Raw genomic sequence first — 64,849 nt, 5'->3', positions numbered from 1 at the left:
TTATTGAATGCCTTGTGGAAATCCAAATATGTTACATCTACTGGTTCCTCTTCATCCATCCTACTTGTAACACCCTCAAAGAACTGTAATATGTTTATCAAATGCAATTTCCTTTTCTTAAAACCATGTTGATTCTGCCTGATTGTATTATGATTTTCTAAATGTTCTGCTGTTCTCCAGTAATCATGATTGCTCCTGCTATTTTTACTATTCTTGGGAATTCTTTGTGTCTTTTACTGTGAAGACAGATATGAAATACTTGCCATTTTCTTGTTTCCCCTTTACTAATTGCCCAAATTCATTCATTAAGGGACCAATGTATACCTTAGCTACTCTCTTTGCAAATGCATTCGAGAAAGGGGGCAGCATGGTAGCACAATGGTTAGCACTGCTGCTTCACAGCTCCAGGGACCTGGGTTCGATTCTGTGTGCACTTTGCACATTCTCCTTGTGTCTGCATGGGTTTCCTCCGGGTGCTCCAGTTTCCTTCCACAGTCCAAAGATGTGCAGGTTAGGTTGATTGGCCATGTTAAAAATTACCTCTTAGAGTCCTGAGATGCATAGATTAGTGGGTAAATATTTAGGAATATGGGGATAGGGCCTGGGTGAGATTCTGATCAGTGCAGACTCAATGGGCCAAATGGCCTATTTCTGCACTGTAGGATTTCTATAAGAAAGGAGGGAGACAAAAAGCAAAAAACTATATGCCATTTAGCTGAGCATACGTAATTGGGAAAATGTTGGAATCATTATTAAAGAAGTAGTAGCAGATTTAGAAAATCATTATACAGCCAAGCAGAATCAACATCACATAATCACTGAATGACTACAGTACAAGAGGAGACCATAAACCCATCATGTTGGTGCCATTTATCCAGGCCTTATTCCTGTAGCCCTGCGAATTATTCCTTTTCATGTTTTACATGGTGTTATAAAAGGGAAATTGTCTCTGTAAAAATTCTTACTGTCCTGCTAGTTTACTCTCATATTCTAATTTCTCCCTTTATTATTATTTAGTTATCCTTTGCAGGTTTCTAAATTTTCTCAATTCTCTGGCCTGACACCAATCTTCACATCATTGTATGCTTTTTTTTTCAATTTGACATCTTCCTTAACTTTCTTAGTTAGCCACGCATGGTGCATCCTTCTTAAGAACTAGATTCTCTGTTGTTAATGTATTCAGATATTTTCAGTAAGTAAGTACAAATAGGGCAAAGCTTTACAATGATACCATCCACTATTACCATCTTTTCCTTCTCTCTTGTTACCTTCTTTCCCTGAAGCCAGCTTTAAAAAGGAAATTCCACAGAACATCAACTTCCCGATATTCTGAGTAGTCTTGTGACAGATATGAAATTTAATTTGCCAGCAGTTTTTTGGTCTATGGTTTGACTTCAAGTCTGCACGGCTATTGAAGTTCTAATATTCAAAAAACATACAAAGGCATGCGCCTGATAACCAGATGCCTAGGGAAAGGCAAATTGTGCGGAGGGTGTGGAGAGTCTGCAGAAGGATCTAGATAGGCTGGGCGAATGGGCCAGGAAATGGCAAATGGAATTTAATGTTGGCAAGTGTGAGGTGGTCCACTTTGGTAGGAAGAATGGTAGGAAGGACTATTACTTACGTGGCGAAAAACTGCAGCAGGCGACGGTGCAGAGGGACCTCGGGGTCCTTGTGCATGAGTCGCAAAAACCCAGCCTGCAGGTGCAGCAGGTGGTCAGGAAGGCGAATGGGATGCTGGCCTTCATAGCGAGGGGGATTGAATATAAAAGTAGGGAGGTCTTGCTGCAGCTGTATAGGGCATTGGTGAGGCCGCAGCTGGAGTACTGTGTGCAGTTTTGGGCGCCGCACCTGCGCAAGGATATTTTGGCCTTGGAGGGAGTGCAGAGGAGGTTTACTAGGCTGATACCGGAGTTGAGGGGGTTGAGCTATGAGGAGAGGCTGAATAAACTAGGCTTGTACTCGTTAGAGTTTAGAAGAATGAGGGGAGATCTCATTGAGACGTATAAGATGATGAATGGGATGGATAGGATAGAGGTGGAAAGACTCTTCCCGCTCAAAAAAGACAGTAGGACTAGGGGGCACAGCCTCAAGATAAAGGGGGGGCGGTTCAGAACGGAGTTGAGGAGGAACTTCTTCACTCAAAGGGTGGTGAATCTCTGGAATTCTCTGCCCGTTGAAGTGGTGGAGGCTGCCTCGCTAAATATTTTTAAGAAGCGGGTTGATGGGTTTTTGATAAGAGAGGGGATTAAGGGTTATGGGGAGAGGGCGGGAAAGTGGAACTGAGCCACGACAGATCAGCCATGATCTTATTGAATGGCGGGGCAGGCTCGAAGGGCCAGATGGCCTACTCCTGCTCCTATTTCTTATGTTCTTATGTTCTTAACCTAACATTGATCGTGTGAAGAATACTTGAGGGTTACAATTCTACAGATGAGGCTGGTGTGTTAGTTCAAGTCTTTTGGCAGCATGGAGAGTCTATCATTCCCCATTGCTTTCTGCATGGAAATACCTCAGTCAATCAGGGTCTACCTGCCAACCAATCAGCACCCCTTTTTCTCCTATAGTATATAAATTGTGTGATCCTCTGAAATGTGACATTTTTGTGTTTGTCCTGATGAGTGCAAAATGAAAAGCTTTGGCAAAATGCCTCTCTTTTCAGCAATGGTCACGTTCTGTGTTACCACAAGTCTTGTGGAGGTGTTAACAAATTCTTCAGATACGTTTGGAGCTGGTTTACATGTGATAAAATAGAAACTATATAGCAACAATACCAATTGTTGACTTCTATGGGGTGTGCTATTTACAATCAAAATGAATAATTTGGGACAGGTTGTGTGTAATTTTGATATATTTTCTAATAAACCAGATAATAAGAAAATTACTAAGAATGTGCTCAGAAAGATTTGGTTGAATTATAAGATATATTTTCATGTTGATAAATATTGGATAATGAGGCAGTAAATTATATAAATATATTAGAAATAATTCAAACAGTATTGAGTAGATTGTTAGGTTTCAGGTGGCAGTGCAGGTCAAAGAAGCAAATAAATAAGTAAGTTATTTATTATTTAATAATAATAAATCCTGAGCTTTATGAATAGAGCCTCACAACACCAAGGAATCCAGTCATGGGTCACTGTCTGTGGAGTTTACATGTTCTCTCCTTTTCTGTGTGGGTTTCCTCCAAGTGCTCTGCTATAGGAATTACAAGCAGTCCCTGAAAATGATAAATCATGGACATAGGCTGAAAGGTAGGTCCATAGTTTCACCAGGCCAGGCTGCAAAGGAATGGGGATGGGTGGGGAGGCGGGGGCAGAGGATAGCCAGCAGAGGGAAACTAGCTACATTGGATGCAAGGTGTCTAAACAGGGAGACCCCATGTCAAAAATGGAGCTTGGACACCTCCTGCAGTGGGTAATATCCCAGTAGTGGTGGAAGAAGGGCATAAATTGGTCACTTAAGGTCTTCAGTTAGTTCATGGGTGAGCAGGCCACCAGAACCTTCCCAACCACAGCTAAGGTCCCAGCAGAGGTAGGTAAACCCTTATGTAGGAATTTCCTTAATGGATTCCCCAGGACATCACTGGGGTATTCCTCAAATGTGACTCTGGGATATCTGGAAATTATGGGCCATTTCATTTTTAGAGGTCTCCTTTTAATGTGAAGCTTTAAACTACAGCTCGTTCATCTTATGTGTAAATCCAGCACTGCATGGACTATTACAATTATGAGGTTTATAAGGTTATTATTGACACAAAGATTGGTGATGTGGAAAATAGGGAGGGGGAAATAGTGAGGAGAAAAGCCTTAGATTACATGGTGAAACAGACAGGCTGGTCAGATAGGCTGAATGGAATTTAACCTGAAAAGTGTGAGGCGATGCATTTTGGGAGGGCTAGCAAGGCAAGGGAATATATCATGAATGCTAAGATGCTAGAAAGTACAGAGGACCAGAGGGCCTTTGTGATACATGTCCAAAGATCCCTGAAAATAGCAGGACAGGTAGATAATGTAATTGAGAAGGAATACGAGATACTCGCCTTTATTAGCTGAGGCATAGAATATAAGAGCAGGGAGGTTATGATGGAGCTGTAAAATGCTCATTAGACTACAGCTAGAATAGTGTGCCCAGTTCTGATCGCCACACTATAGGAAAGATCACTGCGCCAGAGACCCGAGTTCAATTCCAGCCTTGGGTGACTGCCTGTGTGGAGTTTGCACATTCCCTCTGTGTCTACAGGAGCTTCCTCTGGGTGCTCTGGTTTCCTTCCACAGATTTCCTCCCGAAGATTTGCAGATTAGGTTGATTGGCTATGCTAAATTGCCTCTTAGTGTCCCAAGATGTGTAGGTTAGGGGATAGGACCTGAGTAAGATGCTATGGGGGAGAGTTGGTGCAGTCTCAATGGGTGGGATTTTACGGCCTCGCTCAAGCGAAACCGGAAATTTCTGCCCAAGGTCAAAGGACATATCTGTTGTCTGCCCTTCACCTGCTCCTATTGCGTGGTGGGCAAGGCAGCAGAGTTCCAGCGAATGAGTCAAATAGCGTCCTTAGGGACACTATGATTGTTTGATGTGATGGCACAAGGGAGGATGCAGAGGAGATTCACCAAAATGTTGCCTGGCTGGAGCATTTCAGGTATGAACAAAAATAGGCTGTGGTTGTTTTCTTTAGAGTGGAGAATTCTGAGAGGAGACATGGTTAAAGTGTGCAAAATTATGAGGGTCATTGATAGGGTAGATAGGAAGAACTCTTCCCCCTTAGCAGAGGGTCAATAATCAAGGGCACAGATTTAAGGTCAGAGGCAGGAGCTTTAGAGGGGATTTGAGGAAAAGCTTTTTCACACAGTGGGTGTTGGGTATCTGGAACTCCTGCCTGCAAGGATGGTGGAGGCAGGAACACTCACAACATTTAAGAAGCATTTAGATGAGCACTAAAAACACTATAGCATGCAAGGCTATGGACCAGTGCTGGATAATGAGATTAGAGTAAATAAATATTTGATGGCCAGCACAAATATAATGGGTTGAAGGGCCTCTTTCTATGCCGTGAAGTTCTATGACCCTATGAATATGTTTTAGGGCTGCAGTTTTAAGTTTAGGGTAAAATGAAGGGGATCATGTGACTTGTCCTGAAGGTGGTTTGATTATTAGAGATTGAAAAGAGGATTGGATTGTTTTAATGAGAATGCAGCATGGTGTATACCATGGTTAGAGACAATGACTTTGAGTTTCCCAAAGCCAAGGAAGGTGCTGTTGGTATTGAATTGCAAATAGTTGTGCTGTAAATGATCCATTACTTCTATGATGAAAGGGAGTTGGGATCAAATCTAACTAATTAGCATTTCTGCCAAGATATAAAATAATGGTGTCTAATGTTGTGATGGGGATGAGGAAACCAATTTTAAAATCAAGTTACAGGCTTCCCTATGATCAATGAGTATCTAAGACAGGCAGTTCCATGCGGAAATCAGAGAGAAAAGGCTGTTTGACTTTGTGGGCTATCATTGCTGGATGCAGAATTGAGAAGGTCCCTAGTCGAAGAGGCACTTCCTGCAGCCTTCTACGGATTTACCACAATTCAAAGGAACTCCCCCATTGTTATGTGGATAGTGCCATGGACTCTGATGCTGGCCTGAGAGGGTCGACATGACCTTGGCTTAACATCGCGCACAAAATAAAACGTAGTACTCTCTCGGTACTGCAGTAAAAAGTCAGTGCTCAAGTCTCTGGAGTTGGGCACAAACAGTCTAACTCAAAACTGCTACTGAACCAAAGCCAATACTGTCTCCTTCGCAAAAACTATACTTAGAAAATCTTCATGACTTATTCTGAAAAACGGAAAGCAATGTAGAAAGTTAAGCCATAAAAAATTGATAAAATGACTTGATGCATTGTGTGAAAAAAATTGAAAATGTAGATTCTTGAACTGTGAATAAAGTCCACTGTATGATAATACTGAGGATGCTGGGATACAGAAATTAATGGGAGATACAAGTGTTAACAGAAAGAATTTGGAATATTTGGATGAGATTTTCTCTTTTAAGGAAATAAGTTTGTGCAGTGAAGAGTTGCAATTATTATCAAATGAAGACAAAATTGGTTTTCTTTATATTACCAGGTAAACAAATAGATATATTTCTTCATGTAACATGGGGCAGCAGTTTAGGAAATGGGCTTTTACAGTAAAGACTGTTTAATGAGGTGTATAAAATAGTTCTTGCCCCAAACCTTTATTTACAAAAAATAACACTAGGAATTATATGAAGATGGAAATCCACAGCGTACAAAGTTATGTATCCAAACATCCCCGTCACAAAAAAAGTGCATGCCTATCATTTGCAAATGTCTGGACATGTATTGTTCATAAAGGAAATTGTCACATTAACAAACACTTCTTTTTCTAGTCTGATCCATGTTCATCTGTTCTAATGCACAGATTGCACACATTTTTGAAATGTTCAAGCCTTTTAGTTTAAAGTTTATTTATTAGTGTCACAACACTCAATGAAGTTACTGTTCAGATTCACTGAGGGAGAATTTAGTATGACCAATGCACCTAACCAGCATGAATTTTGGAGGAAACCGGAGCACCCAGGGAAAACCCGCACAGAGAAAGGGAGAACATGTAAACTCCACACAGATGGTGACCCAAGCCAGGAATCGAACCTGGGTCCCTAGCACTGTGAGGCAGCAGAGCTAACCACTGTGCCACCCCTCTAATGGTCTGATGGTATGGTAAATGGTAAACCCTCTAACTCTAATGGTATAAATTGTTAATTGTTTATCTGGTGTCTGCTGGTTTCTGGGTTGATGTTGCTTCTCTGAGGCATGTGGTTGCTGTGGCAAGTGGTGCTGCTGTGGTAATTGTCCCTGCTGATCCATTCCGTTTGTTGGGGGAATGGTTGATGCTGGGACTGATCACCATTCAGTTCCTTGTTACGATGGCAAAATCAAATCTGCCTCATTAGCTGTCTACTGTGAAGGAGCAGGTTCTCCAGTTCTCAGCTCTTACAGCTTTATCAACATGGAAATTGGTTTTCTGTTATTTCACTTTGATTTTGTCACTATTTCCTGTTTCAACTGGCTTCAATAGTTTTTATCTATTGGAAGAGTAGGTTGGATGCAGTGTGGCATTTGTTGCTGAACTGCACTATTTTCTATGCCTTCAGTCAGTGTTTTCCATTCTAAGATTGCCTTGGATATATCTGTACTTGATATAATTGATTTTCACTACTGTCTCAGTTTTTCCATTTGACTGGAAATAGTGGGGAAATTATGTGTAGTGCTGTATTTTGCAGTCAGATACAAAGTGTCTGAATTCTTCATTAAATGAGGTTGTTCATCATAATGTTGGGAACGCAGTGATGACTGAAGTGTGTTTACAGGCATTCTATGATCTCACTGGTAGTCAATGATGTTGGGTAATCTCACTTCCCATAATCTGAATAGTAAGTGGCTGTGACAAAATAATCAGTACCTATGAGAGAGAAGAGGTCTAATTCAAACCTCATCCATGGTCTGTCTGGTATGCGTCATGAGCAGCTCTTTAGCTTGCTTTGCTTGATGTTCATTACAGGCACCACACTGGCTGATGTGGTACTTAATCTTATTGTTCATGTTTATCCAGTATAACACTTCTCTTGCCTTCCACTAATTGGACTCAATTCCTTGATGGCTTGCATGGTTATGCTTCAGCATCTTCTTTCTTATCTCTTTAGGGGTAATGATTCTAGTTCCTTTTCAGAGTTTCCCAGTTGCAATCTTTAGCAATTAATTCATCTCTGCCTACCTGCTAGGAACCAGATCAGAAACTTCGAAGTATTTTATGAAGTTAATCTAGACACCAAGATTTTTATTTTGGCTTAGTGGGAGCATTAAGTGTTCACTCCAGGTGTGATTCTATTGACACACTAAAAAGCTTTTATTAAAACAAATAATTCAGCCACACAGTTAAAATGTAACAAAAAGAATAATATAAGTATAAAAGCATAACTTTTACCATTGAAATATTTAAACATTTACATAAGAACATAAGAACATAAGAAATAGGAGCAGGAGTAGGCCATCTGGCCCTTCGAGCCTGCCCCGCCATTCAATAAGATCATGGCTGATCTGTCGTGGCTCAGTTCCACTTTCCCGCCCTCTCCCCATAACCCTTAATCCCCTCTCTTATCAAAAACCCATCAACCCGCTTCTTAAAAATATTTAGCGAGGCAGCCTCCACCACTTCAACGGGCAGAGAATTCCAGAGATTCACCACCCTTTGAGTGAAGAAGTTCCTCCTCAACTCCGTTCTGAACTGCCCCCCCTTTATCTTGAGGCTGTGCCCCCTAGTCCTACTGTCTTTTTTGAGCGGGAAGAGTCTTTCCACCTCTATCCTATCCATCCCATTCATCATCTTATACGTCTCAATGAGATCTCCCCTCATTCTTCTAAACTCTAACGAGTACAAGCCTAGTTTATTCAGCCTCTCCTCATAGCTCAACCCCCTCAACTCCGGTATCAGCCTAGTAAACCTCCTCTGCACTCCCTCCAAGGCCAAAATATCCTTGCGCAGGTGCGGCGCCCAAAACTGCACACAGTACTCCAGCTGCGGCCTCACCAATGCCCTATACAGCTGCAGCAAGACCTCCCTACTTTTATATTCAATCCCCCTCGCTATGAAGGCCAGCATCCCATTCGCCTTCCTGACCACCTGCTGCACCTGCAGGCTGGGTTTTTGCGACTCATGCACAAGGACCCCGAGGTCCCTCTGCACCGTCGCCTGCTGCAGTTTTTCGCCACGTAAGTAATAGTCCTTCCTACCATTCTTCCTACCAAAGTGGACCACCTCACACTTGCCAACATTAAATTCCATTTGCCATTTCCTGGCCCATTCACCCAGCCTATCTAGATCCTTCTGCAGACTCTCCACACCCTCCGCACAATTTGCCTTTCCCCCAAGCTTAGTGTCATCAGCAAATTTCGACACCCTACACTCGGTTCCCTCCTCCAGATCATCTATATAAATGGTAAATAGCTGAGGCCCCAGCACCGACCCCTGGGGCACCCCACTAGTCACCAACCGCCAATCCGAATAGCACCCATTGACCCCCACTCTCTGCCTCCTATTTGACAACCAATCCTCTATCCACGCTAACACCCTACCCCCAACTCCATGTCCTCTGACCTTCTGCAGTAACCTCTTGTGAGGTACCTTATCAAACGCCTTCTGAAAATCCAGAAAGACCACATCCACCGGCTCTCCTCTATCCACCGCCCTAGACACATCCTCATAGAACTCCAGTAAATTTGTCAGACACGACTTCCCTTTAATGAAACCGTGTTGCGTCTGCCCTATCAAGCAATTCCCTTCAAGATGCCTCGCAATTTCCTCCTTAATGACGGATTCTAACATTTTACCTACCACAGACGTTAAACTAACCGGCCTGTAATTCCCCGCCTTTTGCCTGGCACCCTTCTTAAACAACGGCGTAACATTAGCCGTTTTCCAATCCTCCGGCACTTCCCCGGAATCCAGCGACGTCTGGAAAATAACCACCAAGGCATCCACTATCACCTCCGCCATTTCTTTCAGAACCCTCGGATGCATTCCATCCGGTCCTGGGGACTTGTCCACAATCAGCCCCTCCAGTCTGTCGCGCACCACCTCTCTAGTAACAGTAATGTCATTAAGACCCTCCAGTCCTACCACCTTTCCATCGCTAACACCCGGCAAATTATTCACGTCCTCCTCCGTGAAGACAGAAACAAAAAAGTTATTCAAGACCTTAGCCATATCCCCATCCCCTACCACTAGGTCCCCTTTCTCATCTGCTAAGGGACCAACGTTCACCCTAGCCAGCCTCTTTCTTTTTATATATTTATAAAAACTCTTGCTATCCTTTTTTATATTAAGTGCTAGCCCAGCTTCATAGCTTCTTCTACCCTCCTTTATCAACTTTTTTGTCAATCTTTGTTGACATTTAAACCTTTCCCAATCCTCTTCTCGCCCACTGCTCTTAGCTACTCTAAATTCCTCCGCTTTTAATTTAACACTTTCCTTCACCTCCTTCGTTATCCACGGCTTATTACCTCTCTTCCTACTGTCCTTTTTAACCATCGGAATAAATTTCTGCTGAGCACCAAGAAAGATCTCCTTAAAGATCCTCCACTGCTCCTCAGCAGACCTACCTTCCAACGCGCTCCCCCAGTCCACATTCGCCAATTCTTCTCTCATCCTACCATACTCCCCTCTATTCAAACAAAGGACACGTGTCCGGGAACCCACTTTCTCCTCCTCCATCTGCAACAGAAACTCCACCATACAATGATCACTCTCTCCAAGAGGATCCTTCACCTCAAGGTCCCTAATTCTACCCGCCTCATTACATAGCACCAGATCCAAGATAGCTCGCTCCCTCGTCGGCTCCAACACACACTGTTCCAGGAAACTATCCCGGCAGCATTCCAAGAACTCCTCCTCGAGCCCACCTCGTCCAACATGGGTCGACCAATCAATATGCAGATTGAAATCCCCCATAACTACTGCCGTCCCATTCCTGCACGCCGCACTTATTTGCGCGTTAACAGCCCGCCCCACCTCCAGATCATTATTCGGGGGCCTATAGACGACACCCACCAGCGTCTTCCTCCCTTTGCTGTTCCTAATCTCCACCCACAACGATTCCACTTTCTGCTCTTTGGCTCCGATATCATCCCTTGCTACCACCTTGATGCTGTCCTTAATCAGCAGAGCTACGCCACCCCCTCTTTCCTCCTGCCTATCCTTCCTAAACACTTGATAGCCCTGTACATTCATCTCCCAGTCCCTGTCACCTTGCAGCCACGTCTCTGTAATGGCCACCAGATCGTATCCATTTGTGTCGATCTGCGCCACCAGCTCATCCACTTTATTCCGAATGCTTCGTGCATTCAGATAAAGCGCTTTCATCCCAGCCTTCTTCTGGACCCTATTTGCCGTAACGCCACCACTTGGGACATCCTCAGCCTCTTCCCTTACCTGTACCCTATCCTTAACTGTAGACCTCCTAACATCACCTACCCTCGCACCCTCCCCCCCCCTAATTAGTTTAAAGCCCTGTCTACAGTTCTCTTTACTCGATTCGCCAGCACTCTGGTCCCAGCACGATTCAGACCAACCCCATCCCGCCCGAACAAGTCCCACCTACCCCAATACTGGTGCCAATGCCCCATAAATTCGATCCCATTCCTCCCACACCAATCTCTGAGCCACCCATTCACTTCCTTTATCCTGTCAACCCTACGCCCGTCTGCACTCAGTTCAGGCAGTAGCCCAGAGAAGACCACCTTGTCGGTTCTACTTTTTAATTCCATTCCCAGCTTCTCATACTCCCTCCCCAGATCCTCAGTCCGCACTTTGCCTACGTCGCTGGCACCCACATGTACCACCACAACTGGGTTCTCACCCTCCCACTCCAGATTCCTCTGCAGCCCAGCTGCGACATCCTGTACCCGAGCACCAGGCAGACAACACACCCTTCTGTGCACTTTGTCATTGTGACAAAGGACAGTGTCAATACCCTTCACCCCACTATCTCCAATCACTACTACGTTCCTTTTCCCCTTCTCTTTGCCTATGTCCTGCTGCATCACTGTACCGTGTGCAGTTTGCTCACCAACCTCACCTGCCTCGTCCTCTTCCAGACTGGAAGCAAGAACCTCAAACCTGTTATGCAGATTAAGAGGCTGAGGCCTCCGCTCCTCACCCCCCTTCCTCCTCCCAGCAGCCCCCTTTTGTTCCTGACCCTTAGATTTAGACAGTCTAGGGGGGGTGGATGTCACTTGCACCCCATTGACAATGACACCCTCTCTCCCCCTGGTGAGCCTCAGTGTCTGTAGCTCAGAGGCCAGCTCATCTACCTTGAGCTGGAGCTCCTCCAGCAACCTGCACTTACTACAGACATGGCCACTGGGAAGGACCCTGAGGTCCACCAGTTCCCACATCATACAGGAACCGCACATCACATGCCCCTCCATTATTCAATATAATTTGTTGTGGGAAAAAATATTTTCCTTGTTTTTTTGCTGTAGTAGTTTTGAAAAAAAAAATTTTTTTTTTTTTTTTCCTTGTTCTTTCCACCTGGCCTTTTTACCTTCCAGCCCTTTTTGATATTAAGCCCTAATAGCTCACTCTGCTTCCCTCTCACTCCGCTGCCCGCTCCGACGCTGCCCGCTATCTACACCAGGCCTCCTTTTAAACTTGGCGCTGATTTAAAGCTGATGGGCCACAACTGCCTGATAATCACTCCCTCACAATTCTTAAAGCAGTAAATACAATAAGTAAATGCTTTAAACAGTTCTACAAAGAACAAAGTGCTTTAAACTTATTTTAAACAGGTTTTTAACAGGTAAAGTCTTAGCTTTCTCTCTGATGCTCCTTCCTCGTCTGCTCCAGCAAACAATGTAAGGCTTCACCGTGTGGACACTTGATAATTAAAGCTGATGGGCCACAACTGCCTGATAATCACTCCCTCACAATTCTTAAAGCAGTAAATACAATAAGTAAATGCTTTAAACAGTTCTACAAAGAACAAAGTGCTTTAAACTTATTTTAAACAGGTTTTTAACAGGTAAAGTCTTAGCTTTCTCTCTGATGCTCCTTCCTCGTCTGCTCCAGCATAATTCTGAACAACTATCTATCTCTATAGATGGCATGGTGGCTAGCACTACTGCACACTGCGCCAGGGACTTGGGTTCGATTCCCATCTTGGGTTACTGTCCATGCAGAATCTGTATATTCTTCCTGTAACTGCATGGGTTTCCTCCCACAGTCCGAAAGACATGCTGATTAAATGCATTGGCCATGATAAATTCTCCCTCGGTGCACTCAAACAGGTGCTAAGGGTGGCAACTAGGTAATTTTAACAGTAACTTCATTGCGCTGTTAATGTAAACCTACTTGTGACACTCATCAATAAAAAAAACTCCAATTCAAGCAATATCCCCATAGACATAAATCCTTCTTCAGAATCAGTTAGCACAAAAATATGTCGGCTCATGTGGATGTGAGATTTCCAGCCTTTTAACCCCATAAACAAAGATCCAAAAGACACCTGCCTTCTGACTCCCATACAGCAGTCGCAAGAGAAATACCTATCTTCAAATAGCAAAACTTCAGAGAAAGAGACTTATTTTCTCAAAGATCTCATTCTCCAAATCCAGAAAGAGAAATAAAGACATTTGTCTCTAACCATTCTCAGCGGCATCTGTCCTAGTTTCTCTGTGCAAGCCTAGTCCCATCTAGTCACATGATTGTTACTGTCAATCAATCTAATCAAGCCCCACTATAACAACCCTAGAGGAAAACACTATAATAAATACAAATGCATTAGTCCAGATTAAAATAACACTTTAGCAATTAGGATCAATTATGCTTCTGCATTATCAAGATGGGCTGCTGGTTACAGACAAAGCAGCACTGGGTAAATAGAACAGACTGTTAAAAAAATTCCTGCACAAGAAACATGACACAAATACATTTCTTAAAGGCACAGTATCATCACAGTACCCAACATTCTCTTATCATGATATTTGTGTCCTTGATGTCTTCAGGCCTTCCTTCAATTACTTCCTTTAACATTTGAAGAGTTGCATCTCAAGTTAAGCAAGATGCTTGTCTGATGATCTGTTCAGCTGTCACTGGCTTTGTGACATGTGAAATAATGCCATTCTCATCTCGAAAATGGAGGCTCATCAGTCCAAGCTTGTGACTTGTGAGGGGACTTTGCTTAGTGTCTATCATCTGGAACTGTAGATCTTCTTTTCTTCCATTGTATTGAACTCTCTGCTTAGTTTGTCCTTGTGGGATGAGCATTCTGCCATCAAGTAACTTCAACTTTACCTTAAACATCTTCATTCTCAGGTCCGCAACATTACACATGTTGTGAAACTCATGATGTTGCTCGTAGTACCAGTGTCTGATACTTCACATTAACTGTATACTCTCATTCTGCAGTCATCATTGCATTAGTCACAAACCTTTCTCGCTTTGAGGTTTGATGCTGCCAACCTATTCTGGGGTGATTCTTCAGAAATCTCTCCAGTAACCACTTTTTAAATTATTATTCATTCACGAGACATGGGCATTGCTGGCTGGCCAGCATTTATTGCCCATCCCTAGTTATTCTTGTTTAGAGGGCAGTTGAGATTCAACCATATTGCTGTGGCTCTGGAGTCACACGTGGACCAGACCAGGTAAGGATGGCGGATTTCCTTTTCTAAAGAACATTAGCGAACAAGATGGGTTTTTCCAAAAATCAACAATGGTTTCATGGACATCAGTAGGTTCTTAATTCCAGATTTTTTAATTGAATTCAAATTCTACCATCTGCCATGGCAGGATTCGAACCTGGGCCCCCAGAACATTAACTGAATTTCTGGATCCATAGTTGAGTGGTAATAATACTGGGCCATCGCCTTCCCCTCTTTATAGACTTGCTTTTCTTCTTTCCAGCAAAACACTCCTTTTAAAGTGGTTCAGTTTCTTGCAGTTAGAGCATGATTTTCTCCCCCATAGACATGCCTCCTTTTTAATCTGGAGTCTTCCATAGTCCATAGAATTCCTACAGTACAGAAGGAGGCCATTCAGCCCATTGAGTCTGCATTGACTCTATGACAGAGCACCTTAACTAGGCCCATCCTCCCCGCCCTATCCCCATAACCCCTTGCATTTACCGTGGCAAATTCACCTAAACTACACATCGGGACATTAAAGGGCAATTTTAGCATAGCCAATGGGAGGAAACTGGAGCACCAGGAAGAAACCCACACTGACGCAGGGAGAACATGCAAAATCCACACATAACATTTCTGTTGGCAATTCTTTCCTTTTCACCACTGACTTGTGCTTCAAAGACTTATTCTTGCCTCTCAGCATAGTGCAAAATGCCTTGCCAGTTCTCCCAGCAATACTGTCCAGGTGATGATTAACCACTTCAGAGCTCATGTACATTTCAATAATTTGATGGAAAGTAGGTTTCTCATCTTTCAGCGGACTTTCTGTCACAGCAGAGGCACTGAACAAATATTTCTCTCCGGTATTCACGCAGGGAGACGTAAATGTAGTTGTGGAGAACACTGGGTTACAGGGTTGTAAACTGGATAGTATTGCAGTAGATAAGGAGGATGTGCTAGATATTTTTGAGGGTTTGAAAATAGATAAGTCCCCTGGGCTGGACGGGATTTACCCTAGGATTCTCTGGGAGGCAAGAGAGACGATTGCAGAGCCTCTGGCTCTGATCTTCAGGTTGTCGTTGGTCACAGGTATAGTGCCAGAAGACTGGAGGATAGCGAATGTTGTCCCATTGTTTGAGAAGGGGAATAGAGACTTCCCCGGGAATTATAGACCAGTGAGTCTTACTTCTGTTGTGGGCAAAGTATTAGAAAAAACTATTAGGGATAGGATTTATAGTTATTTAGAGAGTAATGAATTGATTGGAGATAGTCAGCATGGTTTTGTGAAGGGTAGGTCGTGCCTTACTAACCGTATTGAGTTTTTTGAAAAAGTGAGAAAAGAGGTGGATGGGGGTAAGGCAGTTGACGTGGTTTATATGGACTTTAGTAAGGCGTTTGATAAGGTTCACCATGGAAGGCTTCTGCAGAAAATGCAGATGTATGGGATTGAGGGTGATTTAGTTAATTGGATCAGGAATTGGCTAGCTGATAGAAGACAGAGGGTGGTGGTTGATGGAAAGTATTCGTCATGGAGTTCGGTTACAAGTGGTGTGCCTCAGGGATCTGTTTTGGGGCCACTGCTGTTTGTAATTTTTATAAATGATCTGGATGAGGGTATAGAAGGATGGATTAGTAAATTTGCTGATGACACCAAAGTCGGAGGAGTGGTAGATAGTGAAGAGGGGTATAGAGATGAAAAGCAGGTGGTAGGACTGGAGGGTCTCGATGACATTATTGTTACTAGAGAGGTGGTGCTCGGCAGACTGGAGGGGGGGCTGATTGTGGACAAGTCCCCAGGACCGGATGGAATGCATCCGAGGGTTCTGAAAGAAATGGCGGAGGTGATAGTGGATGCCTTGGTGGTTATTTTCCAGACATCGCTGGATTCCGGGGAAGTGCCGGAAGATTGGAAAACGGCTAATGTTACGCCATTGTTTAAGAAGGGTGCCAGGCAAAAGGCGGGGAATTATAGGCCTGTTAGTTTAACATCTGTTGTAGGTAAAATGTTAGAATCTGTCATCAAGGAGGAAATAGCGAGGCATCTTGAGGGGAACTGCTTGATAGAGCAGACGCAGCACGGTTTCGTTAAAGGGAAGTCGTGTCTGACAAATTTACTGGAGTTCTACGAGGATGTGTCTAGGGCGGTGGATAGAGGAGAGCCGGTGGATGTGGTCTTTCTTGATTTTCAGAAGGCGTTTGACAAGGTACCTCACAAGAGGTTATTGCAGAAGGTAAGGGGGCATGGAGTTGGGGGTAGGGTGTTAGCGTGGATAGAGGACTGGTTGTCAAATAGGAGGCAGAGAGTGGGGGTCAATGGGTGCTATTTGGATTGGCGGATGGTGACTAGTGGAGTGCCCCAGGGGTCGGTGCTGGGGCCTCAGCTATTTACTATTTATATAGATGATCTGGAGGAGGGAACCGAGTGTATGGTGTCGAAATTTGCTGATGACACCAAAATTGGTGGAAAGGCAAATTGTGCGGAGGGTGGTGAGAGTCTACAGAAGGATCTAGATAGGCTGGGCGAATGGGCCAGGAAATGGCAAATGGAATTTAATGTTGGCAAGTGCGAGGTGGTCCACTTTGGTAGGAATAATGGTAGGAAGGATTATTACTTATGTGGAGAAAAACTGCAGCAGGCGACGGTGCAGAGGGACCTCGGGGTCCTTGTGCATGAGTCGCAAAAACCCAGCTTGCAGGTGCAGCAGGTGGTCAGGAAGGCGAATGGGATGCTGGCCTTCATCGCGAGGGGGATTGAATATTGAAGTAGGGAGGTCTTGCTGCGGCTGTATAGGGCATTGGTGAGGCCGCAGCTGGAGTACTGTGTGCAGTTTTGGGCGCCGTACTTACGCAAGGATATTTTGGCCTTGGAGGGAGTGCAGAGGAGGTTTACTAGGCTGATGCTGGAGTTGAGGGGGTTGAGCTATGAGGAGAGGCTGAATAAATTAGGCTTGTACTTGTTAGAGTTTAGAAGGATGAGGGGAGATTTCATTGAGACGTATAAGATGATGAATGGGATGGATAGGATAGAGGTGGAGAGACTCTTCCCGCTCAGAAAGGATAGTAGGACTAGGGGGCACAGCCTCAAGATAAAGGGGGGGCCGTTTAGAACGGAGTTGAGGAGGAACTTCTTCACTCAAAGGGTGGTGAATCTCTGGAATTCTCTGCCCGTTGAAGTGGTGGAGGCTACCTCGCTAAATATTTTTAAGATGCGGGTTGATGGGTTTTTGATAAGAGAGGGGATTAAGGGTTATGGGGAGAGGGCGGGAATGTGGAACTGAGCCAAGACAGATCAGCCATGATCTTATTGAATGGCGGGGCAGGCTCAAAGGGCTAGTTGGCCTACTCCTGCTCCTATTTCTTATGTTCTTATCATAGTTTACAGAGAGACTTGGACAAGTTGCAGAGCTGGGCCGAGAGGTGGCAGATGGAGTTTAATGCGGAGAAGTGTGAGGTAATTCACTTTGGCAGGAATAACAGATGTGTAGAGTATAGGGCTAACGGTAGGACTCTGAATAGTGTTGACGAACAGAGGGATCTAGGTGTATATGTGCATAGATCCCTGAAAGTTGGAAATCAAGTCGATAAGGTTGTTAGGAAGGCATACGGTGTCTTGGCGTTTATTGGTAGGGGGATTGAATTTAGGTGCCGCAACGTCATGTTGCAACTGTACAAAACTCTGGTGCGGCCGCACTTGGAGTATTGTGTACAGTTCTGGTCCCCACATTATAGGTAGGATGTGGAGGCATTGGAGAGGGTGCAGAGGAGGTTTACCAGGATGTTGCCTGGTATGGAGGGAAGGTCCTATGAGGAGAGACTGAGGGATTTGGGGTTGTTTTCGTTGGAAAGAAGGTGGCTAAGAGGAGACCTTATTGAAACATACATGATTAGAGGTTTAGATAGGGTGGACAGTGATAGCCTTTTTCCTCGGATGGGGAAAGCTAGCACGAGGGGACATAGCTTTAAATTAAGGGGGGGTAGTTATAGGACGGATGTCAGAGGTAAGTTCTTTACCCAGAGGGTGGTGGGGGAATGGAATGCCCTGCCTGCTACAGTTGTAGATGCGCCTAATTTGGGGGCGTTTAAGAGGTCCGTGGATAGGTTTATGGATGGAAAGGGATTGGTTTAGGTTAGAGGGTCATTGCTTTTTTCTTAATTGGTCGGCGCAACATCATGGGCCGAAGGGCCTGTTCTGCGCTGTAATGTTCTATGTTCTATTGTTCCTGAGATCATTCTTCAGTTGCCCAAGCTCACAAGATTCAGGTAGATGGCTAAATGTTGTCACATACTAATTCATAGTCTCCCATTCGTCCTGAGCTGTAGTGTTGAACATAGTGTTCATGAATAACACTAATAGGGATTCAATCTGAGTTTTCAAGGCCCCTAAAATTTCACATGTCTGGCATTTCTGCTCCTCATGGAGGTCAAAAGTGCAATGAAGTTTATTTATTAGTCACACGTAGTCTTACATTAACACTGCAATTAAGTTACTGTGAAAATCCCGTAGTCACCACACTTCGGCAGCTGTTCGGATACACCTAACATGCACACCTTTGGACTATGGGAGGAAACCGGAGCACCTGGAAGAAACCCATGCAGACGCGGGGAAAATGTGCAGACTCCACACAGACAGTGACGTATGCCGGGAATCGAACCTGGGTCCCTGGTGCTGTGAGGCAGCAGTGCTAACCACTGTACCACCATGCAGCCCCATTCAGCTTGTAGCACTCTTTCCCCATGCTGGTAAGAGTTACATAAAAACCCTAGCGTCGGGGGGGATTAGCAGGGTAAATATGCAGGGTTATGGGAATAGTGCCTAGGTGGGAATCGATGGGACGAATGGCCTCTTTCTGCACTGTAGGGATTCTAAGATTCAGCCCTTTGTGTCTGCTCTGCCATTCATTTTGGTTATGGCTGGTCATTGAATTCAATTTCCTAATTCCCCCATACCCCCATATCCCTTGATCGATTTAGGCCCCAGAGCTATATCTAATTTTATTTTGAAATCAGGTGTTTTGGTCTCAACTACATTCTGTGGTAATGAACTCCACACATTCACCAGCCTTTAGGTGAAGAAATTTCTCCTTACCTCAGTTGTAAAAGGTTTACCCTTTATCCTCAAACTATGACCTGTAGTTATGGACTCCCCCACTATTGGGAACATTCTTTCTGAATCTACCCTGTCTAACCTTGTTAGAATTTTATAAGTTTCCATGAGATCCCCTCTCACTCTTCTAAACTCCAGTGAAAATGATCCTAACTGACCTGCCATCCCAGGAATCATCCTGGTAAACCTTCACTGCACTTTCTCTATAGCAAGGACATCCTTCCTCAGATAAGGTCACCAAAACTGCACCCAATATTCCAGGTGTGGCCTCACCAACACCCTATATAATTGCAGTAAAACATACCTATCTTGCTATGAAGGCCACCATACCATTTGTTACTGGGATCAGTTCAGGTTTCTTGTTCACCTCTTTGAAAATCACATAATTTTGCCATTGAGTCAAAGATTTCCAATTCACTCTCAAGTCTTCCTAAATATACACAGAAGCAAGCACTAAAACTGAAGCAGCAGAATGGTTAGCGCTACTCCCTCATAGTGCCAGGGACCCAGGTTCAACTCCAGCCTTGGGTAACCGTGTGGAGTTTGCACATTTTCCCATGTCTGCATGTATTTCCTACCATAGTCCAAAGATGTGTTGGATTGGTTATGCCAAATTGACCCTTAGTTTCCAGGATGAGAGGGTTGGGTGGATTAGCCATGGTAAACGTGTGGGGGGTAAGATGAGGGTGTGGGCCTGGGTCAGATGCACTTTGGAGTCACTGCCGGCCCGATGGGGTGAATGACCTCCTTCTGCATTGTAGGGTTCCTATGAGTATTCAAAGCCATAATGACTCATCCAAGATACACGTGCATTGTATAATGCACAAAGTTTAGAATTGAGTTTTTATTATTCTTTATGGTCTTTCAGTTGCTAGCTCTTACAGCTATCAAAATTCACTCAATCCCAGCTACACATGCACACATCTGACACTATGTTCCATGTGGTGTGTAAAATGGCTACTGCCCAAAACATTTATTTGCATAAAATAACAGTGATTGAGTATGAAAAGCCAGTGTAAAAAGGTGCTCATGCAAACATTTTATCCAATAAACAAATGAAGTGTAGACAATTAAACTAATTTACATATTTCAATTCTACCATATTTCTGCAACAGTAATTACTGTTACTAATAGATGTTTAAATTGACAACATTTTATGAAGAACTGTCTTGAACAATAGTATAATTCTTTCATAATTTCACTGATTATATTTTTTGGTGGGTAAAGCTCCTTAAACAATGAAGCTGATGTAAATTTTTCAAACTAAAAAGGTACAAAGTTTAATGTGTAATATGCTGAGTTTGTTCAGCAGCCCAGAGAACATAGTGACATTTATTAAACAAAGCCACAACAAAAAAGTTACAGATTTCATGCATTATCTTGTTTTGGAAAAAAAGCCAATTCATTTTACTTTCTTTTTTTGCTAAAATACTATTCTTAGGGACATTTGGCCTGAGTAATTTTCCATTGATGGACAAAAGCAGGAGTATCCTGCAAACAGTAAGCCCTGATATGTTTGCAGGAGGCTAATTTTTGAAGTTTTTGCACTTTATGGATTTAATGTAGGCTAAGAGCTGTAGTTCACCACTTACTGAAGTCTGTTCTGCTGTGATAAGCAAGCCTACAAACAGGGTGGCACAGTGGCTAGCAGTGCTGCCTCACAGCGCCAGGGACCCAGATTTGATTCCTGGCTTGGGTCACTGTCTGTCTGGAATCTGTTCATTCTCCCTGTGTCTACGTGCATTCCTCCAAGTGCTCCAGTTTCCTTCCACAATCTGGTTAGGTGCATTGGCTATGCTAAATTCTCCCTCGGTGTACCCGAACATGCATGGGTTGTGGCAACTTGGGGATTTTCACAGTAACTTCATTGCAATGTTAATGTAAGCCTATTTGTGACACAAATAAATAAACTTTAAAACAAACCGGTTTCAGGGTTCTTGGAAGCTCAGGCTTTCTGTATTGCTGGAAGCGTTTCAAACACATTAAAACATTATTCTAGACACCTGTAAAAAAAAAGTTTGTAGTAATATCTATTTTACAACTTCCATTTATAAAGCAATCACGTGTAGGGGATCACCACCAAATGCTTCACAAGAAAATTGATACCATGGTCTGAATCTTCCATTTAGCAGCACTACCCACAAAGATGAAAGCTATGTTTGGGATAGGGGAAGAAAAGTGGATAGGATTGCAAGCCACGGGCAGTTTGCTAAGGTTTTTAAAAGCTGGGAGGTTGTTCAGTGAAATAAACTGAGTTGGAAGTTTCAGAGCAGAAATGTAGCGTGTGGATCTGCAGCCACCAATATTGGTGTAGAAGTATCAAGTTGATTGCATAGTATAGGGGATATGTGGAAATATAAAGGATGAAATACTACGGTAAGGTGGTAATGACATGGAGGGAGCTGAAGGTGAGAATCGTCAGACGTGGGAGGGATATGAAGCTCCGAGACAGGTACTGGGAATATTTTGAACTCTTAAAGGCATCCAAGGTTATAATGTAGATCAAAATAGCATATAGGCATCAAGACTTTCCTCTGACCTTCACTGAGCAATGAGACAGACAAAAATTACTGAGAAATTACCAGCCTAGCTATTGTGCTAGATACTGGATCAAACATCCACTCATCTCCCCAGTTTCAGACTTCAAGCTGTTTGAGTACATACATGTGAGTCTACCACTAAAAATGAGGGATATTAATTAAACTGAAAAATTGTTTATTTTGGGAAGGGGGCTGTACATCCTCTGATCATAAACACAATTGTAGATTGATGTTACCAGTGTTAGGCAAATTAATGGGCTTTGTATTGCGATATTATGGCTGTTTCCTTCAAGATGAGTTCTTCACACTACTGTATAAGTGATTTTGCACAACTTTAAGATTTACTTCTGGAATGTTTCCTGTCCCAACTGATGGAAGATTAAAAGTGATATTCCAGCTTCTATTTACCTGTATTTTCATACAAGACTGAAAATTCCTGTTGTCCACATCTTTATTTTCAGAGTTGCTTTTCTTTCTTTTGAATTGCCAGAATAATCCAAGTGCACTCGTGTAACTGCTATGCCAAAGACGGAGGTGGAAGCAACTACCTCCTCCTCGTTTTGAATCCCCTACTGATGACAGCTGAAGCAGCTATCAGTCATATAAGGAACTATGGTGCAGACCACTGTGCTGCTGATCCATGCCACTTCGGCGAGATAATGGAATGCACTGTCCACTATCTTCCCAGTGCAATAATAGCATGATCTGCCCTTTTCACATTTAGGCTGTTTTAATCTCTTCAGTAAATGTTTATTTGAAGTTGTTCAAAACTGACCTTGATTGGCATCCGACATCTTCGTCCTGGCTGCAGCATTGAAATTCAAGTCCAAAATATGCAATGTAGTAGCCTACCATGGATACACATAAGACACTAGTAACCTGCATACATTTATTATAAAAGTTGTACTTGCTAGATAATCCCAAAGATTTATTAGCTGTTAAAAACTATACAGAAATCTATTCATTACTAATAGTGAGCACTGATCTACTTACAAAAAACTGTGGGAAAATTCAGTAAATAATACAAAGGAAAATAATCTGAATTTTATTTGTTTACAGATCATATGAAGCACATTGTTAGGTACAATAATATCACAGAGGATGGTTTTGTTTACAGGCACAGGGACATAAAGCTTCCTTCTCAAATTAGCTGGCATTTTATCGAACACCTTACATTTTATCCCAGTAAAAAAATTCTGTACCCATTCAAATATGTCCTTCTTCTGCCCCAAAAAACTGATCAAATCCATTAAACAATTAGATTGTTTAACAGCTAAAATCATTTTTCATAGTGTGTAATTATGTCTGCACAATAAGCAATTATTAACATTTTTAATACAGTTTATGCCTTTCACTTTTTAAATAAATTTTTAAACATATACATTTTCTCTTATTGCCCCATCTCCATCAGTTTTTCATTATCCTCTGAAAGTCTTAATTGGAGCAGCACCATGGCAGTTCTGAACATGGTCTGCACCATAGCCTCTGGCATGACAACTACAATGAGGAGTGTTCAAGCTCGACCAATAGCACAGCATCTGATGTCAGTGTACAGTTAGAAAAGTATTTTCATTTTTTTTTAAAAGTTCCTAGTATCAGAATAGCAAATTTAATGCCAAATATGTTTCCGACAAGACAATAACGCAAATAAATTTCATCCAGGTGCAGTGGATAATGGCGCTGATGAATCTTTCTTGAAAGCACAAGAGAGACTGGAAATTGTTGCAACATTAGGCTCACAATTTAAAAAGAAGGGAATGAAGATAGCCAAATGAAACAATAGATCATTTATATAACTGCTATGTACGATCAACCTTAGTGCACTGCAAAAAGCATGTTCAAAATAAATAAACAGCATAGCTGTATATCTTATAGTAGGGAAGGAAGGGGGTTAAATGCAACAGTTAGTTTTCAAAAAATGCAATCCTCACAGGCCAAAGTATTCTGGAATGATTTCAAACAGATTTACTGTTTAAAAGCAATTTTCTCAAGAATAAGTATGCTGCTTTAAATTACATGATTGGTTTCTGAAGAATTTTGTTTATGGTTAATCCCTGCACTTCCAAAAAAATCTTTTACAGCAATGGAATGTTGACTTGTATCACACTTTCTTTTAAATAATGTCTGTTCCCCCATTTTTAGCTAAAGACATCTAAAGTCTTGCAGAGGAATTAAGAGTTTTGTCAGTTACGTAATAAGTTGCAGCAGTCTTCCATCTGAAGTTATTTCAATTTACATGTTGCTAGTATATATCAGAGGCCAACTTTTACACTTCAAACCTTGCAGAATGCTGTAGAAATTATAAGTGGGACATTTTCTTGAACCTCAAAAAATATACAAACCTGAAATTCCTGAATTATACTCACTTGTTTTAAACTTCCAATTTTATCAGGCGAATAAACTGTATTTGAAGATTGCTTCAGAAGATGATTTCAGTTTGTATTTAACCCAAAGGTGGTTTCTCAAAGCTTTTAAAGTTGCATCCTTTTTATTTTGTATTTTGTGTTATAAGTATTTAATTAGGTAGAAAACACCTCTGAAAAACCTACCACCCCCTTCCCCCCCACATTTATGATCAGATGGAGGTACAACGTGTGAAGCAGGATATGCCATAACTGGAGCTTTGTATTAAAATATAGATTTTGCAGCTCATGCAGAACAGATACTACTAATACATACATACTTTAAACTGCTAATTTTAAGATCAAGCTGCAGTATACTACAGAAAGCACGGAACTTTTTTTTAAAAAACATATAGCGCTATTTGTTTTATTTTTACAAGATAAAGACATTGGCAAAATATAATTCTGGAAAAATGTGTACACTTGTAAAAACATGGGCATGTCTTTTTTTTTTACACAATATATGGAAAACTCAATTAGCTGAGAGAATTCTGCCACAACAATGCATTGCTAGACCACACTTGACACGGAGGAATGAAGCACATCTGGAAAAACAGGTAAAATGCAGTCAGGCAGAGGCCTTTAGTCTCAAGGATACGTCAGTCAAGGGTTCTTTTCTCTTTTTAAAAAGGTGAAATTGTAATAAAAATTTAAATCCAGATAAGGACTGAAAACATACTATTACCATAATACACTGCAGCATCAGAAGCGCAAGTGGAAAAATATAACTACAGCCTAAACACCAAATGAAATTTCAAAATACAGAAGGATGTGCTGACAACATGGATGTCAGTCAATAAGCAGGCAAGCACATAAACTGTAGCACTTCAACAAAACTGAGCAATGATACAAACTAATAAAGGACCACATTTGCCATCAATAATTAATCAGAAGCTAAATTGTACTCATGGAAAATAGCTCATTTGGGGTCCAGTAATTATATAATGGCAGGGACCAAAAACTGTAGCTGATTGGTTGCAACTAGTTTATTACATTCATCTCTTAAGAGCTGACATCACGTTGCAAAAAAATTGTCCATTTAATGGATTGCTAAGTCAGAGGACATATAACTTTTCAATTTAGGCTAGATCTCAAATCTATGACACAATACAAATGGAGAGGGGAAAAGTTAGTTCAATTATCAGAGTGAACTTAACTTCTAAGTCTTTAACAATGAATGTACACAAATATTATTTATCGTACAATGGATGTACTTGAAGCAGCTGCTTCCTAACTTCAAAATAGTTCATGGTAACCCCTCGACCAAAACAGCATCCTTATGATGCCGAGAGATATGCTGGTTCTTTTCTGATGGCCTTCGGAAGCCTTTCTTGCAGTAATCACAACGATGTGGATAGTCCTTTGTGTGAATCGAAATAACGTGCCGTTTAAAGCCTGAGGCATCGGTAGTGCTATACTCACAGTACTCACACTGATAAACCTTTTTGCCACTGTGGGTCTTCATGTGCTTCTTAAGCTCAACCTGTTGCCGAAAGCCCTTTTTACAACGTTTACATCTGAACGGCAGATCCTTGGTGTGAACTGAAAGAATATGACGACTAAGAACAAAAGGGTCTGCAATTTTAAAGTCACAGTGCCTACACTGGTGCAGTTTTTTACCCTTGTGAGTTGACATGTGTTTCTTAAGCTCGGAGGGTCGATGAAAGCCCTTGTCACATACCTCGCACTTGTGGGGGTAGTCCTTAGTATGGACTGAAATAATATGGCGCTTCAAATCGCTAGAGTTGGAACTTCTGTGATCGCAATGTGTGCACTGGTGGGTTTTATGTCCCTGATGCATGATGGCATGTTTTTGCAGTTCTTTGGCGTCTGTGAATGTCATCAAACAATGCTCACATTTAAATGGCAGATCCTTGCTGTGCTTTGTCTTCATGTGGGTTTTCAGGTTTGAAGCATCAGCCGATTTGTAGTCACAGTACTGGCACTGATAGGGTTTCTCTCCAGTATGCGTACGCATGTGCTTCCTCAGCTCTGATGGATGGCGAAATCCCTTGCCACATTCCACGCATATGTGAGGGAAATTCTTGCTGTGCACAGCCAAGAGGTGACGATTCAGAAGCCCTTGTTCTGCAGTCTCATACTCGCAAAATTTGCATTTATGCATTTTCGTGGCTCCCTTTTCACGATGAACCAACTTATGGGAAACCAGTGCTCCCGGGTGAGAAAACCCCTTGCCACATTCATCACACTCATACGTCTTCTCCACTTTGTTCATGAGCATGTGGCTTTCCAAGTGGTTGTGTAAACTGTTTTTCTTGTTGGTAGTGTAATCACAGTCAGTGCACTGGTACTTTTTCTTAGCAAGTTGCTCAGGATGATTTTTCATGTGTCTCTTAAGGAACCCTCTGGATTTAAACTTTTTCCCACAGATCATACATGGATAAACAGTTATAGGATGTCCATCGGGCCCTATGATGATTGCTTGATCAGAATAAAGAAAATATGGTCAGTATCAGCTCTAAAATATTAATATCTTATGTGGCTGTTACTTTGTATGGTTAATTAGCTTACGAGTTTCCAAGAACAAAAACTAGAATTCCATAGCAACATGTTTCACCTGACATTTCATAAGACAAAAAGTTCATAATTTTATAAAATTAAATTTTAATTCTTGCCTTCCTCGTGATAATCTTAAGATACTATATTTTATGTAAACTTTAAAATAACATCATAGAGGCTTGATTTGCAACCTTCTCATCCTTAAGTGCAATAAACCAAATTAAATCACCTCTTCAAAATAAAATCTAAAGGGGAGCAGCTGTTCTCAAAAATGCTCTATGGTAGCACCTCCCTCATATTTCAATAGCTTAAGCACAGCACTACACAATCATGATCAATGTAGTTTGTTAGCTGACTTAAGCCAAATTGGCAGTGTGGTGTTACCGTTGGTTTTAAAATCCTTCAGCTAGGATGCAAGACAAAGAAAGTAATGAATCCCATTCTTGCCAGAAATCCAGTGAACTCTGCTGGAGAGTGGGCGACAGGTCTGGACAGGATTAGATAGACTCTGATGCAAATTCCTAGGATCAGCCTGCCGAAAATTACTGTTTGTGTTTGCATAGCAAGAATGACTGTTCAAGTGAGCCACCGGAGAGCACCAAAGGCCTTTAAAAATATAAATCAATGTAAGCCAGTGGCCCATCAGAAGAAGAGGAACAGAGAATGGAGGTTTAAAAGGGCACATGACTGTTTAAAAGGATCAATATAAATTTGAAAAGCCAGTAACTTAAAAACAACAACATTGCCCTTCAGATCTCTTCAAGCAGGGAAAAATTTAACTTCTCCACCAACTGGATTAGAAGCGTGGAGTTCCAGCCACTGAACATATTGCAACTAAAATTGAAAGCCTATCTGGAGTGAGGAAGGGGATGGGCCAAAGAGTTAGGAAATAGTTGAAAGAACACAGAGGTAAAAGCAAGTGGCCATTCATAGGTAGAATTCATTTTTAAAAGGATAAATATTTGGACTGTACTTGAACCTAACAGCAATTCCAGACAAAAGCAGTTATTGAGTTCAAGTCCCTTGATGTCCAAAGATTTATCATTCTCTAGCGTGACTACATGAAAATACTTAATAATCTGATATCCGTGGCACTCTGTGGTAGGAGATTCCAAAAATCCACAAACCCTTTATTGATGAAAATTTTCTTTAGCTCAATCACAGAATCATAGAATCCCTACAAGAGGAGGCCATTTGTCCCACTGAATCTGCACCGACTCCCTAAAGAGTATGCCACCCAATTACACGGCCCCGCCCCCGCCCCATGCATTTACTATGACCAATGCACCTAACCTGCACATTTTTGGACTGTGGGAGGAAACTGAAGCACTCAGAGGAAACCACACAGACATGTAGAGAATGCGCAAATTCCACACAGAAAGGCACCCAAGCCCGGAAACCCAGGTCCCTGGCACTAGGAGGCAGCAGTGCCACTGTGCCGCTCTCAACGGCTGACTGCTTATTTTGAAGTTGTGATCCTGAATTCTAGACTTCCCAGTCAGGAACATCTCACCTGCAAAGTCTTTTAAGAGCATTATATATTTAAATGAAATCCTTTCTCAGTGGTCTAAATTCTAGGGAATATGGGCCCATTCTATTCAATCTCTCCTCTTGGGGCAACCTGCTGATCTTAGTAGCCAGCCTTGAATCTTTTGTAATGCTCCCTCTAAAGCAAGTATATCTTTGCTTAGGTAAGAAGATGAAAACTGTATCCAAAGGGGAAAATGCTGAAAAATCTCATCTGTTAAGGAGAGAAAAGAACTGACATTTCGAGTCCAGGTAACCCTTTGTCAAAGCTGTACAATATACTCCAAGAGGAGCCTTGCCAATTCCCTATATAATCATAGTAAGATATATTTACTCTTGTCAAATTTACTCTTACTCAATCCCTTTATAATAAAGGCCATCATACTGTTTGCTTTGTACTTTTTGATTCACGTACAAGGACATCTAGGTCCCTCTGAATACCTACATTTCTCAGTCTCTCAACATTTAAAAAATATTCTGCTTTTCTATTTCTCCTTCCAAGGTGGAAAGCTTTACATTTCCCTACATTATCTTTCATCTGCCATGTTGTGGCCCAACTAACCTACTATGCTTCTTTGCATTTTCTTCACAGCTTACTTTCCAACCAATTTTGTACCATTAGCAAACTTGGAAAAATTATGCTTGGCCCATTCATCTACATCATTGATTTAAATAGCTGAGGACCAAGCACTGATCCTTGTAGTAACTTACTACTTACAGGCTACCAATCTGAAAATTACTATTCCTGTTTTTCAATCCTCAATCCATGCTAATATATTACTCCCCAAATCACACTTGCCCTAATTTAGTGTAGTCACTTCTTGTGTGGTGTATCACTGAATATCTAGTGAGTGGCACAATAAACAAGGAAGAAAAAAATAGTCAGTGTGTCAGTGATAAATAGGATGGCACCTAACTCACTGTTTGATGTCTAGTATGCTGGAGGTACACTTGCACAATGTGGGTGCACGGAGAGCTACAATGTTTGCCATTCAGAAGTATCCTCCTCAAAAATCAGCAGGGCAGCATGTCTGGCAGGCAATGATGGTGATCAGGCTTCATATTACTACCTACAAGATCTGGGAACAGGCAATATAAGTTTGTGCAACCTGTTCCATTTAGCAGGCGCCTGCCCAACACACAAGCACCCAAGCGCTACAAGGACCATGATACTGGCTGGAGATTTCTGACTGTTCATGCCGAAGAGACGAGATCTCTGCCATGGGTTTCCTGGCAGCGTGGGATGGAGTCAACGGGAAATCCTACTGGCAGCAGTGGGACCAGAAGTTTCCAGCTGTAAGAAAAATGCCGAGGGAAGACCAGAGAATCCCACTCATTTAAGAAATAGTCGGCCTATTGACCCTGCTTCACTATTCAATTGGATCTTGGCTGATCTGATTGTGGTTTTAACTCCACTTACTTGCCTGTCTGTCCCCAAGACCTAGTCAATCAAAAATCTGTACAACTCAGCTTTGAATATATTTAATGACCCAACCTCCAGTGTTCTCTAAGGAAGAGAATTCCAAAGGCATACAATGCTCAGGGAAGAAATTCCACCTCCTCTCTGTCTTTATTTTGGAACTGTGCCCCATAGTTCTAGATTCCTCCATGAGGAAATGTCTTCTCAGCATCTTCCTTACTAAAACCCCACAGAACCTTACGTTTCAATAAGGTCACCTCTCATTCTTCTAAACTCCAAGGAGTATAGGCCAAGCCAGCTCAACCTTTCCTCATAAGACAACTTATGCCAAAAGCTTCACGTGCCTTTTTTTCCCTTTTCTGATCGTGCATACACATGCATCAGTATTTCAGCTATAAGTTGTATCACAGAATCCCTACAATGCAGAAAGAGGCCATTTAGCCTATCAAGCTTGCACTGACAATAATCCCACCCAGGCCCTATCCCCGTAACCCTGCATGTTTACCCTGCTAATCACCTTGACACTGAGGAGCAATTTAGCATGGTCTACCTAACCTGCACATCTTTGGAGTGTGGAAAGAAACTGGAGGAAACCCACAAAGACATGTGGAGAACATAATAACAGGCAATGGCATGCATCTTCAAAAGGGCTTCACTAAAACATGTAGTACAACTACTGGATCATATATTTTCACTTAATGGCACCAGTTCTGGAATTTTTTCAATTAATCACGTCAAGACTACATTAATCCAATGAGGCATAACAGGGCAAGACAAGAGAATACCTCAGAATGAACAAGAATTTGGTTCCCTTGGCAAGTGCCATCCTAACTTGAAAGTAGCACAAGGGGATGGGAGGGGACAGCATCTGCCAATAGATAATACATACTGCTCCCAGGCAGTCTCCAAAGCAGGCTTGACTGTTTTGCTGCCAATATTACATGGGTTTGAGAGTGTGTTCAATGTGTATGGCAACAGATCAACATACTGGCAAGGAGACAGGGGTTGGGATGGTGTTATGACATTAAGTACAGAGACTGACATTTTTAATGACAAATAAACAAAATTCCCACAGTGCAAATCTTGGTTAAGTCAAATCTAACTTCAGGGACAATATTAGAAGTCTCTTAAACATGTACATATATTTCTGCAACAGCTTGCCGCAAACTCAGTAGAGCATAAAGCAGCAGGACATAAACACTTCAGTTGATCAGCCAATTGCAAGTTCTTGGTCACACTGCCAAAGGAGTTGTCAAGTGTAGAACAGGTACTTTCTTAAAAAGGTTTAAGGAAGATTTTTTTAAACTACAAAAATGAATGACCAAACGTTCCAGTATTACTTTCTGTGAATGATGGTTCTCAGTGGATTGAATATTAGAAGGGTATCAAAAGACACTTAAAAGAAATCGCTTTGAAAATGCACTGAATACATAATTTCTGCAAATGTGTCAATAGGAAATGTCATCAATTTTGCTAGGTTTAATGTGACCAGTTATTAAATAGCATCATAAAAATGTTCCTCCACTGTCAACACTGAATATGTATTAATAAAGAAAATTCTGTACCTGTCTGATACTGTCTACTTTCAAGTCTCCTTCTTTTCCTTGACTTTGGTTTTACCAGCCTATTAAGCTCAGCTGTTCCATCTGCTTGTAGAAGATGGCTGGCAGTTCCATTCTTGTTCTCTACAGCATCAGAACTGTTGCCTGAGAGAGAATAAGAAATGGCAATCTGTATCTAGTGTTCACTTACATATTTTATGTGGATACTCAAATTCATTTGAAAAATGCAACAGATGTATTGTCATAATTAGCTGGACAGTTGGTTAGTGACGTAAAGCAATAGAAACAGTTCCCGTGGTGGCTGAAGTTATTCATTAAGGCCCACCTTCTCAACCTTGCCCCTCGCCTGAAGTATGGTGATCCTTAGATTAAATCACCGGTCAGCTCTCCCCCTCAAAAGGTTGGGGGGGGGGGGGGGGGGGGGGGGGGCGCGAGGTGGTGGTGGTGTCACCTGGGACTATGACGACTTTACCTTTTAACAAATAATAAGGCAACAGTCTATCTCATAATTCATTATATTTAGCCACTATGGTCTAGATGAGTGCTTGATCCTTTGTTTAAACAGTTGTTTGTAGGCAGATTTTGGCAGGGTGTAAAAGTAACAGGGTTGTTGTGGTGGGAAATTTTAACTTCCCCTATGTTGACTGGGAATCACTTAGTGGTGAGGGAACTGATGGGGCAGAATTTGTAAGGAGCACCCAAGAATGCTTCTTGAAAAAGTATGTAGACAGTCCAATTAGTGAATCATGTTGACAGATCTGGTATTGGGGAATAAGCCCGGCTAAGCGGTCACTGTTTCAGTAGGGGAGCAGTTTGGGGACAGTGACCACAATTCAGTAGGCTTTAAGGTACTGATGGGTAAAGACAAGTGCAGTCCTCAAGTAAAGGTGCTAAATTGGGGGGAGGCTAATTACAGTATTAGGCAGGAACTGAAGAATGCAGATTGGGCACAGATGTTTTGAGGGCAAATCAATATCTGGCATGTGGGAGGCTTTCAAGTGCAAGTTTATTGGGATTCAGGGCTGGTATATTCCTGTAAGGATGAAGGATAAGTATGGCACATTCGGGGAACTTTGGATAATGAGAAATATTGTGTGCCTAGTCAAAGAGAAAAAGGAAACATTTGTCAAAGCTGGGAACACATGAAGCAAGTGTGAAACATAAAGGAAAACAGAAAGAAATTTAAGCAAGGAGTAAAGAGGGTTAAAAGAAAGTCACTGGCCAGCAGAATTAAGGAAAATTCCAAGGCTTTTTATACATACATAAAGAGCAAGAAGGTAGCCAGGGAGAGAGTCGGCCCATTCAGTGACAGAGGAGGGAATCTATGGTTGGAGCCAAAGGAAGTGGGTGAGGTATTAAATGAGTACTTTGTGACAGCATTCACCAAAAGGATTTGGTGGATGATGAATTTCAGAAAGGATGTGTAGATAGTTTGAATTATATTGAGATCAGAAAGGTGGTGGTACTAGGGTTCTTGAGGAACATTAAAAGTAGACCAGTCCCCAGGGCCTGTTAGGATATACCCCAGAATACCGAGAGAGGCAAGGGAGGAAATTGCTGGGGCCTTGAGAGAAATCTTGTATTGTCACTGGCTACAGGGGAGGTCTCAGAGAATTGGAGAATAGCCAACGTTGTTCCTTTGTTTATGAAGGGCAGCAAGAATAATCCAGGTAATTACAGGCTGGTGGACCTTATGTCAATGGTAGGGATATTATTGGAGAGGATTCTTCGAGACTGGATTTACTCCTACTTGGAAAGAAGTGGAGTATTAGCAAGAGGCAGCATGGTTTTGTGAAGGGGAGGTTGCATTTTTGAGAAAGTCATGAAGATGATTGATGAGGGTAGGGCAGTGGATATTGTCTACATGGACTTCAGTAAGGCCTTTGACAAGATCCCTCATGGCAAACTGGTGCAAAAGGTGAAGTCACATGGGATCAGTGATGAGCACAGAACTGGCTCGGTCATAGAAGACAGAGGGTTGAAGTGGAAGGGTACATTTCCGAATGGAGGGCTGTGACATTGGTGTCCCTCAGTGATCAGTGGCGGGATCTTTGCTGTTTGTATTATATATAATAGATAAATGATTTTGAGGAAGATGTAACTGGTTGATCAGTAAGTTTGCGGACAACACAAAGATTGATGGATTTGCAGATAGCGATGAGGACCATCAAAGGATACAGCAGGATATAGATCATTTGGAGACTTGGGCGGAGAGATGGCAGATGGAGCTTGTCCCCAGACAAATATGAGGTAATGCATTTTGGAAGGTGTAATACAGATAGGAAATATACAGCAAATGGCAGAACCCTTAAGAATATTGATAGGCAGAGGGATCCGAGTGTACAGGTACACAGGTCACTGAAAGTGGCAATGCAGGTCGAGAAGGTAGTTAAAAAGGCATACAGCATGATTGCCTTCATTGGCTGGGGCATCGAGTTTAAAAACTGGCAAGTCATGTTGCAGCTTTATAGAACCTTAGTTAGGCCGTACCTGGAATATAGAGTTCAATTCTGGTTGCACACTACCTGAAGGATGTGGAGGCTTTGGAGAGGGTACAGAAAAGATTTACCAGGATGTTGCCTGGTATAGAGGGCATTAACTATGAGAAGAAGTTGGAAAAATTTGGTTTGACCTCACTGGAATGGCAGAGGTTGATGGGTGACCTGATAGAAATCCAGAAAATTATGAGGGGCATGGACAGAGTGGATAGTCAGAAGCTTTTTCCCAGGGTAGAAGAGTCAATTATTAGGGGGCATAGGTTTAAGGTGCGAGAGGCAAGCTTTAAAGGAGATGTAAGTAGCGAATTTTTTTTTTTACAGACAGTGGAGGGTGTCTGAAGAGGTAGTGGGAACAGATACAATAGTGACTTTTAAGGGGTGCCTAGACAAATACATGAATAGGATGGGAATGGAGGGATATGGTCGGGCATAGTTCAGTCGGGCACCATGGTCAATGCAGGCTTGGAGAGCCGAAGGACCTGTTGCCGTGCTGTAATTTTCATTGTTCTTGCACACAAAAAAAATTTGAGTCTTATGTACTGTTTCAAAATTCCCCCATTTGTATTGAACTAAAAGAATCGTTACATTTGCAACATTATGCTAATAAGAAAGCACAAGATAGTAAAATGGATATGGAAGCTGTAAATACTACTGTAATTTTAGAGATTACATAAAATAATGTCCCAGAAATTAATAATTTGGTCGCAAGTTAAATGATTAATACACTGCTTCCAACAAGGTGTGTATGCACGTGCATGCATGTTGGGATAGGGGTATCATGCAGACATTGATTGATAAAATAGTTATGCTGAAATTAGAAGTGGTCTTAAATCTTCTAACATTTTCAGAGTCGCTATTCGTATTGTTTTTACACAATATGCTATAGCAACTAAAACAAACCATAGCTTGATCAGCATCAGTGTAACATCCATAATTTAATCTTCATGGCCAAATATGGCCCCAAATAAGAAGTTGTGTATTTTCTTTACCTCTATTCAATGGTTCAATTCAATATTCCCCTTCCAGCCTTAACCTTTTAATTCCAACAGTGCCAAATCATACTATATTTCTCTGCCATAGAAATAATAATGTCTCGAAACTCCATGATTATGCAGCTCTGAGAATAGCTCACAGGGCGTCTTCTGCAAGTAGCCTTCGAACATTGCCTTCCGACTGCAAAACTGCTAAAAAATCTGACTGAAACTTATAAAATGAAAGCAGGAAATGCTGGAAATACTCAGCAACTCTGGTAGCATCTATGTTGAGAGAAAGAGTTAAAGGGTGATATTAAAGAGTTAGAAAGATTTCACAAACGTTTAAGAATGGCTGCCAGGACCCAATTCTGAGATTCTTAGCGCTTCAAATTTTCAATCAGAATCAGATGTACAATATAATGCTGATAATAATCCCACTATATTTTTGAAATTAGTTACATAAATCTTAATGGGTAGCTGCTTAAAAAAATCTTAAAATATTTACCATATGCAGTAGCCCAAGCTACAGGAACAAATGTTTTGCTAATGTCCGTGTCTTCAATTTGTTGCTCATGAGCGACTGTAGCATCATCTTCCCCTACAATGACTTCCATGTAAACTTCATCTGCAATATCAGTACAACCTGTGAAAACCAACAGGCAGGCATGAGGAGTGAAGAAAAGTCTCTCTCAATTCCTTCATATTAACTAGATTAATAAATTCCTACGAACTATAAAAACAATATCTTTCAGGACAATATGGGTACAATCCTCTTGGAACTTGTGCAGGTAAACATACCTAATTGTTTTTATCATTAAGACTCAGTGATACTAAAGTTTTGAACAAGCTGATCAGCATTATTGCCATCCCAAACAGAAAGGCGCGATGTTACAGCAGTCCAGATTTGTTCTAGTCTTTGAATTTGACTTCTATGTTTTTGCCTAAATCTTAACATAGCATTGGTCTATTAACAATGGAACCTCCAAAGAAAAGATGTAAACAACCATAGTTTTAAACCAGGGATTCTGCTGATCTCGGACTATGAAGCCCTCCCTCATTGACTTCAGATACATCAGTTTTGCTGTTTTTATAGCAACTTAGAAAAGTCATTTCAATGAGGTTAACAAATAACCTCAGCTAGTGTTAATTTGGTCTTCATTTCTCATCCATGCTATAGCCACATATATGATCTATTGTTGCAATATCCAGCCAATTTTAACATTAATTCTCATTGGTCAGGTATGTCATTAATATTTAGGGCAAGTTTTATCAAACAACAGTTAACATATTTAAATTTGTTTACACGTAGATTTTCCTTTTGCGATACTACTGTGCCTTTAAGAAGTATGTTCTAGTGATATTCTCTGCAGTTTTTTTTAAACGCAGGCCTGGCCTTTTTGTTATTGTTACCGTGGTGTCTGAGCCAATGTCCTCTAATTGTTGCTCGAAGCATTGTAATGGGCATTTTGTGCTTTTTAATCTGGCCCTAATGCAGTGTCCTGGAATTTTATGAACCTTTTAGGAATTTTTGATATGAGACTGATTGACAGGTCAGGTGGTATCTTTGGATAGTTTTTTTCTCACAGGAGAAATCCAAAGTTTTTTCTTTCATTTTGGCAGAAGTTGGTGGGACTACAGATTCAAAGCAGTCTCTGTCTCTCTGGAATGAAAATTCTGCTGTCTGTGAAGCACAGCTAGAAGCTATAGGTAGCAGTATCTTTGTAGTGCCTCAAGGTGTGCAAAAAGTTTCAGGACAGAGAAAGCCTCAGCATTTTCCATTCAACATCCAAAAGGAGTAATCCACAGCAGGGATTGGAAAACTGCAAGATCAAGCATCATGTGAATATACTTGCTTTCTGCACCAAGCCTAGAACGGGGTGCATGTTTGTTGGGGTTGTTTACTTTGGAATAGTAAACTTAGCTGTTAAAGTTTACAAATATTATAGTTGTGTTTTTGTGGCTGACAAAAGTTATTGCTTTTTTATTAAATTATAAGTTAATTATGATCTTAAATAACCTTTGTTATTTCCTAGTGGGTCAGTTGAATCACACCTTGAGTGAAACATCTTATGCCAAATTCAATGTTCAAAACTTATGATCTAGGTTAACTTCATAAACACCTTGGAATTTTTGGCCTGGCTTATAACACTTTCACAACACTTACTTCGGCCTATCTCAAAATTTTGCCTACTATCACTACAATGAGTCACTTTGATAATCAGTGGGAGTGAAACTTTAATATTTATAGCAATTAAGGATCAGTTTTACTCATTATTGTGTATGAGTAAACTTTACCTCCATTAACATGGAAATGATTGGCACGTGGTGGGAAGAATACATCACTATTTAAATATAACACTGAATTGTTGACTTTCAAGTATCCAGCCTTTAATGCTTCGATTGTCCAGCAGCAAGAATTACATTTTTATTCGCTTAGGTGCCTGATTCTTTTTTTCTTCCAGTTCTTCATTCATTCATTTATTATTTTATATCCAAATAAATGAATGTGACATTTCAATTGGTTTTTAATTGATTTCTGGGGATTAGCAATCATTTCTATCCAAAAATCAAGTTTCAGAAAACATAGACTTATTTTCCTTAGAGGAATGAAAGGTGATCTCATTGATTCATATAAAAAAAGCTTGACTGGGTAGATGCTGTGAGGATGTTTCACCTGTATGGGGAATCTAGAACATGAATCACAGTCTCAGAATAAACAGCCAGCATACAGGACAGAGCTGATGAAAAATGTCTTCATTTAAATGGTGGGAGGTTGCTGTCGGCAGACTGCAAGATTCCACTGGTGGGAATGACCGGAAAATCCCACCTTTAGGTACTTGCTTTCGGTTAAGCTTTGATTCCCTCAATAAAGTGGCAATTCCAATTAGTGTTTATGTGATTGTAATTTTTTTTCTTCAAATTTTTGGCTATAACTGATACCACAGGGGATCTACCAGCATAGAAATCATTTATTTGATTACTTTCAACAGATATTATGCAGGTACACTGCGATATCTGTCTACAACTTCTGTTCTAATATTATAAACATTTTTAACTCATTTTGAGTATAATGTGAAATCCAGAGGACTACAATTCAGAAAAGTCACATTCAAAGAAGCTGCTCAAAATAAAGCAATGATTTGGTTAATAGACCATATAAGCAGTATCCCAATGCTGATCAAACTACGACTCACTTACTTAGGATACAAACAATGAAAAAGGTACTCACTTGTTTGAAGGTAGCAGTTCTCTTCTTGCTGTGTTGTATTCACTATGACATAAGCAAATGGAAATTATCGATTGCTTGACTAAATATGCAGAATAGTCAAATCTTAAATTATTAAAAGAAAGGTTTTTCCCATGTTTAATCATGGCATTATAATGTATTAGTTGTGGTACAGACTCAGCAATCCAGAAACTATTTATTGAAATCCCATCATAGCAACTTATGAAACAGAATTCAGTAAATTATGAGGGGCATGGGCAGAGTGGATAAGGAGCAGTGGATAAGAAGGTAAAGTTTACTCATACTCAATAATGAGTAAAACTGCTCCTTAATTGCTATAAACTAACTAACCCTTAGTTGAAGGGTTAGTCATAAGGAGAGACAGTTTCAAGGTGAGGGGCAGGAGGGGAAAGTGTGAGAAAAACCTTTTTACCCATTGGGTGGTGAGAGTCTGGAATGCACCTAGGACGATGGTAGAGGCGAGTTGTCTCACATTCTTTAAGTAGGCACAGTAAGAAGTCTCATAACACCCGGTTAAAGTCCAACAGGTTTAGTTGGTAGCACAAGTTTTCAAAGCGCTGCTCCTTCATCACGTACCTGATGAAACAGCGACACTCCAAAAGCTCGTGCTACCAAATAAACCTGTTGGACTTTAACCTGACATTCAGTCTTATTACTGTGCCCACCCCAATCCAACGCTGGCATCTCCACACCATAGCATCCTTTAAGTAGTACCTGGATGAGCACTTGTCACAACATTCAAGGTATGGGCAAGTGATGGCAAATGGGATTAGGTGGGAAGTCAGCAGTTTCTGTACTGATGCACACTCGGTGGGCATCTTCCGCACTGTACGATTCTATGAAATTTGATAAGTCTGACATCAGCAAAAAATATTGCAAATGATTGCTGTTTAAAAAAGAACTGGCAGTGTTTAATCAAATATTGCAAATGATTACTGTTTAAAAAAGAACTGGCAGTGTTTAACTCAAAAACTGAGTTGTAATTTTTTTACAAAACCAAATATTTTACATGTATAGATATAATAGCAATTAGTATTCTATACGATTATTGACATCCAGAACAAACCAATTTGCCTACAATTTAAGATTCGGATTCCAAAAGAGGTTTGGGAAAAAATAAATATATTTTGATTCATCTAAAAGTCTTTAATGAATTAAAACTTTAAAAGCATTGCAGTAAAAGAATGTTTTATTTTAGTCCAATGCAAAAAATGTCTGACATTTGACATTTATACCAGGTACTTACTTATATCCTCATCCTCCTGGCTGGGATCATTAACAGTCATGTAAACCATCTTTTCACGTGATATTCTGCCTACATTGCCCTGATCCAGTAATCCAACTGCATGATCATTATCAGGTTCACTTTCACCAATATCCACAGTTCCACCTTAAATTTCAGAAATCAAAACTTTAGTGTTCCAGCATTAAAAATGCCCTCACAATCAAGATTTTCTACTATTTTCCCCACATTCATCATATTTTCTCATTTTGTAAAGAAACATTCATTTCCTATTTTCACAAATAGGTTTCTCAACTCAGTGAGTGTGATTGCTCAATTACACAACACAAGATTACAGATTGTAAGAACCTGAGAATGTGGAAATTTTGGACAAAAGGACTTTCACCATTTGACCACTGCAGGTATCTGAAGGATAAGAACATAAGAAATAGGAGCAGGAGTAGGCCATCTAGCCCCTCAAGCCTGCCCTGCCATTCAATAAGATCGTGGCTGATCTGAAGTGGATCAGTTCCACTTTCCCACTTTCTCCACATAACCCTTAATTCCCTTGTCTATCAAAAACCTATCTACCCGTGACTTAAATATATTTAGCGAAGTAGCCTCCACCACTTCAACGGGCAAAGAATTCCAGAGATTCACCATCCTTTGAGTGAAGAAGTTCCTCCTCAACTCTGATCAAAACTGACCCCCCCTTATCTTGAGGCTGTGCCCTCTAGTCCTGCTATCCTTTCTAAGCAAGAAGAATCTCTCTACCTCTACCCTATCCACCCCTTTCATTATCTTATACGTCTCTATAAGATCCCCCCTCATCCTTCTAAACTCCAACGAGTACAGACCCAGTCTACTTAGTCTCTCTTCATAGTCCAACCCCCTCATCTCCGGTATCAGCCTAGTGAACCTCCTCTGCACTCCCTCCAAGGCCAATATATCCTTGCGTGAGTGCGGTGACCAAAACTGCACACAGTACTCCAGCTGCAGTCTCACCAGTACCCTGCACAGTTGCAGAAAGACCTCCCTACTTTTATATTCTATCCCCCACACTATAAAGGCCACTTTATAAACACTGATTTCTCAATAATTAAGAAAACCCCTGCAAGCGAACAACTGAAATAAGCACGACAAAAAGACAATTAGGCTAGGCCAAAAGCTGTGACCTCAATTTTCAAACTTTTAATATTTGCAGACACGTTCCTTTTTCATTGTCTCGTCAGCAAGCTTGAATTTTCGATACATAACATTCAAATAGAAACAAGAGTTGGAAATTTTGTAGACTTGTAACAATCCAAATTCCACACAAAGCTACCACTATATGCAAGAACGTGAAAAAGTACCAAAAGACATATAAACTGGACTCCCTTTCAACAATTGTTATTTCTTAGTTACACGCACAATAAAAAAACCAACACCATTGTAAAAAAGTCAAGAAATTAGCTTGCCTAACAATTTTGACAGAAGTAACCTAGTTCAATCACAAATCACGGTTGTAGCTCTTCCACTATCCATCCCAAAATTACGCTATTAGTTTTTAGTAAACAATAAAAAACTAAAACAGCAATATTGCACCTGATTACTCACCCAAATCATCATCTCCATCATCTGCTTTGAAAATGTAAACTTTAATGACTTCAGAACAAGCACCATCAGCTTTTAAATGATCACCTTGTGATGACAGGCCACTTTCAATTTTCAGTTCATTACTTCCTTCATGTCCAATCTTTCCTCCATCATCATCCACTTTTAAAAAAAGTATACAATTTACTATTAATTGTATTAGATACATAGTTAGAAACACACTTTGATAACATGAAACAAAACTGACGTGCTTCTTGCACACCATGTAGCTTTGTAGCAAAATAACCTTTTGAAGAGTGAAAGAGGGATTGCCTCCAATAAAATTTGTATATTAAAGCTTTGAAAGAGAGAGCAAGATTCTGTGAAAATAAAAAACAGATCAACCTTCTCGAGAAGAGCCAGCACACTCTATATGCCTACTGATGAAGAATGCTAATTCTAAAGTAAATGAATAAAACGACATAGAAATAAACAATTTAAGTAAATGAAATAATGCACTTTGATAGTAATAAAGTATGGAGGATCATCTTATAAGATTAAACTTTAGAACTGCTTTGAAGCAGGGATCAAATAGCCGCTGACACTCAGGGCAGGATTTTACGACCTCGCTCACCCCAAACCGTAAAATCCCACTCAAGGTCAACGGACCTTTTCACTGCCCACCCCTCACCCACTCCGATTCCTGTGGCGGGCAGGATGGTAAAATTCCGAGGTCAATGTCTAGCTCAGACATAATGACACTGAGTGAGTGAGGTAGTCCATAATAATGGTATCTCTGGAATCATGTTTTCAGAGGTCGCGAACTTTGGAAATGATATCAGAAAAATAATATATGAGGATCCATTAAAATCATTTAAACAGCTCTTAGTATAGCTCAAAATCTGATTGAACTGATTCTTTTTCTGCTATATGATGTTATTCAAATAGGTTTTCATAATGTCCATATAATTGCTGTGCACACCATGACACAGACCAGGAACATCCAAAGTTCAACCACTACAATATCTTTAAGAATTACAGCCATACACAGCATTAGATTTACCTCTGTATTGCTGAACGAGAAAAAAGGCAAGAAAAATAGCCCAGTGCTCTTGCTCCAATTCACTAGTTTACTGCTAAAATAATTTAAACTGTTCAGAAATGTTACTTGCTCAAATTATCGAAATATAGTTATTCAGCGTGAATAATACAGAAAAGTGGCTAATTTAGTACTGGAAATGAATTACGAGTTGGACTGAACACTGTCACAGCAGTACAACCAAGAAAGGTAAAACAGTCAGAACTTGGATAGGCCTTGTGAAAGATAGAACTTGCCATGTATGGAGAAATTAATAAGAAGAAACGGCAACCATGTAAATGGCTCAATTCTTGTGACAAAGTCTCAGTTCTTCACAATAGATGATAGAGGACAGAGTCAGAGGGGTGGGGCTAGGAGATTTGAGGAAAAACTAGCACAGGAAAATAACAACTGATTATCTTATCCTCAAAATGGTCTAGAGTAGGTGGATCATGCCATATCAACATAGTCAAATCATATTTTATAGTGGATGACAAGAGCAATCAAGTATTCAAATCTATCGCACTGAGTTTAGGGTTTGAAAACACAATGACTTAGTAAGTAAGGAGTCCTTTAATTACAAATTAAGCCTCACCAGAATGAATTCAATGTATACTCCCCTCTCTGCATTTCAGTCACAAATTGTGAAGTGCCTCAGCCTGAATAACTTCAACGCAATGTATATAATGACACACTGAACAATTCATTCAGCTAGTTCCAAGGGCCAAAAAACATTTCATTAATGTTTCATTTTCCGTGTGCCAAAGGCCTACCTCTCTCGTCACTTACAGGAAATCATTAAATAATCCTCACTGGTGTCTTTATTTCCTACTGGAGCCTCAATGGTGACAGGAACGGTCTCTTGACTCTGAACGTGTAAACTACGTGTGTCTATTTCTGTCTCTGTGGCAGGATCTGCCACTAGGACCTCTTCTACATCAGACGACAAAGTGTCCGTGACTATTTCAGCTTCTGTGACAGCAACATGCTCAACAGTAGCCATATCAGAAATGTCCTCACTTGTTAGGACATGTTCTGCTACACACATGGCCTCCGAGGTAATGTCAGAAGCCAAAACATCTTCAGGGACTGTGCCCAAGGTTTCCTCAGTGGCAACATCTGTATCCAGTACTTGTTCAGGAACAATGATGGTTTCTGGTTCCTCAATAATATCTGGACAATGAACATCTTCAGAAACAATATCTTCAGCAACAACATCTTCAATGACATCCTGTATTACGACAGAGTCGGTTTCATCAGATACAAAGTGAGATCCAGAATTAATAGTGGAATCAACAAAGATAGTTTCTTGAACTTCTACAAGAATATGGTGTTCATCGATGTGTTGAGAAGTCGCTTCCTGAACTAGAAAACAAAAAAGAAAAACTTAACGTAAACAATATTGTATAAACATTCAGAGATATTCAGTTTTATTTAGTTAAACTTTCAACATTTACAGGGATTATTCTGTACTCATTAGATTTAATAGCTAATCAGTGTATATAGCACAATCTTATCAATAACTTGTGGTTATGATTGATTTTCTTCATAGAAGCATTTTTTGACTGAGAATATATTTATTCCTCTCTAGCATATAATCTATACTGATCTATTAAGTACCCTTCAAACTACTTGTTTCCACTTTTACATGATAAAAATGGTCAAGGAAGAATCCTTGGGAGAAGCATTGAGAAATTCATAAATTCTGTCTATTGCACATCCCTTTGTACTTTTCTTCCTACATTGCTTCAAATCAAAGACTTGAACCCACAATTCCTGTATCAAAAAAGAGGATCCAAATCTTTTAATCAAACCCTGATAGCAGCTTGCAAGATCCAATTTTTGATATTGTTGGATCACAAGAATTCATACACCAGTGCCAGAGAGCTTTGCAAAGGCCCATGGACTCTCAGCTGTAAATGCCATTTTTCTAAGGAGTAAAGTATGCTGCAGTCATATAGAAACACAGAAAATTCAAGCAAGAATAGACTATTTGGTCCTTCGAGCCTCCTCCACCATTCAACATGCTCATGGCTGATCCTCTATCTTAATGCCATACTCTAATGCTCTCCCCAACCCCACAACACCTTTTAAATCAAGAAATCATATCTATTTCCTTTTTAAATATATTCTGTGATTTGACCTCCATACTTCTTTTGCAGTAGAGAGTTCCACAGATTCACCACTGTCTTGAGTGAAGAAATTTCTCCTCATCTTTGTCCTAAGTGGCCTATCCCATATCCTGAGACCTTCACACCTTCTTCAGGCACCCCTTCAGGCAGACAAAATAACATCCCTGCATTCAATTTGTCCAGTCCTATAAGAATCTGCTATGTTTCAATAACAGCCCCTCTCAATCTTCTAAATTCCAGTGAATACAGGCCCAATCGACCTAATCTTTCCTCATATGACAATCCTGTCATCCAGGAATCAGTCCGGACACCAAAATTGCACAGAATACTCATGGTGTGGTCTCATCATGGCCCTGCACAACTGCACCAAAACATCCTTGCCCCTTTAATCAAGGTGTCTTGCAATGAAGGCCAACATACTATTTGCCTTTCTAACTGCTTGCTGTACCTGCATGCTTGTTTTCAGTGATGGCTGTATGAGGACACCCATGTCCCTTTGTATATCAACATTTCCCAACCTATTACCATTTAATTAAGTCTCTAACATCCTATCTCTCTGTCCGAAGTGGATAACTTCACATTTATCCATGTTATATTGCCACATATTTTCCCACTGACTCAATTTGTCTAAATCACCTTGATGCCTCTTAACATCCTCCTCATCATTCGCCTTCCTACCAAGTTTTGTGTCATTAGCAAATATGAAAACATTGCTTTTTGTTCTTGCATCCAAATCGCTGATCCAAATCCAAATTAAAATCATTTATTATGAATAACTGGGGTCCAAGCACTGATCCCTGTGGGATCCCATGGGTCACTGCCTGCTCCTTCAAAAAAGACCATTTATTCCTACTCAATTTCCTGTCTGCTAGCCAATTCTCAATCCATGCCAATATATTACTTTCAATCCTACGTGCTTTAATTTTGCACATCAACGTTTAATTGCTAAATAGTGGGGTTATATTTGCCATCCTTCAATCTGTTAGGATTGTTCCAGAATCTATAGAACTTTTGAACATGATAACTAACGCGTCCATTATTTCCATGGCCACTTCCTTTAGTCCCTGTTATAAGTTCTATGAACTGTAAATCTTGTGATCTGAAAACCAATACATAAAAATAAGCAAAGTTCTATTGGTACAGTAACCATGAGGCAAGACATTTGAAGTAAATTTTGAACTTTTACTGTTTCTAAAAGAAAGAAAAAAAGTAACAGGGTTGGAGGGGGGTGGTGATTGGTAGGGAACAAAATCCAAAAAATCTAGATGGCTTAAGGAACCAGCAGTGGTAATGAGGAAAATGGAATCCAAAACAGACTAGAGAAGTGGCATAGTTGTGAGGACTATGATTTGTAGGAGTGTAGGAAATTGCAGAGTTGAGAAGGCAGAGAACACAGATAGATTTACGCATAAGGATGATAACCACTGAGGATCTGAAAACCAACGCAAGTGAGACAAACGTGCATAAACATGTTTTTCAAACATGCTGATGATAACAACAAGCATCTGGATCTCATAACCCCAATCCATCAGGGGGAAAAAATATAAGTCTCCCACTGGGATACACTAGAACATAGGAAATTGAGGAGGAAATTCTTGACCAGAGTGTTGGAATTAGAGACAACAGTGCTTTTCATTCTGCTGGTGTGTTAGGCTGTATTACATGGTGATTTCTGGCAATAGGAGCAAATTGGTGGAGATGTCAAACTGAATTTCCTCAGTTTGGTTATGAAGCAAACAGATGTTGTGCTATCCGTCCACTAGTCTTCAAATTAGTGACATACAGGGATAATAACTGGGAAACAGTTAATAGTCACTTATTATGCCAATGTGATATCATTTTCTCAAAATATTGGCTTCTCTTAACTTCATTTTAGTTCTCCCATAAAGGTATCAGGAAAAACATGCCTTAGAAGGAGAAGGGAAAAGTTTGTATTCTGGACTCAATTCCACTATTTCAAGTACAAATAGAGGCAAAACTCAGACTCTTCATTAGGTGTACTGAACTAATCTAGAGCTATGGATATTAATTGCAGGGTCAATTTAGATTCAACAACTTGGGTCAAGATCCTAAAAAAAACAACTTAAATGTTTCTGTATTTACCATGGATTTCAGTTCCCTGAAAATGACAAACACTAACTTGACAAAAGTCTTCAAAAAAATACTTGGGATGCAATGTGAAGTTTGTATCAACCCAATAGATGAAGCTTCAGAAAAAGTTAAAACTGCAGTTGGATTTTGGACATCCTTGTGATGGCGCTCTTATCCATTTTCAACATAGGTAAAGAATTAAAGAAACAGCTAACTTCCCTGTTGTATACTATATATGTTTACTACTTTTGAGGAGAAAGGTAAACTAACTCAACTGCTCATCATATATCTTGTTTTTTTTTAAATGAGCAGCAACCAAAGAAAATACAGTAGAAGAGTCAGGTTTTGAATTGGAACTATGGACCGAGTTCCCGTCAGTTGAAATTGAAAGGTCACACGACACCAGGGTATAGTCCATCAAATTTATTTGAAATCTCAAGCTTTCAGAGCGCTGCTCCTTCATGAAGCGAACCTTCACCTGACGAAGGAGCAGCGCTCCAAAAGCTTGAGATTTCAAATAAACCTGCTGGATAATAATCTGGTGTCGTGTGACCTCTCATCTTGTCCACCACAGTCCAACAATGGCATCTCGACATCACAGTTGAAAGCAACTTCAGAGAACTGCTCACCAAAGATCTTGATCAACGTGTGGCTACAAGTTAAAAAAGGTCATTTTTCTCATTTGAATGTTTTTTTCTTATCTTTTTTATCTTACAGTAACATTGTTGTTCGTCACTTTCAGAACTTGCTGCTAGTCAAATCATGAGTATTCCACCTTTCTTTCTGCACACCCTTTGATAGGATTTGGAAGATTTATGAAGAAGAATTGAACAAAGTGTAATTTTATGATTTTGAGACATTCTCAACTGTAAAACTAAGACGTACAACTTTGCCCAAGAAGGATGAAGGATCAATGCCCCCATAGTTCATAACACGCAAGGTTGTGAATAGACCACAATTATAACAAAGGAATTGTCATTAGTTCTGATAAATACAATTTGAATATGGATAAAATTGTTTCAAGACCTGTGCATACATGGGAGAAATAGGGCAGTTAGCTGTGCCAAAAATGACCAAAGAAATCTTGCCACTGAAGACTGGCAATGATTAGTAGCCAACTGATTGCACTCAAAGGTGCTTCAACCTTTCAAATTCAGTAACAGGAAAGACAATATTAAATCAACTTCTGACACTGACGTTCTGTGTAAAGTTAATCTTAACGTATCAGATTATAAACAGCAATACAAGAGTTAACCTACCCCTAATGGCGCTCTGGTAAAATCAAACTTAATAAATCTCATTTCAGGACATGGTATATAATCTAAGTTGACATTCCTGAAGGAGCATGCAATGTCAACGGTGCCATATTTCACATGACATATTATATTATGGACCCATGTTCTTGCTCAGGTGGATGCCTAAAACACCATGCCAGTGAGCAGATGGGAGTAACAGTAGCACAGCAATGGGGAGGCAGTGATGCAGTGGCAATCACTGGACTAGTAATCCAGAAGCTAGATTCAAACTCCACCCTGGCTGATGGAATTTAAATTCAATCAATAAATCTGGAATTAAAAAACTGATCTAATAGTGACTATGAATCCATTGTTAATTGTTGTAAACATCTGGTTCATTAATGTTCTTTAGAAAAGAAATCTGCCATGCTTACCTAGTGTGGCTTGCATGTGATTCCAGACCTATAGCAATGTGATAAACCCTTAAATGCCCTCTAAAATGACTTGGCAAGCCACCCAGTTGCATCAAATTGCTACAAAGTCTACAAAAAGGAATTAAACAGAAATATATTGTCTGTCATCAACCAAAGCACCAAAAAGGACAATGGCAAACCCAGTCCAATAGATCTTGCCAAGTCCTCCTTACTAACTGATGGGAGCTTGTGCCAAAACTGGGAGAATCGATCCACAGACTAGTTAAGCAATGGCCTGACACAGTCTCAGAATTGTACCTAACAGATAATGTATCAGACACTACCATCACCATCTCTGGTTAAGTCCTGTTCCCACCAGAGGCAGCACCACAGTGGTATATAGCCCGGGGAGGGGGGGGGGCCTGGGAATCCTCAACATTGACTCACCAGCAACTCTGAAACCCATGACATCTATCTCTTCGAAGGAAAGGTCAGCAGATGCATCCAAACACCAGCACCAGCTAGCTGCAACCTCTCTCCCAATCCTCTCCCCAGCAAATGCTCTCTCTCTCTACCTCCCCTCCCCACCAACCTTCTCTCAAGACCACACAGAATCCTTCACTTTCCCTGGATCCAAAATTCTGGAACTCCGTTCCTAACTCCACTGTGGGTCTACCTACACCACATGGACAACAGTGGTTCAAGGCAACAGGTCACCACCTTCGCTAGAGCAATTAGGGATGGGGAAATATGCTGGTATAGTTAGCAACACCTGCGAATAAATAAACAAAAAGCTAACTTTCATACCAGAGCTAAAATAAATTAATTGACCATTCATTCACTTTATTCCAGTTTATGGGGCTTTATTGATGATTGGTGGAGGTTCTTGAAATGAAAAGTAACCTTTCAATTCTTTGGAATAATCACGAGAATTACATTAGAAAGACCAAAAGGAACTGCCTCAAACCATTTTAAATTATATTTTAATAATCTCTATTCCAATTTATCAAATTAGAACTTGTGGATTCAAAATATTCCAGCGTATTAAACAAATACCACAGTATTCATAATACAAACCTGTGTTTGGATTACCTGTGTTATCAAAAATCACCTTGGGCTCCTGTTGCTGTAGTTCAAGTCTTCCTACATCTTCATCCATGGTCTGTAAATTTCATCAGTCACTGCTAAATCTGTTAAATGAACCAAGAGGCTTCAAGGTTACTCTCAATGCTTGTGCTGCTGTACAAATATTATTTGTTCTTCACATCCTGTTTTTGCATATGTTGATAAACCTTGGAAGATCAAAGCCAAAGTTAAGGTAAATTTGACAATTTTGTCTTTGACCACCTACCATACATCATTCATAATTTGAACCATGCAATCCAAAGCAATAATATTTCCAGTTTAATGTGAACTTGTATGAAAGTTACTAAACAAAAATGACATATACGGTTCTTACTGGGTTATTTATATACCATACTTTTTACATCATTGAGCATTACTGCGTATAAAACATTGAACAGATTTTTCAGATTCCACTCTATCCAATTATTGGCAGATTCCAATAATTAAGGCGATAGATAGATTTTTGGGCATAGTATTTAATGGCTAACTAGAGTGACTGAATTCAGCAGCTCATTCTACCAATCCATAAAAACCCTATTCACTTAATAAGGCTTATACTGAACTTGGAATTCAAGGGATTCAAATATTTTTTGAAGATTAATATCAGAACCGTTAAAAGAACTATAAGCTTTAAATGGAATAAAACTGGCTGTTCACATTTATAAATCATATGGACAAATCACTCAATCTCAATTCTGTTTTAAGGAGAAAACAAGTAATGTTTACTTATTGCCTCAGAGGAGAAAACTAAATTAATGGAATCAGCATTATACCCAAATGTTTTCAACCTCGCATAAGATCCCATTTTACAACATCATTGAAGAGGTTTCTGGAAGCAGGTTGCTTGACCTCTGTAGCAAATGAAACAAGAAATACATTAAAAGAACTAAAATTCTTCCAATTACATAGTGCATAAGTACATTATGTGGTTTTCTGTTCAGCCAGAAGGACCAGAGAAACCCCAGATTTAATTCCAATCTTAGTTCTGGGACCCAAAAAATGGGTGGGAGAAAGGGAAAATTAGTTATATTTAACTTCAGCTTTCTTGGGAGAAGAGATTTTTGTTTAAATACAACCAAGCTAATTAAGCTGAACACGGTGCACAAGCGAATAACTCGAGCACAAGTATGATGCTTCTCATTAGTTCCAATGCTGTTGCAATATCGGCCAAGGCTTACAGATGAAAAACAGAGACTTGGCTGGTGTACTGACAGTTACTGTCCACATGTAAGTACCCTAACATGTCTCACTGTTTTCAGGAGGGCATAGGACTAAAGAAAAAAGTCAGAAAATAAACAAAATTAGATAATGCACCATTTCACAAATGGACTTACGACTCAATCCACTATCTGTCAATATATCTAACTTCTGAAATATTTCATTGTACTCATGCAGGGCTACTCAGACCCACATCCAAGGCCCAATATTACCTTAAACAATAAATGTTGGTAGTTTATCAATCTCCAATTCAACATCAATTCGACATCATTTCTGAAAGAAATGGCAGAGGTGATAGTGGATGCCTTGGTGATTATTTTCCAAACATCGCTGGATTCAGGGGAAGTGGCGGAAGATTGGAAAACGGCTAATGTTACACCGCTGTTTAAGAAGGGTGGCAGGCAAAAGGCAGGGAATTATAGGCCGGTTAGTTTAACGTCTGTTGTAGGTAAAATGTTAGAATCCGTGATCAAGGAGAAAATAGCAAGGCATCTTGAGGAGAATTGTTTGATAGAGCAGACGCAGCACGGTTTCGTTAAGGGGAAGTCGTGTCTGACGAATTTATTGGAGTTCTATGAGGATGTGTCTAGGGCGGTGGATAGAGGAGAGCCGGTGGATGTGGTGTTTCTTGATTTTCAGAAGGCGTTTGATAAGGTGCCGCACAAGAGGTTATTACAGAAGGTCAGGGGGCATGGAGCTGGGGGTAGGGTGTTAGCGTGGATAGGGGATTGGCTGTCAAATAGGAGGCAGAGAGTGGGAGTCAATGGGTGCTATTCCGATTGGCGGTTGGTGACTAGTGGAATGCACCAGGGGTAGGTGCTGGGGCCTCAGCTATTTACCATTTGTATAGATGATCTGGAGGAGGGAACCGAGTGTATGGTGTCGAAATTTGCTGATGACACCAAGACTGGTGGAACGGCAAATTGTGCGGAGGGTGCGGAAAGTCTGCAGAAGGATCTAGATAGGCTGGGCGAATGGGCCAGGAACTGGCAAATGGAATTTAATGTTGGCAAGTGTGAAGTTGTCCACTTTGGTAGGAATAATGGTAGGAAGGACTATTACTTACATGGCAAAAAACTGCAGCACGCGACAGTGCAGAGGGACCTCAGGGTCCTTGTGTGTGAGTCACAAAAACCCAGCCTGCAGGTGCAGCAGGTGGTCAGGAAGGCGGATGGGATGCTGGCCTTCATAGCGAGGGGGATTGAATATAAAAGCAGGGAGGTCTTGCTGCAACTGTACAGGGCACTGGTGAGGCCGCAGCTGGAGTACTGTGTGCAGTTTTGGTCGCCGCACTTACGCAAGGATATTTCGGCCTTGGAGGGAGTGCAGAGGAGGTTTACTAGGCTGATACCGGAGTTGAGGGGGTTGAACTATGAGGAGAGACTGAATAAACTAGGATTGTACTCGTTAGAGTTCAGAAGAATGAGGGGAGATCTCATTGAGACATGTAAGATGATGAATGGGATGGATAGGATAGAGGTGGAGAGGCTCTTCCTGCTCAGAAAGGACAGTAGGACTAGAGGGCACAGCCTCAAGATAAAGGGGGAACGGAGTTGAGGAGGAACTTCTTCACTCAAAGGGTGGTGAATCCCTGGAATTCTCTGCCCGTTGAAGTGGTGGAGGCTGCCTCGCTAAATATATTTAAGATGCGGGTTGATAGGTTTTTGATAGGCAAGGGGATTAAGGGTTATGGGGAGATGGCGGGAAGGTGGAACTGAGCCATGACAGATCAGCCATGATCTTATTGAATGGCGGGGCAGGCTCGAAGGGCTAGATGGCCTACTCCTGCTCCTATTTCTTATGTTATCAATACGCATTCATAAATTACCGTTTCCCTTAAAGTATCACTTTTTATTAGCTGATTATGCCCAAAAATAACAAATATGTATTCATTAAAAGCCTCTTTTTGAGATTCAAACACAAAATAAATAGTCAATGATGTGTAAAAGACCTGGGAAACCAAAACGCAAGGACATTGCTTAGAAAAAAAATTTGAAGACATGATTAATTATCCAGGGTAAAGTTTCACAACACTTACAAGCACAAATATATATGGGAAAAGATGTAATTGAAATATTTAAAATTTAAAAGAGCCAGTCTTCTGAGTAAAACTAACACCTTCAAGTTTAAAATCAAATGCTGTGCCAAAATATTTCTCAACTTCCTGGACCTTTTTCAAACATTCACTGCTTTAACACTGAGGTTAAATAAAGGATTTATATTTTCCCATCCAGTCTCTAATTGATAGGTATTGATTGCTGTCCCAAAAATGTTATGATCCTGATTTTAAAAGATAAAATTAACTATTACTTTATACATTTGAAGTCTTAGCCTAAACTAACCCTTCAAATCAAAAATCTTTAATCTAAAACCATACCAGATTATCTTTCAAAATACACTTGCAAGCATTTTTGAGGTTGGAGATAGAAGTGATTTGTTTAGATACACATCCCATGTACTTTAATTACTTACCATTAAAAACAATTTTTCAGTGTACATAGAAATAAATCACCGATCGCAGCATGCTTATCCAGGTGCAGTTAAAAAAAAAGGAATCACCTATTAGAAGAATGAAATAAAGTCCAATTCAATTTCACCATATATTTCCTTCCTTGGAATCTATGTATTTAATGATACATATAATCAACATTTTCAGTTTGAGGACTAAGAAATGGATATTCTTCACGATATTTCAAAATAAGTTGTTTCAATGAACTTGGGACCAGATAATGATTACTTTCTCGTTGAAATAGAACTGAAGAGACATTATACATCCCTTCCATTGTTTCGTACATTAGAACAGTGATTACACTTTAAAAAATACTTCAATGGCTCTAAGGTATTCTGAGATTGTGAAAAGCACAATATAAATGCAAGCCTTTACATCTTTCTTTGACAGTTACTGTCAAAATCTTCTGACAGTATCTACATAGGCCAAGAGAAAAAAGTCTATAGCTGGCCAGATACCTAATAATGGAGAATGTTTCAACAAGATTTAAAAGATTGCACAAATACCAACAACCAATCAAATACTGCATGGGCTAATAATCACCCAAAATTAAAATTCAACGTTAAAGAAATTAACCAGTAAGTGGACCATTGTGGCTGAGTGGCCAATGGCCTGAGCAACTGGACAATCGAAATTAAACAGCAGTCAATGGTCCCTGAACAGGCCAAGTTTAAAACAAAATCATAGGTCAGTGGCGAGCAAAGACTAGAACCAGACGTCATCAGTCTTGACCAAATAAAGACAGTATTCCCAAGCTCTCTGGCATCTTAGATTCTTGTCATTATCTTCTATGGAAATAGGCTGTGTGCACTCCATACACCTGAGAATAGACATCTAAGGAGTCCTGACATTCTCCATATATGGAATTGGTGAGGCCACCCAGTGACCTCATTAGTTGAGAGCAAGAAAATCTTCCAAAAGGGCACAAAGGAGGGGATTAGAGAAGATACTTGGCCACCACCCCAGCAAAAACTCAACATCACCACTGGCCCGCCCCCCCCCCCCCCCCCCAGCCTCAACAAGGGCTAAGCAGAGACCGAGTAATAAGGGAAGACGGCCTACAAGATCAACCTTCGCAAAGAAGATCCTCGAGCGATGGCAGAGCTCAGTGAACTGGACTGAGAAGATTGGGAAATCATGTTGCAGCTGCCTGGTTAGATTGCATTTGGAATATTGCATGCAGTTCTGGTCACCACACTATCAGAAAAATGTAGGAGCTTTGGGGAGTACAAAGAAGGTTCACCAGGATGTTACCTGGTCTCGAGGGTATTGGCTATGAGGAGACTGAATAAACCAGGATTGTTTTCACTGGAAAGATGGAGGCCAAGGGGAGATGTGATAGTGGTCTACAAAACTATGGGAAGCATAGATGGGGTGTATAGTCAGAGGCTTTTGCCTGAGATGGAAGTGTCAATTGCAAGGGGGTACAGTTCAAAATCAGAGGGGGAATGTTTAAAGGAGATATGCGGGGAATGTTTTTCATGCAGAGTGGTGGGTACCTGAAATGCGCTGCCAGAGGAGTGGTGGAAGCAGTCACATTAGCAACATTTAAGAGGCGTCTGGATGGATACATGAATTGAGACGGAATAGAGGGATATGGACTGAGTAACGGTAAAAGGCATTATAATCAGCATGGGTTTGGAGCAGTGAGGGCTGAAGGGCCTGTTTGAAAAGTTTTACAACACATATTGCTGAAAATTGTCTTTTTTACATCTTTTCTCATTAATTTTCAGGTGCAAATTGGATGGATTTGAAAAAGATACTTGGGGTAACAGAGGAAAGTTGAATGCAATTCACATTCGAAGGGATGAAGACAATTATATACCATAGAGAGAAGCAACACTTCTAAAGCTTTTGCAGTGCCTCAAAAAGCATGTCAAACCACTAGCATATACTTTCAGTGCTGAAGGGGCAGGGGACCAAGACAGACAAAAGCTGTTATGTCATTTACTCATTAAAAACGGTTATTCCAACCATTATTTCGAAATGTAGTGAAAGGATTAGATGATGTTGTGGTAAACCTCAGAAGTAACAAGACCCTATTAGTGATTTTAACAGATTCATAACAGTTTAAAAGCATCAATATAAAACTTTATTAATTACAAATCTAACTATAAACTGATAATGAATGTAGATGCCAAGGAGGGTGAAATGTTCAGTGTTATGAATTGCCCTTAAGAGTTTATTGGAAACAAAAATATTGTGAACACTTGCATGTCAGCAGTGTGTGCAAAAACACAAGTTAACATTTAGGATATAGACTCTTGACCGTGCTATTCATCTAATATTTTCCAACTCTGTTGAAATATCAACCTGTTAGTTTTCCCCATAGATGCTGTCTGACCTGATGAGTCTTTCACACCATGTTTCCAGCATCTGAAATGTTTAGCTCTTTATTCAAAATTGAATTGTGGCTTATTAACATTTTCATTCTTTCACATGATGTGCGAAATTCGATATGTCCACTACAACTCTCCAATTTTTATCGATGCACCATAGAAAGGATCTCTTCCAGGTGTATCACAGCTTTGTATGGCTCCTGTTCTGACCAAGACCTCAAGAAATTTTGAAGGATTGTCCAGTCCATCATGCAAACATCCACTGACTCCATCTACGCTTCCCACTGCCTCAGAAAAGCTGCCAGCATAACTGAGGACACCACACACCCTGGACATACTCTCTTCTATCTTCTTCCATTGGGAAAATATACAAAGTCTAAGATCACATACTAACTGACTCAAGAACAGCTTCTTATCTGCTGCATCAGACTTTTGGATGAAGCTACCATATATTAATTAAGCTGATCTTTCTCTACATCCTAGCTATGACTATAACACTATATTCTGTACCCCCTCCTTTCCTTTTCGCCCATGTACTCTATGATTGGTATGTTTTGTCTGCAGTGCACAAGCAAGAAACAATAATTTCACTGTATCTCAATATGTGTGACAATAACAAAGGAAATATAGGCCACAATGTGGACATTACTGGCTAGGCCAGAATTTATTGCCCATCCCTAATTTATGTAAAATTGCAAATTTATGAACTTGTAGGAAGTACAGATGGTGCTAGATAGCACTCTTGTTGCAGTTTCTTCAACAAAAAGATTCATCTTGTTAACAGTAATTACCACACTGAAAATTTCTTTATTACCAACAGAGGGCATGTACATTCTGATATGTAGTTATAGTAAACCTGAAATTCTTTATATAGTAGTGACAAAATGAAGCATTGATCAGGATCAAAAATAAGTGAGCAAATTTGCATCAGGTGTCTCGATTGTGACTCAAACTACCTTATAAACAAACAGTTTTAGGTTCAAAGCCTTTGTTTCTTTCCTGGACAGAAAAACCACCACAGCAAACATTTTTATCTAGTGGTAGAACTGAGATGCTAAATTTTTATAATCTCTTTGTTAGCAAAACACAGGGTCTCAAATGATAATAGAAACAAAGCTGCTGGCAAGGCACTCAGCAATTCTTCCTGTTAGCACATGGACAATCAAGGAATTTTTGAGGAAAAGGATTGAAATTCTCCAACTAATCACCCCCTTCAGATAACGGAATACATACATCCACTTTAATTCTGATACCCACTATGTAATGTTGACTCAATTTCAATAACAGCTTTACGTTAATGGAAATTTTAATTTGCCGGTGATTAATCCCCACTCCTACTGATTTATACATTACTCTCTCAAACACAGCAGGAGTGATTCTCCTAAAAAAATTCGAAGTGTCAAATTCACGTAAAAACTGGAGTAAATCCCACTTTTTTTTCAGCGGGAGTTTCAAAATGAATATCCCAAGCACTGTACACTGCAAAGTGCACTAGGATGAATCACTCCAAAAATCGGGGGGGGGGGGGGGGGGGCTATTCCCACCGAAGAGGCCAGCAGCATAGCGCTGAGTGGGCCACTGCTAATGCATCAATCTGTCAGCACATATACAGTGGCCTTTCTGCCAGCCAGCTCAATTGCTGACCCTCAGATTCCCCTACAGCCCAATCGCTAGTGATCTCTCCCCCTCCCCCACCCCACCCACATGTCTGGGCCAGCCTCAACCCCCCACAGCAGGCTGATCTACTCTCGCACAATGGCCAGTTCTGATTGCTGGCCTTTTTCCCTCTGTGGAAACCCTCCCACCGGCCCCACCTCCATTAGGCCTTGCCTCCTTGGCTCACAGCCCAGTGTCCAGTGCCAAGATGCCCCCTGGATATTAGCACTTTGCCCTTTGGGCACTACCAGAGGCCCAGGATGGCTCCACCAAGGTGGCTATGCCTAGGGGACACCCCCCCCTCCCCCAGCACCTGACCCTCTGAGGGGCTTCAAATGCCCCCCTCCCCACAACAAGGTCAGGCCGCCAGCTCCCCATAACATTAAACCCTTGGAGTGAAATGCTTCTGGCAGGGAAATCGCTACACATTAAATGTGCAAGGTAATATGAAGTGCGTACAACTGCTGTAATGCCTCAAGAAAACAAATATTCAAAAGACTACCTTATGACCAGCTCATTATTTGATAATCTGCATTTAATCATGTCTAAGTGAGAGCAACTATTATCCACTGAACAATACCCAGTAGAAGTATCACAAGTGCAAAATTCTGCACCATGCTCCTACTCTGATCTTCATTCGCGGTCTCCTGCAGTACTCTAATAAAACTAAATGTAAGTGCGAGAAGTAGCACCTCATCTTTTAATCAGACACGTCACCTCCTTCTCAACTCAATGAATTTTACAATTTTAGATTATAACCTTTGTTTTTGACAGCAATTGCTCATAATTCTATCACTCAGAACTCCATTAGACACTTTATTTGTCCCATTACCACCCCACTTTCTCTTGAACCATCAACCCTTTCCTAATTTAGTCACTCATGTTCAACGCCATGACCACAATTTTCCTGCATTTATACTTGCTTAAAGTCTACTGCAACCCTTATTTCTTTCCCAGTTCTGATGGAAGGTCATTGGCCTAAAACATTAACCTAGCTTCCCTCTTCATAGATGCCACCAGGCCTGCAAGATATTGCCAACATTTTATTTTATTCCAATAAATATTTAAGTGCCTTTGGAACAGCCAAGAACATTACATTGGACAGTTTCATTAGAAGTCTGAAACACACTATTTCTTCCCCCCATAATGAGATTGTAGTAATTTCATAAAATGCTAATTGTGGGGAAAAAGAAAGTAGTGAACAGCAGACAATGAAATAAAATACTCTGTACAAATCGTGCATTAGAGATTGCATTTTCTGTGCTTTTAAAAAGTACTTCCAATTGTTTTTCTTTCTAAACAAAGCTGATAAATTCAAGTTTATATGAATCGAAACATAGAAAATAGAAGCAGGAGTACGCCGTTTGGCCCTTCAAGCCTGCTCCACCATTTAATCAGTCTTCAAGTGGTGACAAAGGAAATTTGAAACTGCATCTCCCATTTACCTTATCATGGATTAAGTTTTTTAGGAAACTATACCATTTACATCAGGAACCAATGTGCTCATGTAGCTCCTGTTTGGTAGCATAAATAGTTTAACACACTTCCTGTCATTGAAATGACTTTTGGTACATCAAACTGTTTAGAAACAATTTCAAGTCTTCCAGGTTGTGTCAAGATACAAGATATTCAAATTCACAATAAATCAATTGAAACAAATATTCAGGCAAAGCCACAATCGATGCATTTCCAAGGGAGCAATCAATTCTAGCATTTCCATAAAATCAGGAGTATTAAAAGTAACTGATAATCATAGTAACGCAAGGTTCCCAGTTTATCCAGAATCTGAGAATTTTACACAGAGAACTTTGAGTCAACTCATCTATTGTATCTCTCTGAACGTCCTATCCACTTAGTCCCATATAGCTCTTTTTATTTAGACCTCAAAGACATTATACACCAAATTATTTAGAGTATTATATGACCAAGGAGGACTTTCGTAACTTAAGTCAACAAACACACTGAAAAAATAACAATGTCCTTCATTTATCTTTCACATTACTTGGAATTACATAAATCAATTTAGATCTGCCATAGATAATTTTCCTATTAAATAAAACTACCATGTCGATGTATGTTATCCAGAAATGGTTGCAAAAGCTGCTTGTGTCAGTAAATCTGTGATTAGAATACTTGAGTACACAACCAGTGAGGGAAAGATTGACTGTTCATCCTTCAGTTGATAATTCCAGATCCAAGACACCAAATGGGTAGATGGGAAATCATATCTGAGTGACTGAGAGTTCATGTCCATTGGTGTTAGTAGGGCACTGCAAACGGTAATCAACTTTTGCTTCCAGACATTGATTTTGAAAGGAAGCAGTAAAAGTAGGGTGCATGTGACAATCCACAGCACTTTTTAAACAATAAATAGCTCTCCTGCTTCTTTCATTCCTGCCAACCTGTTTACTCACTGCAGAGCTCAAGCATTTTTTTGCATAACTATAAATTGCTACAATGTAGAAGGCTTATGAGGAGCAAGGCTATCATATGATGGAATTTGCTATAAAAAGCAAAATATATTTTGTCATGGGTTTTCATATTTATCCTGATCTTGCTCACCCTTGTGCTCCCAATTCTGTTGCTGCCAATCTCGTCTTCCTATTGCTGGTGCTCTGCTTTGTTCTCTGTTCTGTACCAGCTGTCTTCTCTACATCCCAATAGACAATGTAAACTACAAATTTGTGTTTTTTCATTTGCAATTGCTACTGCTGCTAGATTTCAAAGTATAATTTTGTGCGGGCCATTTAATAATGCACTATGGAACCTGGGCAATCTTATCAAGCTCTTTTGCTGCAGAAATTGGCATTAAACTGATGTCGAATTTTGAGGATTCTTCAGCTCATCATAAAAAGCTTAGCAGGCTCGACATATTTATTAATTTCATACTCTGGTTCTTTATGTTTAAAAATACAGTTTTAAAACAAAATACATAAAAGTCACAAAGGATAAACTGAGAATGTAGAACTTGCACCATGATGTGTGTGCAAGAGGAATTTTCTTAACTGTTCAGAAATTTTGGAAAACCCATCTTTTCTTCGTTCTTGGACATATTTTCTTAGAAATAAAGTGTAATGCACTTTTGTGTCAACAATATAAATGAGAAAATGGGAGTATTGGCTAGTGCCTCAAGTTAGACATTGACTTTCCATCTCTGGAACCTGGACTTAATTTCAGCCACAAACTTATGAGAAAGAACAAAAAACACTGAGTAAGATCTCAGGTCCAGCTCTATACAAAAGGGGCTTGGTTGGTCCTAAAGGTGTGAAAGACATGATTCGCAAGGTAAAAGTTGTAAATTAGTGTTTGATGCTGATATTGGATACTTGCTTCCACAGGGAAAGTTCTAACACCTTGAACATTCTTGCTAGTAGTACAAAACTGGAGAGCCTTTTCGTTATTTTGTAAACTCGCAAATTGTCATTAAAATAAATCAAAACAAAATCCTTGAGGTTATTTGTAGATGGAGAATGAGCTGCCCCTCCCTCCAGAGAAAATTATTTCAGTTGGAAACAGTAAGAGCGAGTGTCACGCATTAGTGAAGTGAAATGTAGGACTTTTTTTTTTCCAAATTCAGAGAGCAGCATTCCCCCCTCAGAAATCTGAAACCAAGGTTTTCCTGAACGTTTCAAACCCACACACGAGCTGCTTTCACTTCTACCGGTCACTCGAATGACCTGCCAGCAAAGTACATTGGGTCGACTAAAGTATTGTCTCAAAAAAAATCTCAATTGACTGCACGGGGAGGGGAGGGGAAGAGCGGAGTTAATAGTCCAGAGAGAACACCGAGACGCATGATGAACAAATAAACCGATGCATACAATGCGGGGGGGGGGAGAGAAGAAAGAAAGCTGCCGCAGTGTCTGTCAGGCGATGACGACAATGAAGACGGGAGATGGCGGAGAGGACAAGAGTCACTGAATCTTTACAGCGCCTGAGGCCATTCGGCCCGTCCACTCTGTACCCAGACAGTCGAACGCACGCCGTCTCTCAGGAGGCGAACTGCATTGCCAGGAGGGAGCGGAAAAGAAAAAGGAAGGGAAAGAAACCAAAACAACGCAGGAGCGAAAATCGCGCGCAAAGCAACGTCTGCAGAATTTTAAATCCAGCCGCCGCAGCAAAGCGCGGGATTTTTTCTCCCGCTCCCCCCTTCCATTATTTTCCTTTGAAATGACCCCCGCTGCCGACCATTCGGGAGTTGTTCTCGCTCCTCTCCGAGTCGAGGGGAGGGAAAACAAAGGTGACACAGGAGCCGGTTGGAGGAGGAGTGGGGGGTGGTGGTGGTTGTTGGAAGAGACTCCATGCTGCCCCTCAGTGAGGGGAAAAAGAAAACCACTCACCGCCAAGATGGCGCCGGACGCCTTCCTCCAACCCTGCCCCCAACCGACATTTTGTCTCCGCCATCGGCCGCACAATGTGCCTCTGCGGCAGCTCCTTCTGGCCGACATTTCCTTTCATAAAAAAACAAAAGGAAAAATGCCCCCCCAACCATCACCACCTGTTCTCGGTTTTCTTTCTTTTCCCCCGAACGATTTTATTTTTAAAAAATTAACTCGAATAAATTTCCGCCGAGGCCTTCCTTAAAGCTCAGCAGGACTGGAAGGAGGGGGGGGGGAGTGGTGATAGAGAGAGAGACCCGCGTGGCCTATGTGCGGCCTCCTCGCGGCCTACCAACTGCCACCGTTGCTAACGGCCGCTCTCGAGCTGCCGCGCGAGCCGCCCCGCCGGGCAAGTGGCCCCGGAGAGAGGCGTCCCTGCGGTCGCGACGGCGCCCTTGCCCTTACCTGGTGAGTTAGGCTGGCCGCCGGTGGCCCAAATTTCGGGACGTTTCGGCTTCCCCTCGCTGGCTTGGCAGGCTCAAGCCTTTCCTGGCTGGGCCGAGCGCTGGAGGGTCGGGTCGGGCCTAGCCCTGCCAATCAGGCTTTGTTGTTTGATGGCTGCGGGGAGGAGGAGGAGGGGCTGACTCGACTCGACTCGACTCTGCTCCCCGCTCCCGCCGCCGCCGTAATACGTAACGTCAGAGCCTAACCCCTAGGAAAATGCGGAAGAAGCAAGTGTGGTCAGGCCAGAGCTAGAGAGAGGGGGGTGGGTGGAGAGAAGCAGCGAAAAAAAAAGCTGCAGATACTTCACATTGCCATCAGCGGTGACCGCTCAACCCGAGCCCCGGGACTCTGCCCGCGGCCGAATCCAGATAGGTCCTCCTACATTTTTATTATTTTCTCCCTTTTTTTGTGGTCGTCGGAATAATAAATTCAACGGCGAATTCGTGCGACTTTCTAGAAGCTAAAATCCCGTGTTATTAGTGAATCCACCCCCCGCGCACGGATCGGTTTGTCGACATCTTTTGTTGAGATAAAGGAGGTTGAAAGTGTGTGAGAAAGACCGACACTCTCAAACGAAGCAAGGGCAACAAGATTTTTTATTTGGGTGGGGGGGGGAGGTGGGGTGATCACGGTTAGTGAAGATGTTGGTCGAGGCTCTTGCTCGTTTTTGTATCTATTTTGTTTTGCCCCATCAACATTAACAAACCCGCGCCCGCCATTTTCCACTGCCCCGTCCACCATTTTAATTAACCCCAGCTTTGTCTCCACCTTTTTCGTGATACCCCACCGCTTCTGGATCACCTTTCTCAGTGCATGGGAGCTCATGCTTCAATTATTTTCGACGAGAGTCAGACGTAGGGACAATTTACTTGCCAATGTTTAACCTCCCTTCCTTTGTTGTCTCTCTTTCTCCCCCCCACCACGTTGAAATTTGAGGGTAGATGGAGGGCATATGCGGCTAGCCAGGAGTGTTTTAAGTTTAGAGGTAACAGAAGAAGCAGATCAACAGAGCCAGGGCAACTTTGTATATTAAACAAGTCTGCTAAGAGACTGAGGGGAGATATAATAATTTGGGGCTGTACTGTGGTTAGCACTAACCAACACACTGCTAACCACAGTGCGGCCCCAGATTATTATCTCTCAGTCTCTTTGCACACTTGCCTCATATTTCCAGTTTGCCCCCGCTCTGCTGATCATCTTCTGTTACCTCTAAACTTCGCCTCACTGCTAAAGGATCCGGATTCAATTCTGGCCTTGGGAGACTGGAGTGTGCATGTTGCCCTAAGTTAGGTTGATTTTGTTTATTTGGCTGAACACAAAAAAAAGAGGTTCCTGTGTCTGGGTGCTCTAGTTTCTTCCCAGAGTCCAAAGATGTGCAGGTTATGTAGGTTGGCTATGTTAAGTTGACCTTTAGTGTACCAAGATGTGTAAGTTAGAAGGATTAGTGGGTTAAGTATGTGGGGGTGTTCTGTCAGAGAGTTGGTGCAGATTCCACGTGCTGAATGGCCTCCTGCACCGTAGGGATTCTGTAATGTACTATGGTTAAAGTTACAGGGCATGTTCTGGTGCTCTTGCTCGGGGCAGAAACATGGAGTGATTCACGTGGAATTGTGAAAGGTGTTCGTTTGCAAAGATGGTGTGGAAAGACTGGTTTTGAAAGGGTGGAGTATGGTACCTATGGAAAGAGAACCATTTCTAATTTCAGTTAGCGGGTTGGCTGTGCATGTTATGTGGCAAGCAGTTTAGATCAAATTAGATTGGGGACAGGCAAAACTAGAGGGCACAGCCTCAAAATAAGGGGGGGGGATGCAGTTTAGATCGGAGTCGAGGAGGAACTTCTTCACTCAAAGGGTGGTAAGTCTCTGGAATTCTCTGCCCATTGGAGTGGTGGAGACTACCTTGCTGAATATATTTAAGTCATGGGTAGATAGGTTTCTGATAGACAAGGGAGTTAAGCGGGAGGGGGAGAAAGCAGGAAAGTGGAACTGATCCACTTCAGCCATGATCTTGTTGAATGGTGGGGCAGGCTCAAAGGGCTAGATAAGAACATAAGGAATAGGAGCAGGAGTAGGCCATCTAGCCCTTTGAGCCTGCCCTGCCATTCAGTAAGATCGTGGCTGATCTGTCGTGGCTCAGTTCCACATTCCCACCCTCTCCCCATAACCCTTAATCCCCTCACTTATCAAAAACCCATCAACCCGCGCCTTAAAAATATTTAGCGAGGCAGCCTCCACCACTTCAACGGGCAGAGAATTCCAGAGATTCACCACCCTTTGAGTGAAGAAGTTCCTCCTCAACTCTGTTCTAAACCCCCCCCCCCCTTATCTTGAGGCTGTGCCCCCTAGTCCTACTGTCCTTTCTGAGCAGGAAGATTCTCTCCACCTCTATCCTATCCATCCCATTCATCATCTTATATGTCTCAATGAGATCTCCCCTCATTCTTCTAAACTCTAACGAGTACAAGCCTAGTTTATTCAGCCTCTCCTCATAGCTCAACTCCGGTATCAGCCTAGTAAACCTCTGCACTCCCTCCAAGGCCAAAATATCCTTGCATAAGTGCGACGACCAAAACTGCACACCGTACTCCAGCTGCGGCCTCACCAATGCCCCATACAGCTGCAGCAAGACCTCCCTACTTTCATATTCAATCCCCCTCGCTATGAAGGCTAGCATCCCATTCGCCTTCCTGACCACCTGCTGCACCTGCAGGCTGGGTTTTTGCGACTCATGCACAAGGACGCCGAGGTCCCTCTGCACCGTTGACTGCTGCAGTTTTTCACCACGTAAGTAATAATCCTTCCTACCATTATTCCTACCAAAGTGGACCACCTCGCACTTGCCAATATTAAATTCCATTTGCCAGTTCCTGGCCCATTCGCCCAGCCTATCTAGATCCTTCTGCAGACTCTCCACACCCTCCGCGCAATTTGCCGTTCCACCAATCTTGGTGTCATCAGCAAATTTCGACACCATACACTCGGTTCCATCCTCCAGATCATCTATATAAATGGTAAATAGCTGAGGCCCCAGCACTGACCCTTGGGGCACTCCACTAGTCACCAACTGCCAATCCGAATAGCACCCACTAACCCCCACTCTCTGCCTCCTATTTGACAACCAATCCTCTATCCACGCTAACACCCTACCCCCAACTCCATGCCCCCTTAGCTTCTGCAATAACCTCTTGTGAGGTACCTTGTCAAACACCTTCTGAAAATCAAGAGAGACCACATCCACTAGCTCTCCTCTATCCACCGCCCTAGACACATCCTCATAGAACTCCAATAAATTTGTCAGACATGACTTCCCCTTAACGAAACCGTGCTGCGTCTGCTCTATCAAGCAATTCCCCTCAAGATGCCTCGCTATTTCCTCCTTGATGACAGATTCTAACATTTTACCTACAACAGACGTTAAACTAACCGGCCTATAATTCCCTGCCT

At 41.2% G+C, this 64,849-nt stretch overlaps 1 protein-coding gene across 4 annotated transcripts; it reads right to left on the bottom strand.

Moving 5' to 3' along the window:
• Window positions 1–22,872: 22,872 nt before the first annotated feature.
• On the bottom strand, window positions 22,873–61,977 carry LOC145353292 (zinc finger X-chromosomal protein-like). Of its 4 annotated transcripts, none has more exons than XM_080203910.1 (10): window positions 61,368–61,977; window positions 52,552–52,638; window positions 48,829–48,926; window positions 42,886–43,230; window positions 40,812–40,970; window positions 39,240–39,383; window positions 37,976–38,017; window positions 35,252–35,389; window positions 31,278–31,418; window positions 22,873–26,687 (listed from the first exon to the last, which is right to left on the bottom strand). In XM_080203910.1, exons 3-10 carry the CDS (start codon window positions 48,893–48,895, stop codon window positions 25,492–25,494), a joined length of 2,232 nt encoding a protein of 743 aa, XP_080060036.1. In that variant the 5' UTR covers window positions 48,896–48,926; window positions 52,552–52,638; window positions 61,368–61,977; the 3' UTR covers window positions 22,873–25,491. The 4 variants fall into 4 exon arrangements, with proteins under 4 accessions (XP_080060036.1, XP_080060033.1, XP_080060034.1 ...); XM_080203907.1 differs by having other exon boundaries at window positions 42,655–43,230; window positions 61,368–61,976; XM_080203908.1 differs by having other exon boundaries at window positions 42,655–43,230; window positions 52,552–52,604; window positions 61,368–61,976.
• Window positions 61,978–64,849: the final 2,872 nt, after the last annotated feature.

The sequence above is a fragment of the Carcharhinus amblyrhynchos genome, chromosome 15 (genome assembly GCF_965287045.1).
Source record: "Carcharhinus amblyrhynchos chromosome 15, sCarAmb.v2.hapA, whole genome shotgun sequence".
Classification (NCBI taxonomy): Eukaryota; Metazoa; Chordata; class Chondrichthyes; order Carcharhiniformes; family Carcharhinidae; genus Carcharhinus; species Carcharhinus amblyrhynchos.
The sequence above is the reverse complement of the archived record's forward strand: the minus strand, read 5'-3'. Positions and strand labels throughout refer to the sequence as shown.

What these genes read in the sequence shown, in the direction of transcription:
- LOC145353292 (XM_080203907.1), bottom strand. Translation starts at nt 48,895, where the DNA reads ATGGATGAAGATGTAGGAAGACTTGAACTACAGCAACAGGAGCCCAAG. An exon ending in GGATTATTTAATGATTTCCT is followed by an intron (nt 40,971 to 42,654) that starts GTAAGTGACGAG and finishes TTTTTTTAAAAG; the next exon opens with TGGATGATGATGGAGGAAAG. An exon ending in AAGTAGACAGTATCAGACAG is followed by an intron (nt 26,688 to 31,277) that starts GTACAGAATTTT and finishes ATTCTGATCAAG; the next exon opens with CAATCATCATAGGGCCCGAT.